The sequence below is a fragment of the Crinia signifera genome, chromosome 6, assembly GCF_055691185.1.
Source record: "Crinia signifera chromosome 6, ASM5569118v1, whole genome shotgun sequence".
NCBI lineage: Eukaryota > Metazoa > Chordata > Amphibia > Anura > Myobatrachidae > Crinia > Crinia signifera.
Window position 1 is genome coordinate 116,379,734 of NC_139222.1, and position 72,089 is coordinate 116,451,822.

General features: G+C 46.8%; 1 protein-coding gene across 1 annotated transcript; it reads right to left on the bottom strand.

Moving 5' to 3' along the window:
* Positions 1 to 1,892: 1,892 nt before the first annotated feature.
* On the bottom strand, positions 1,893 to 34,101 carry KAT2A (lysine acetyltransferase 2A). The gene is made up of 18 exons (XM_083146897.1): positions 33,748 to 34,101; positions 26,781 to 26,904; positions 25,766 to 25,911; positions 25,592 to 25,681; positions 18,718 to 18,899; positions 18,318 to 18,509; positions 17,838 to 17,944; positions 17,618 to 17,728; positions 17,321 to 17,457; positions 16,949 to 17,157; positions 8,571 to 8,697; positions 7,718 to 7,828; positions 6,917 to 7,060; positions 6,164 to 6,278; positions 6,019 to 6,055; positions 4,636 to 4,699; positions 3,573 to 3,657; positions 1,893 to 2,620 (listed from the first exon to the last, which is right to left on the bottom strand). Exons 1-18 carry the CDS (start codon positions 34,009 to 34,011, stop codon positions 2,427 to 2,429), a joined length of 2,439 nt encoding a protein of 812 aa, XP_083003023.1. The 5' UTR covers positions 34,012 to 34,101; the 3' UTR covers positions 1,893 to 2,426.
* Positions 34,102 to 72,089: the final 37,988 nt, after the last annotated feature.

Below are 72,089 nucleotides of genomic sequence, written 5' to 3' on the forward strand. Positions count from 1 at the left end.
TAGTTTGGCCATACCTGCTCTAGTGTGTACCCAGATTTACTATAAGGTATCAAAAGATAAGGCTGGGATTGTATGGGTAGGAAATTTGTTTTTCCCATACAAATCAGTAATGTTGCGATTATCCCCAGTGAAGGACACTGCAGAAGCCGTACTGGACAAATAATGGCAATTGGTTATGCACCAAACTGTCCTATTGGGCCAAACATCGGGATGCGGTCATCTATTAGAATGAACTTAGGTCTACAGTCATTAGGTCGACCCCACTAGGTCGACTGGCAGGAAGGTCGACCTGACTTAAGGTCAACATGGGCCAAGGTCGACATGACTTAAGGTCGAATTTGCATAAAGGTCGACATGAGGAAGGTCGACTGGTCATAAGGTCGACATGGGTTTTTCACTGTTTTTTGAGCCGACAGGCGGTATTTCATGCCCAACCATCCACTAGGGCGTGGTGGGAGAATAAAATAGTGTGCCGAGCGCAGCGAGGCACCGTGCCCGAAGCATAGCGAGCGATGCGAGGGTCCGATTCTCATTGCCAACTGTGTCCATGTCGACTGTGTCGACATTCGGATCAAAAAACAGTGAAAAACCCATGTCGACCTTATGACCAGTCGACCTTCCTCATGTCGACCTTTATGCAAATTCGACCTTAAGTCATGTCGACCTTGGCCCATGTCGACCTTAAGTCAGGTCGACCTTCCTGCCAGTCGACCTAATGACTGTAGACCTAAATGCAGTCTGACGAATGATCCCATTCCCAAACATCTGGAAGGTGCACAAACTGGATGGTTTCCTCCACTGTGGTGCTCAAGATGGGTGTAAGATAGCCACACTGATAGTGATAGTTTGACCTCAGATTCCAACCTAACCAGAGTATGGATTGTATCATGAGGAGTTTGGCCTGCTTTAGCTACTACAGAACATAGCTGACACCTCAAGAGGTTGGACCAAACCGTACCAGTATAAATACCAGGTTGAAGCAATAAATTCTAGCACACGCATGGGAGCTTTTGCATTTTTCAGTATTTGTTTTGTTCCTCTAAGGTAGATATATACTTTAGATAATGAAACGTATATGTCCTTGAAATGCAGCCACATTTTAAGCTATAGCTCTGCCTACAGCCATATAGACAGAATTAATAATAATTTACTATAAGTTGCACTAATCACAGGGAATCTTTTCATTAAAGTGCTTGGTCTCCCCATGTTCCAGAATTGCTGTTCACCTCTGCTGCAACAGGATTGGTGTGAAAAGGGTTTCTAGAAATATCTGACTTCATTATGCAAAGAAAATGGAAGTATGCAATGTCCTTTACCAAGCAATCTTTAGTTTTGTCAGGCTTGTAAAAAGTTTACATATTTATTGTGTGATCATCAGTTGTATTGATAAAGCAACTTGTATTCTCAATTCATTGCATGGAAACCAAGGGTAAAATGTAATAGGGTGAGAGAATCAGAAAGAGATTTGGTAAGAAATCTCACCCCATAACTTTCAGAATAGTAAGTAATACTACATATTCAAGTGTGCCTGGGCAATAGTTTTCAGTAATGTGACTTAATCCAACGCATATAAATTACTTTCAACATTAACTAGCTTAACATGGCTTACTGTGATAAATTACATTGGTCATCTTTTAAAACAAACCACTGAATGCCAGTCACAATTATATATGTAATGGATCACATACAGTATACGGTCAGTTAACCTGTGCACTTCTCCTGACTTACAGTAAAAAAAAAAAAAAAAAAAAGTGAAGTTGGCCTATGGAGAGGATTTCATTGCGTCACTTACCAGTCACATCTAATACTAGTAGGTCAGACATCACTAAGAACAAATACCAATTCATAACAAGTATGCGAAGGAAGGTGACGCACACTGTAAACCATACAGATTTACATAGTTTAAAAACCTTAAGTAGGTTATATATTTCTTTACATTGCAACAATCCAGCTCAAGCCAAGAGTAGCAGTTTCATAGTTTCAGGGAGAACAGCCATTGTGTAATCGTAATTTCCCTGTAATGCTCCCTGAAGGGATGAAATGAAAGATTAACATTATCCTCAATGCAGTAGTTACAGTATTATTTGTTTCTTTAGGGGAAATAAATGAACATTGCAAACTCAGGCTTGAAATATTCTGGAATGATAGAAGGTTCCACTAGTCCAGAGAACAGCAGTAGCTGTACCATCAAAACAGGTAAATCCGCCCCAAAGTGCAGAGACCGTTATGGGTTTACTGCCAGGCTCCTCGGATGCTTGTACACACTGTGTGTTCTTACCATCTCTTCTCTGGTAACAAAGCGCTCACTCCTTTTAGGTGCTAAACATGTCCACGCATTTCATAAGGCTGATGTGCAGAGGCGGCTTTGTATCAAAGTTAATGGAAAAGGAATGAAATGGTTGTTGTATAGATGGGTTTCACTGAAGTTATTTGTCTATCAGCCCGCCTTCCTTCAACTTGAAATAAAAGAATTTTTCCAGCGTATTGGCACATTTGCAATAATCGCTGTCTGGCGGGTTGTACTCTCGACAATTCGTGATTATTCTCTGGAGGTCAGCAATAAAGATCTTTTTGGTCACATAATATCTATTCTTCAGCCTCTCAGTCATTGTTTTCAGATCTAAAATAAAGATGCAAACATAGGTGTACAAGATTAACAATCACTGCCACAGTCTACCTTTCTTTACCACAATAAGTTTATACAGGCAAATTTGTAGACCCTCCCGCCCTCTATGGTGGTCGATGACTGTCTCACCTCCACCCTGATCATTGCTTCCCACACTACAGTTCAGGACTTTGCCCGTGCTGCTCCTCTTCAGTGGAACATACTCCCTCACTCAATAAGAGGCATCCAGGCCGTGCAAAGCTTCAAATGGGCACTGAAAAAACTCACCTATTCATCAAAGCGTACCCTTCTGCTACATAACCTAATTCTGAGGCTGATCCTCCGACCCCCTGCCTCATACCTTGGCCATCTCTGCCTGCTTACATCCTGCTACCAAGCCACCTCTCATTTGCTTGCACCTCAGGTAACCCATCTCCCCTTCCTACTAGATTGTAAGCTACTCAGAGCAGGGCCAGCTTCCCTCCTGTTGTCAAAGCCCTCTTCTGTTCACATTTCACTCACAGCTCTCCCATAGCCAAACACTCAGTGACCATCGTCGTCCACATACTCATCTCCATCTTTGGCCACCAGCCTTAAGTAGTACATTGACCAAGTCCTCACTACCTCTTTTTACCTGTACTCTATTTTTGTTATTTATTTACTGAAATGTTGTTTATTTTAGTCTCCCTGTACTGTTCCTTTGTATGGCACTGCGAAACACTTGTTGTTAGAATTTTATTTCTAAGGCACCACAACAGGCATGAAAAACCAAAACACACAGGTGTTATTCAGCTGCAGATGTTTGGCCAGCCATTACTCAAGAAAAGTATAGCACCAGGAAGATGGCTACACATATACCTAGTTTGCACAAACATACAAGATATTGTGTATATTTATAAGATATTGTGTATATTTATAAATTATACAAACACAAATTACTACTGTATAGAGCACATCGGAACCTCACCAATCGGAAAACGGATAACTTCATAGTAATCTGGGGCTTCAGATTTCTTCACAGGTTCCATGAAAGGCCAAGCACTTGGGTGTGTCTAAAACCAAACATACTTTGTAATTATATATTAAAATAAATATAGTGTGTGTGTGTGTTGTGTTCCTTGTCAAGAGCGAAAAAAACAAAACAAAATGATGGTGTCGGATGACTGAGCAACATTCGGGACTCCGACTAACAGGGGCTATTCTCCCTCATGGGGGTCCATGGGCCACATAAAGGGAGCATAGAAGCTGTGGCGAGTGCAGCGAGCAACAGAGCCCACGTCTTACAAGTCGGCAAGGGGCTTCGATCCACTCACCACCCTTGTTGAAGTACTAATGGTCGGAATTCCGATATCAGTATACTGACTGTCAGCCCGACTGACTGTACTAGGGTACACTAAGGGGGCATTCAATTAATGGCAGGAGGAGAGAAAATAAGCTATGATAATTTCTATAGAAATAAAACAAATTCTCTAACCTCCAAAAATAATTTTTATTTAAACTACATTTTTTTTTAATAGGAAAAAAAAATATCACAGGGACTTGCTTCCCCCGTCCAGGAGGCACCAGCTGGGATAAATACATCACGCAGCAGCCCTCTCCCCAATGGGGGGATAAAGGGGAGATGACCAGAAGGCTCATTTATTTTTACTTATCATACAACTGGGTTATCAGAGCAGACACCCCCACAATTTTTTTTTAAACATTTTAACTGGATAAAGCAGGTTATTGGGGACACTCATAGCTGCGCTATATCAAAATTGGTCGCAAGATTTTTTTTAACCTTGCTCCCCATTAAAATCCCTTTTAAGTATGGCTATATTATCCCAAATAGAACACCAGGGATTGGAATACAGATATGCCATTTTACATTTGTAGATTACCACCTGTCTTGTTACCAAACACAGAGGTGGCCAGTCTGTCAGATGAACCAACGCTATAACTACCAGACTGAGCTATTGGCATTAATAATGTATAACACATTAATTACTCCATTCTAACACACTAAACTACACACTAATGCAGTTTATTACCTTTATCTGTGCTAGAAGATTCTTCAGGACATTATACAATTGGTCTGGATCTTTAATTTCTTTCCTGCAGAATAAAATAAGACGACTATAAATTTGGGTAAAAACAAGACAATGTAATAATAAAGTGAAAAAAAATAATAATAAAAAAAATAAAACCACTTGCTATGCAAAACGTGTGGGTGTGTGTGTGTGTGTGTGTGTGTATGTGTGTGTGGGGAAGGGGGGGTGTAAGTCTTCCCACCTATAAATGGACCTGCAGACTTTTTTTTCTCCCCTTCAGTGCCTCTGGATTAGGAAACAAAATTTTTGCAGGGAAGATGCATTACTTTATTTTTACTTATTGTTCCCCAATCACCCTGAGGCATGACGAATTACCAAATTTGCTCACATTTTCTCAGATGCTAGCCTTAGCTTGCAATTGGTCAATACCCAATTCTATGTGGGGTTCACATAGGGTCCATTAGGTCACTCATAGGTGTATCCTTACATCTTAGAATGTCAAAGTTGTTCTTAGCAGGGAATCCTTTGAAAAAGCTACTGGGGTTAGCAGTTAAATGCGTAAGGGCCCCACCATTGCACACCTAAATTGTTGGAGAATTGCAGTCTGAACCAGCCCTGGACCTATCCTTTTGCCACACCATATTACCATATCATGGCCACCAGCACTCTCTCCGCAAGTGGATAACAGCCAGCTCTTTTGCCTAAGAGCATAAAACCACGCTATACACCTAGGGCCTTATTCAGATCTGCGTGCATTCGCACGCAGATCCGATGTTGACCATCTGCGCATGCGCAGACGGGTATCTGCGCATGTGCAGGCATATGGTGCGTGCACCCACGGCGACCTTTCGGGTCCCCGGGTGCACGCACCCATGGCAGCGAGGGGGGGCGGAGATGGGCGGGGGGCGCCGGGCTGCCCCATTACCATATGGGAACGCCCAGCGTTCTCATGGTAATGAGGCAGTGACGCGGGTGTGTGGGCCGGGTAGCTGACATCACCGGATGTCAGCTGCCCGCCCATATCACGCCAGCATGCACGCAAATGTAAGTAACTCAAAAGTCACATATATGCGTGCACGCTAAACATCATTCGATGGTCGGTGACCATCGAATGATGTGGGCGGACACCCCAGCAAAGCGAATGGATGTTTATGAAAACATCCATTTGCTGCTGTGCGGGCGAAGCCGCACATTGCTGGGGCGGCCGGGGGGGGGAATGCGTTCGCCGGGCGGGGTTTGGTGGACTCGCAAGGCTGTGAATTCGCAGCCTTGCGGATCAACCTGAATAACCCCCCTGGAGAGTGCAGTTAGCTGGTTAATTCCAATGGCAATATTTCAAATAAAGTTAAAATCGCATTTTCCATAGCGGTTAATTGTACTCACCCTTTTTCTTTACAAGATGGTTTCCACCCAGTTTCCCCTGAAACAAAAAGCCGTCAGTGTTGCAGTAATACTAAGACCCCTACCAAATCAGCCAGCAATAGCATCAAACAATAACTGGCATCTCCTACAATGTTTGCTCACTTACGTATGCCTGGGATACATTCCACTGGAATCTGTCGCACCCCCTCCTTGAAACAGGTAAGCCCAGGATATACTTTGCGGATCTGAGCCTGTCTGCGTTCAATCAATTTCTTAATGATCTGAATTGAATGTGGAAATAGGCATTGATCACACATTTATTTAAGGGCATATTATGCAAGAGCATTTCAGTTTTCACATTCCTAGAGGTAAAGATAACATTTTCTTTATGAAATCCTAAGCCCACAACATATTTGGATTCACTGTATCTCTACAGGTATGCTTTATTAAATGCATTACAGTTTGTAAGAAAATGGAAGAGAACATTTCAATTTGTACACTAGATCATGTCCAAAAGGCACGAGACGAGAAAGACTTGGTATGCTCATTACTACAAAACACAATAAAGCATCCTACTAATAACATGGTCTACAATGTATCTTAAGGGACTGCTCATGGTGCAAATATATGTTACATTGGGGCAGATGTATTAAAAAGACAAACGCAATGGTGATAAACAGTGATCAACGGCCAGCCAATCAGCTCCTGTCATTTTTTCAAACATAGACTATAACATAACAGTTAAAAGTGGATTGGCTGGATGTTTATCACCCTCGTGTTTATTTATTTTTAAGGCTTAATACCTCTGCCCCATAGAGTGCAGGCAACGCCAGCATCACTCCAATAACACCGTGTCCCAAAACAATGAATAAAGAGTATCCCAGCTGCAGAAAGAAAATAATCAGCTTGATGCTCATACCTCTTTTTGTTTCTTGATGATGTGGGAAAGTTCTGTGTAAGGAATGCGAGGGTTGAGCTCACACTCCATCAGGGTGGCGCCTTCGTAATCCTTGATATAACCCAGGTAACGACTCTTTGGAACTTTGATGTCTTTTGAAAACCCCTACATGGGAAATGTGGGGGAATAATGGAAAGGTTGGGTGAATACAGAAATAGTTACATAAAGGAGAGAAACAAGGAATGGAGAAAAACATTTCTTCTGATTTTATGAAGATCTCGTCGCTACAGGATTTAAAAAAAATAGTACTAAAGCTTTAGAACAGAAATGACAGCATCATGCTGGAGTCATGAATAGCTGATCACACAAATTGAAACAAAAATCACAACAGGTATCAGAATTATATTACTGCAAATATCTTCCAAGTAAACCAGTGTGTGAAACCTATTGATTAAACCTTATTGTATAAAGTCAGCAGGGCATCTGCCAGAACACTGCAACACATCAGATCTGTACAGGCTGTCAGCAGAAAGACAAGCTCTAGAATAATAAGGCAGCATGGATGAAAAATAAAGGAAGTCAGGTTCAAAGGCAACATAACAAAATGTTACTAAATAGTGGATTTACAGAAATATAGACAGCCATTAAACCCTGATATGCAGTACATGCGAATCATGAAAGCCAGAAATACAGCAAGTTTTTTTTTTGTGTGTATAAGAGGGAAAATGAAACACAAACACATATAAAAAATTTTACAGGTCGACATCTGCCTACATCTTGCACAATGCTGAGTAACAAGATAGTTAGAGCAAAAGTACTCACCTGTTTTTTAAAGTATCCAATGGCATATTCATCTGCATATGTCAGGAAGTACAGGATGTTGTGCTTAATGTGGTATTCCTTTAAATGATTCATCAAGTGTGTTCCATATCCCTGAAGATGACACAAACATATCACCAGGGCCAACTTTAGAAACATTCCACATGGAAGGTCACGCCTATGAGCCATCCTATGTCGGTGCTGGAGTGGAGTGGTGCAGAGCCAGAAAAGCAGTCTGCTTGAACAGTGCAGCAACCCCAGCCCAGTGGTCCCAAGCCCCTAGACCACATCCCCTTCATCTCACCAACTACACTATCCAAGTGTATCCCCCCACTCCCAGGCTCTTTTAGCACCCTAACAGATGAAACAGATGAAATGCCACAATGTATCCAGTACTGATCACTGTTCCCTATGTAAGTAACCTGCACTGTCCCACTCCCACTCACAGGCCGCCGGGAAAAGTTAAATACCGATCACCGTTGAGTGAATAGATGCTGAGTGCATGCCTGTCGTTAAATATCACCCCCTCCCATCAGCCACACCCCTTTTCTAGAGGGGGGTGTCAGGATTCTCTGCCCACACACCAGCTACATACCCTGCCCCCATTGTTGACTGAACACTAGGAGGCTAATATGCATATTTTTTCCCCCCCAGGGACAAAATTTGCACACAGGGTGCTATAATACCTGGAGCAGGTCCTGTACATTACTAACAAAAATAAAAAAACAGAAAGGCCTCTTCCCAAATCTAGAAAATAAATATTATATATTTTTTTTTTTAGAGAAATATTTTTTTTTTTAGAAAAAGCTAAATTTGGTGTTTATGTCAACAAAGAGAATTAAAAGGTTATATAGACCTTGACTTGCTCATTTGAAGTCACTGCGCAGAACACAATCTCTGTAAACCCTTGAGTGGGGAACATCCTGAAGCAAATACCCCCAATAACACGACCATCTTTTATCAGAGCCAAAGTTTTGTGCTTTCTGTAAATAAAATAAAAAAGTAAAAATTAGGCTCAGCATTTAAAATAGTTTATGATTTGTGCTATAGCTCTAAAGTAGACTCTTTATAAAAAAAAAAAAAAATAAAAAAAAAAAAAAAAAAGTTCTATTCTTTCATATTTTATTACAAACATGGTCTGACCAAGGCAGCACAGTTATGCTGGGTGCACACCAAAACGATTTTGGCACAATCCCATCAATCTGGATCCAATTCAGACTGATTGGATGCAGATTTGGTCAAAATTGTTTGGTTGGATCTGAATCTGAGCCTACCTGCTGCAGGTAGGATCTGTAAAAAGATCCATTCATCTGAATACAGAGGGGTTCGGATCGTATGCAAATCGTACTAACCGATTTGCATACAATCCAAATCGTTTTGGTGTGTACCCAGCATAACAGAATGCCAATTTCCTTGGTCACTTATGGGGCCCATACATCTGTAATGGTTTGACCCAATTAGCTATTCGGTGCTATACTGACCAAGTAATGATCAGAATCAGGGATTTTTGGCATGCTGAATTACCCCATTTTCCACCAGATCACGGATTGAATCAGCATCATTGAATCACAGCGATGATTTATAGCCCACAATTTAAATTTGATGAACATATATCTCTTATGTTTGAACATCATGGTCAGCACTGATAGTCCGTATCCAAGGTGCTCCCTAGTCCATTCTTACAATCATATACGATGGTGCCAGGGCCAAAGACACAGCGCATAGCACATATTACATACACTATAATGGGGGACAGACAACGCTGTGTGTATTAAGCTGTAGTGCAGCACCCAAGACTCAGCATTAGGCTTCACCCTCCTAAGCCCACCCCCAGGGCCCTATGAAACTAGCCAATGGGCGGCGTTTGGGGGCGGGCAGGCAGATATATAGATATATATATAGATATATATATATATATATATATATCTATATATATATATAATTTTATATAAATGCAGGTAAATAGGCGGCACTCATGGTGTTTGTAATTCAGGGAAACAAACTCCCAACACATTGCTAGAGCAAAGTCTCTAGAGCAGTGATTTTCAACATTTTTGCCTTGCGGCACACTAAAAAGGGATTTTTGTAAGAACTTACCGTTCGAATCCCTTTCTCTGATATGGTCCTGGTGACACAGCTCAACACTGGGATGTAGGAGGGTCCGAAGGAGCCAGGCACCTATCCTAAAGTTTTAGAGGGTAGGCTCCTCCCCTACTGCATCCCTGGACTCTTCAGTTCATCTTTCAAAGCCACTGGAATACATTAACTCAGTACAAACGCCTGCACATATTATATGCACATTTTATAACAGAAAACTGTTAACTTTTAACCATTTTAACATGAACATCATGAAACTTCTGGCATACTTACTGAGCGTAAGGGAGGGATCGCTGTGTCACCAGGACCATATCAGAGAAAGGGATTCGAACGGTAAGTTCTTACAAAAATCCCTTTTTCTCTTTCAATGGTCCTGGTGACACAGCTCAACACTGGGACGTTCCAGAGCCGGTCCTTTGGGAGGGTACGCTCAGGTCTGCAGCTCTCAGCACTGCTCGCCCGAATGATGCGTCCTCCGACGCGAACTCATGGAATCTATAGAATTTGGCAAATGTGTGAACAGATGACCAAGTGGCAGCTCTGCAAACCTGCTCAGCTGTGGCCCCATGTCGAACCGCCCAAGAGGTGGCAACTGACCTGGTGGTATGCGCATTTATTTTGGCCGGTACTGGTCTACCCACTTTGGTGTATGCAAAGGCTATCACAGACCGCAACCACCTAGCAATAGTCTGCTTAGATGCAGGCCAACCAATCTTGTGTACGTCATACAATACCAACAATGTGTCAGTCTTCCTGACACTCTTCACTCTGTCCACATATATGCGTAAGGCACGCACAACATCCAAAGTTCTCAACTTGTCCCTTTTCTTAGAACCCTCTGGGGGTTGAGACACAGGTAGAACTATCTCCTGATTTAAATGGAAGGTAGATACCACCTTCGGTAAAAACTGAGGCACTGTTCTTAAAACAGCCCTGTCATCATGAAAAATTAAGAAAGGAGATTTACATGACAAAGCTCCCAATTCTGAAACTCTTTTAGCAGATGCTACTGCTAACAAAAACACTAGCTTCCACGTAAGAAACTTAAAGTCAGCCGACCTTAAAGGTTCAAAAGGTGCCTTTTGAAGGCATTCCAAAACCAGTGATAGATCCCAAGGTGCTACTGGTTGCTTGTATGGAGGTTTCAACCTGGATACTCCTTGTAAAAAGGTTTGAATTTCCGGCAAAATGGCTATCTTTTTCTGGAAATAGATGGACAAGGCCGAAATCTGCACCTTCAGTGACTGAAGGCTTAGGCCCGATGAAAAACCATCTTGTAAGAATTCCATCATTCTTGATAGCTTAAAATGAGATGTATGAGCCTTTCTTCTCTCACACCATCGAATGTAAGTCTTCCAGACTCTATAATAATTTGCCGAAGATACAGCTTTTCTGGCTTTTATCATAGTCTGTACTACTGCCTCAGAAAACCCTTTTCTTTTCAAAATGGTGGTTTCAATAGCCAGGCCGTCAAAATCAATCGATCTGAATCCAGGTGATTGAAAGGGCCTTGTCTTAGAAGGTCTGGTCTCAGAGGTAGACGCCATGAGTCCACAGACAACCTCTGAAGCCTCGAGTACCAGGATCTCCTTGGCCAATCTGGGGCCACTAAGATCACTGGAACCTTCTGCCCCTGTATTTTCTTCAGAAGTCTCGGTAACATTGGTACTGGTGGGAATGCATAAAGGAGATCTCCCTGCCAGTGAATAGTCATGGCATCCACTGCCTCCGCTAGTGGATCCCTTGTTCTGGCATAGAACCTGGGCACTTGACGGTTGATCCTGGATGCCATCAGGTCCACATCCGGAGTTCCCCACATCGAAGTGATTTGGTGAAACACCTGAGGGTGTAAGCTCCATTCCCCTTCCTTGAGCTCCTCCCTGCTCAGGAAGTCGGCTTCTATATTCTCTATTCCTGGGATGAATATAGCCGATACAGCTGGAACATTCTGTTCCGCCCATAGGAAGATTCTGGATACCTCCCACATGGCCAATCTGCTGCGTGTACCTCCCTGGTGATTCAGATACGCCACAGCCGTGGCATTGTCGGTCTGAATCCTCAAAGGGAGGTTCTGTAACCTGTCTCCCGCCAAGGAAATGACTTTCCAGACAGCTCTCAGCTCCAATATGTTGATTGGTAACGCTGATTCCTCTGCCGTCCACAGGCCCTGAAGCCTGAGATCCAGGACTATTGCCCCCCAGCCCCTGAGACTGGCGTCGGTAGTTACTATCAACCAGTCCCAGGTCTGTAATGACCGACCCCACTGAAGGGAATCTACTTCTGTCCACCATTTCAAAGATTCTCGGGTGTCCGAAGACAGCACTATCATCTCGGATTTCATGGTCAAAGTGTCTCCTGACCAAGCTGACAAAATGTTCCATTGGAACCTCCGAGAGTGGAACCTGGCAAATTGAAGCGTCTCGAATGACGCCACCATCTTCCCCAGGAGCTTGAGGCACCTCCATACTGAAATGCTCTGAGCCCTGAGAATCTCCTGGACTAGGGTGACCAGATCCCTGGCCTTTACCTCCGGGAGGAATACCCGATGAAGATGGGTGTCCAGTATGACTCCCAAGAATTGGAGCCTTTGTGACGGTACCAACTGAGATTTTTGCAAATTTAAAATCCAGCCGTGAGCCTGCAAAAAACTGATGGCCTCTGCCAAGTGACTCTGCAGCATGGCTGCTGACTCTGCTTTGAACAGGAGATCGTCCAAATAGGGTATTACTGTGATTCCCCTGAGCCTCAGCACCGCCGCCATTACTGACATTATCTTTGTGAATACCCTTGGCGCGGTTGCTAGCCCAAAGGGTAACGCCCGGAATTGTAAATGCAGGTCTCCTATGGCAAACCTCAACAAGGTCTGATGTTCCGGGTGTATAGGAACGTGCAAATATGCGTCCTGGACATCCATGGACGCCAAAAATTCTCCCTGGTCCAGACTCAGGAGTACTGACCGTAGAGACTCCATTTTGAAATGGTCTACCCATAAATGAACATTTAGAGACTTCAAATTTAGTATTGGTCTGAAAGACCCGTCTGGTTTGGGCACCAGGAACAGCGTGGAGTAAAAGCCTTTCTTCCACTCTGTCTTGGGGACTAGTGTCACCACCCCTTTTTCCAAAAGGGAGTGCGCTGCTCTCACAAGAGCTGTACGCAGCCGTGCCTCCTTTGGTAAGGATGTGGGAATGAACCTCTTCGGAGGTGGCCCTCTGAAAGGGATTTTGTAACCCTGTGTTATGATGTCTAGCACCCAGGCATCCTGGTCTAGAGAAGCCCAAGCGTCCCTGAAGAGCGTGAGACGCCCGCCCACCTTTGTCACTGTCGGGCAAAGCCCCTGACAGTCATGCAGAGGGTTTATCCTCTCCTTTATTGGCAGGCTTCTTGTGAAAAGAGCCAAATTTTGACTTTTGTGTCTTGCCTCTAGAGGGCTGAAACCTTCCCCTGAAAGACTGTCCTCGAAAGGACGCACCACCTCTAGGGGAGGGCCGAAAGGACGGCTTAAAAGCAGAAAATCTGGACGTCTGCTTTGCTGAGGAGGCCGGCAGGAATGTACTTTTGCCGCCTGTGGCCTGTTTTATAATCTCCTCTAATTCGGTACCAAAGAGTACCTTTCCTTTGAAGGCTAATGTTTCCAGAGCCTTCTTGGACTCATTGTCTGCTTCCCAGGCTTTTAGCCAAAGCACTCTCCTGGCATTAATGGAGACTGTGGACACTCTGGTTGCCATTTTAATAGCTTCCTCCTCTGCTTCAACTGCATATTCTGCTGCTGCCTTAATCTTTTCTGCCAGCAGTAATGCACCCGGGTCAGCCTGCAGCATGGTGCATAATTCACCAGCCCACTCTATCATGGCCTTAGAAACCCAGGCTGAAGCAATAAGGGGTCGTAAGGTAAACCCCACCCCTTCAAAGATAGCCTTGAGGTTTCCCTCCAGCTTTTTATCCACAGAATCTTTAAAAGCTGCACCGCCCTGTACTGGTAATACAGTAGCCTTGGACAAACGTGCCACTGAAGCGTCCACAACTGGGACCTTTTCCCAGAGCTCCGCATGAGACTCTGGCATGGGGTACAGACTAAGGAATCGCTTAGGCATCTGAAGCCTCTTATCAGGAGTTTTCCAAGCCCCTTCTAACAATTCCTGTAACCCCTCATCTGAAGGAAAAGTAACAGCCTCCTTCCGCTGTCGCTTAAAAACACCTTTAACAGGAGTCTTATCCTCCACAGTCAGCTTTAAAGCCTGCTTCACAGCTATAATGAGATCCTCTATACCAGCAGCAGAGTTCTCTTCCAAATCATCACCCTGATCCCAGGGGATGTCAGTATACTCTCCTTCCTCTTCATCTACCACAGTAGTTAAGGCATAAGACCTTCTAGGGGTCCCTGCCACATCATCCATTTTGTCCAGCATTTCACTGAACCTGTTAATCCCTTTTGCAGTATCCTGCATCACCTGGATAAGTGCAGGATCTGCCTGGGTAAGAGGCAAGGAGCCAGACGACTGCTGAGATGATGGCATAGGTCTCTGTGATTCTACCAGCCCATCACTCTGCCTGTCCAAAAGCTGCACCAAAGCGTTTACTGACCTGCCTAGGGCCCTGGCCCACGCAGGTTCCATATGCTCTGCCCTATGGGGATCACTGCCCATGGGTCTCACATCAGCGCAAGTAATACATAAGCCCCCCTTGGCCATCTGCTCAGGGACAAATTTTTGTGTGCAAACATTGCACGCGCTCAGTGCATTAAGGGCTCCCTCCCCCAAAACCACAGCCTGATGCTCAGACATGACGCAAGTGATAAAAGTATATCTATCAGTATACACAGTGCAAACAATGTACAAGCGTTTATACAGAGGCAATGCACCCAATCACTTATCTGTCTGTTGGTTTCAACTGCGGGGAAGCGATGCCCAGGAAATCCAAGTCACTCTGCCAGGATCAGTAAGCCAGCTCAGCTCCGCTGCAAGCGTTCTGAAAGGCGCCAAAGTCAGAGTGAAGGAAGAGACCACAGGTCCCTGCTGCTGCGGGGTCCGTGACCTTTTGGCGCCAACCACCCCCAGCAAGCCGCTCCTTAGGTAGGATTTCCTAGTTCCAGTGTCTCCCCCTCAAATGGGGATCACTTGGAACATGCCTGTCACAACGCTGCTGTCCTCTCATCTAGGAGCTCAGCGTGTAAGCTCCGCATAAAATGGCCGCCGCCATCACGGAGCGCCTGTCCCCCATGATCCCCACCTAAGCGTGGAGCCGGTTTCAGGGTACTCCGGAGCCCAGGCAGCCTTTTAGAAAAGGCTATAAGCGCTGCACAGGGAGACCAGACAGCGTCTCCCCTGTGCACAGTGAGCTGACAGGACGCGCTTCTGTCAGCTCCTGCTGCGCAAGCAGTGTGAGGATTCACTATGAGAATCCTCACACTGTGCCTACCTAGCTAGGGTAAAAGTTAATAAAATAATAAAAATCCCCTAACTACTCTAATTCTTCGGCTGCTCCTGCAGCCCTTTAGAATAGCACCCACTCCAGTGGGCACCTAACACGAACTGAAGAGTCCAGGGATGCAGTAGGGGAGGAGCCTACCCTCTAAAACTTTAGGATAGGTGCCTGGCTCCTTCGGACCCTCCTACATCCCAGTGTTGAGCTGTGTCACCAGGACCATTGAAAGAGAAATAAGATTTTCAAATTGCCAAGGCACACCATTAGATCCCCACAGGGCAAAACACATTGGCCCCCACAGGAAAAATCCAAACCTATATGCCTCCATATAAAAAACAATCACACTGGTCCCCACAGGTAACAAAACTAAAATACATTGACCCTTTACATGAAAAAAAGAGAGACCAGTAAATAACAGTTGAACTGGTGGTGGCTATAAACTGGTTTGGGCATCTGTAGATCTGGGGGCACACTTGGGAGCAGCTCAAGGCACACTTTTGTGCCTCGGCACAGTGGTTGAAAAACACTGCTCTAGAGGCTCCCAAAGGCACATTAACCAAAGCTAATGATGCTAATAAAAGCACAAACTCCCTAGGTTGGGTCAGCGGGTGCAGGACGGGATCCCGACAGGCATTCACCCGACGTCGGGATCCAGACTGTGAAAACACAGAGAGCCGGGTTACCGACGGCCATCGGCTATTTTCCCTCGTGGGGGTCCACGACCCCCATAGAGGGAGAATAGAATAGGCGAGCGGGGCTTTGTTGAGCTCATTATGCTGTCTGGGTCCGGCCATTCGGGATCCCAACTTCGGAATAATGACTGTCGGACCACTATACCACACCCTGGGTCAGCCACTACGCCGCCTCCAGCAAATCGACTGGCTTGGATATAGTTAAGTAAGGATCCATTATGATGCTGGTTAATCGTAGACCCAGATTAGGGTAACGGTGTTGTCTGTGCGGTGCCCCTGGATTGGTTTTGCTGGATGGCTCTAGAGGGGCAAACCATTACATTCTAACAATTAGCACTCACTAATTTCCTCACCAGAACAATTTCATTAATGTTTTCATTTCAATTCATAATTTGTGTTTTACTTTCTATATATAGCTTCTGTTTCCAAACACTAATCCTCATGAACACAATAGTTTTTTTTCACTGAGTGCTACCCTGGGCTTTCTGGCTAATGCTGTTTTTTTTTTGGGTGCCGAACCCTGCACCTAGATATAGCGCTAGGGACAGCCAATACACAGAGAAGCCGTAATGACGGCTTGCATATAAATTAGCCCAAATACAGTATTTGTAACCAATTTCTCAGAATTCTGCTACCATATAGGATTTATATCTTGGTACTGGTATCATTCAGTTTGCTGGGGGGAAATTAAGATGTTTTTTCTTATTCAGAACTACCCCTTACTTGCGAGCACCTGACTGATGTCATTAAACCAAGATTTGTCATTTAGGTTTTTGGCTAATTGCAGCACCACTTTAGACACTGCCTATTAGTTCAAATTCAGTTTTAACTCCCCCCCCCCCCCCCCCCCCCCAACATGGAATACTACATTGCACTTTGTTTCGCAAAGCTGCAGTGGAAACTCCATGAGGAAATAACAAGGGTGTTTAACCATAATGACGTGTGTGTAAATTTCAATGAGGTTTAGCGGGACATGAATAAACAAACTGTAATATCTGCAGGAGTCAGAATCTGGACATACGGATCAAACACCAGCCGGGTGATGTATTCTTTAGGCATTCGGGGAAGTTGATGTGAGAAGACATTCTGTAACCCAACAAGCCACATGAGGATCTTCTTGTTAGACTTCTGAGACAGGGAGTTTCCAATCACATGAAACTCTATGATTCCTCTTCGCTCCTCTAAGCGAGCGGTTTCATCTCGGGCAGCATTGGCAGATAATAAGCTGGTCTGTGACAGGATCAAGAAACAGAAACAAGAAAGCCAGCCATTGTAATTGCATCCAACAATGACAGAGTGTACACTAAAATTACATGAGCTTTTTAAACTAGAATGATATAACAAGGAGAATGATAAGACCAGCATATAAGTAGGTGATCAGCATTAGGCTTACATCGGGGCCCAGCATGGCGGCAGGGTCAGTAATAGTTAGCATAACTTCGTTTACTAGCTCCATCGGTATATCGCCCATCACACGAATTCTTTTAGCATCCTCCAGGGTCATACTATCTGACAGTTTCCTTTTTTCTCCTGCGTAATATAGACAGTTATTCAGAAGTAGAACACCTCTAAAATAAAAATGAAAGTAATCCCTGTACAAAGCATGAACACTATAAATAATATTATTAGCTTAACCATGTACATCATTTTCCAGCAATGTTCCTAGGAAAGCACGTAGCAAATAAATTACCTGACAGGGGTTCAGAAATCCCATCATCCCCATTGGATGTAAGGGATGAGTTGTTGTTTAGGTTGTTGCTGAAGAGTGGCGTGCTGGGGGTGGTGGTGGTATTCACTGCAGCTAGCAATAGGACAGAGAGAGGTCAGCAATCCCCAAAATAATGTAACTTATTTTAGAACGCCTATATACTTTAGTTTTGAACACGTTATTAAGCAGGTTTATATTCTACCTGGTCGAGGTACAAGTTGAGGACCTTCTGCGTTAGGGACTGTAAAATCAGCTTCCCAGATGGGAGAGGTTTCACCATAGATCTCTTCTTCCAGCATAGAAAGAAACCTAAAAATAATATTTGGTGGAGTTTACACATAGTGTAGCTTTCCAAATATTTTACTTCTTCTCTTTTACCCAAATGTAAGGTTTACCAATCATATCCTTAGAAATCTGTAAACTACTAGTGTATATAACCAGGAAGGTGAACAGAATGAAATGTGGCCTAACCAGTCGAAGTCTACCTTGGGGGGGGGGGGGCACAGATGCCCTCAGTGGGTACCGACTGGCTAGGTTGTTTTAGCCGGGCGCCGCAAAAAACGGGCAAGCGGGAACACTACTAAAGCTATGGCAAAGCATAATGGGACTTGTAGTTTTACAACAACTGGAGGGCCATAGTTTGGACAGGTCTGATCTAGACTGATCAATTAAACATACTCACTTGGGAAAATGTGTGAGAATTAGTGTCCTCTTCTCTGGAACCAATTTATCCTTTTCCACCCTGAACTTTTCCAGCAGCTGCCTGCGTGTTACAGTGAAGATAGAGCGGAGCAAACTCCGACCAAACACATGAGTGGTTTCATAACGGGGCAAGCTGTCACAGCTCTGAGGGACATGGCAATAACACAACCACCTGCAAAGAGGAACCAGTTAAGGGTCTTGCTGACAAAAACCCAGAGAGATTGATATACATTCATTTATACGCAATTCTAAATATATTGCCATTATATATTTACAGTAATAACTTCTATCCTAACAAATTTCAGCCTATATAACATATACATAAGCACAACCCTTAGCAGTGAACAATAAACAGAAGAGCGCAAGTAAAAACACAATACCTTGTGTAATTAACCTTATACGTTGCCACATCTTCACTTTGAGACCTCTGACGGAACTGTGAAGGGGTCTCAAGCTTCCAGTAATTTAAACACAGGAGAAACATTTTGGAGAGTTCGTACATTGTCTGGCGTTCTTTTGGCTGCAGGTGGCTAAATTTGTACTGCACAAAATTCAATACTCCCTATGGATTAATAAATGACATAAAAGAAAAGGACAGATTGTTATTAACAACTATACCTTTACACATTTTCAAAATGAATGAAAAGTCATGGTACACAAGCGTGTTTAAACATTGCAAGATTCCAGCCTGAAAAACGTTCTGTCCTGTGTGTAAATCATTGCACATTATAAAGAAGGAATGCGGTTTTCAACTTTCCACAGCTTTATGTGTAAGAATTAATGTAGTCCTATGGCTTCTGGGTGCATTAAGATTATAGTTTGCTACACAATACCACACAAAGAAAAAAAGACTATGTATAACTGAAAGATGATCTACTTGGAGTAATGTGGTTTACTGGTTAGAAATGTGTGCCATAGCAGAGTTCTGCTACCTTGCATGTTGCTCCTATTTTACTGGTTTTCAAACAAACCCCTAGGCCAAGCATGTCCAAACTATGGTCCATCAGCTGTTGTGAAACTACAAGTCCCATCATGCCATGCCACAATTTTGCTCTTAGGGAATGCTAAAACTATGGTAAGGCATGCTGGGATGTGTAGTTTCACAACAGCTGGAGGGCCACAGTTTGGACATGCCTGCCCTAGGCTCTTCTAAACGGTCATCTTTTCCTAATCTCCTCAAGGGAAAAGTGGTTTATTACTAGAGTTGGTCACCCTTTTGGTGAAAAGGCGCTTAATACAACATAACAATTACAAGATGATATTTAGTGTCAGGAACAAGCTATTATAGCCAAATTCATATAAAAAATTTCACTTAGCATTTTACACACATCCTGTTATTCTGTGTGCTGTACAAATAGTCAGTTTGTTATGGAACATTTACCTAAGCTGTCCATACAGCTACAGATTTAGTCGGATCTGGCTGGTTAGAATGAAAACCTGGTAATACCTAAATTACCCTTTTTGGAAGTTTTGGACAATCCACAGCCATTTCTGACAAAACTGATCCAAATAGTTTTAAAGTCGGCTCTGTTTTTGTCAAACTCTGTCTTCAATGTTGAAGGAAACAGAAATCGCCCTTTTTGGGGATTTTCCACCTACCCGTCTCTCCCCACCGCTGTGAGCCTCCCGGAGCCGCTGCCTTAATTTACGGCCGTCTCGGTAGCGCTCGCGGCCTCCTCCCGCTCACCTGGCAAGTTCCGGACGGAAGCCCAGGCGTCCTGCCTCCATGGGTCCCCGCTGAGCCGTGGTTCGCTGCCCAGAGAGCAGCAGGCCTCTCTGTTGTCCCCGGCAGGTCACAGCCTGCTTTTAGACCAAAGCCGCGGCCTGGATTTGAGCCTGGACCCTGGCCCTGAACTACAGGCGGCACGGAGCCCTGCATCTACACCCCATTCGGAGGGGAACCCCTGCTGACAGCCATGAGTTTTTGAAGCACAAGCCTCCTCTTACCACCTGGTGGGCCTGTGCACAGCACCAACAGGGAGAGAATCCCTTCTTCCCTTAGCCAGGAGCCATCTTGGGACTTCACTGCTGCCTGGGTAATGAGACACTGCTATATAGTGACTTTCTTTGGATTCTGTTTGTGCTTCCTTTTGCTTCATGCTCTCACTGGGGCTTGGAGAGCCTGCTCCTGCTACAACTACTAGGCGACTTTAAGAAGGACATTACGGCGGACATAACGTCATCTATCCGTGAGCTGAAAAATGAGGTACATGATTTGGGTGACCGTACAGACCATCTAGAGGTGAAGATGGGAGAGATGGTGGCTTCTCATAACAAACTGATATCAGCCCATGATGCGACACAATCTGGACCATCCATACTTCAAGATAAAATGGCAGATATTGAAGACAGGGACAGACGTAATAACTTAAAGATCCGTGGGATCCCAGAAACGATCTGTCCCCTTGGAGCTTGAGAACTTTGCCAAGGACCTGTTCAAACAGTTGCTCCAGGACCTCCCACCCTCTCAACTCCTAATCGATCGCATACATCATTTGCCCAAACCCCGCAATGGCCCGGAAGACTCCCCAAGAGACACCATCTTAAGGCTCCACTACTTCCAGACCAAGGAACGTCTTCTTAGAGCCTCACGTGACCCTGAGCTATGTTCCTCGATCTTGGACCCTTTGCAGCTATATGGAAATCTCTCCTCATCCACCCAGCAAAAACATAGATCTTTCTCGGCCCTCACCACAGCCCTATGGTAAGCCTCCATTCCATACAAGTGGGGCTTCCCTTTCAAGCTAATAATCACCAAAGAAGGCTCGACGGTTGTGCTACGTTCCCTAGATGAAGGCCTGAAACTGCTAGAACTATGGCAAATCCCTTATTCTTCTGGTCCTCCGAATTCAGCTTCATCGCTCAGACAGGATTGATCCATAATTCCTAAAAAGTGATCCCTGGAAACATCATTGTTACATCTAGATCTGACATTTACCACAGGATTTACTACGGTTTCCCATTCTGCCGCCCAGTTGTTGACACTCCTTCCCTGAGTTGAATCAGGACTATGTAACTATATTTAAATTTTCATTATTACTCAGTACTTGAATATTGAACTGTTTTCCATTGCTATGTTTGTGTAATTACTTTTATGTTTAGGCGATGGTTACCCCATTATTCTGCATTTTTGAGTAACCTCTGACCCTCCTGTCTCTCCGGGGTGGTAGAACTTACTACAATTGTTACCACATAGATATTTTTTTTTTCTTGATAAGTGTATCTCTGGTAAAGATTACTTGTTTTTTTTTGCCCTAATGTTCCTGGTGGTAGGAGACAATGCCGCTACCCCCACAACTTTTGCCACACTGTTTTGTAGCCTACATGACTCTCATGGTAGAGTCATTATTGTTTGTTTACCCTTTTCCCCCTCCCCCATTCCCCCCAGTTGCCCCCATTCCCCTACAGGGTATTTATTATATCTTTGCTTACTTGTCAATTTTGCTTGGTCATACTTTCGCCAATTCCCACCTACTACATAACCATGCTGCAGTTTATGTCTATTAATGCTAAAGTGTTGAACTCCCCCAAAAACGTAGGACTGCCCTTCGTTACTTTCATTCCCATAGAATTGATATCGTAGCAATCCAAGAGACCCACTCTTCATCCCCCCCATCTGTCTGACCACCATTACCCAACAGGTTTCTTTGCCAATGGCCCAACTAAGAAAGGAGGTGTCGCTATTCTTATAAACCGTCACTGCGACTTCCCCTCTTCCTCTCAAACTGTTGATCCTCTAGGTAAAGATCTTATATTAACAGGAGTATTAGACGTCAAGTTGGTCACCATGGCTTCCATATATGCCCCCAATACTAGCTAACTTCGCATTCTTAGAAAATTTCTCAGTGCTGGTCCAAAAATAGCTGTCGGCCAAGTAATCATCCTTGGTGACTGCAACTTAGTATTAGATCCCAAAATGGACAGAACGGACCCTGACGGCCAAGCCCCCTCATCACACTCGCTACACACCTCTAAAGCCTTTGGGCTCCTATTATTGGAATTTGGTATTTTTGACGCCTGGCGAGCCTTACACCCCACGATGAGAGATTACACTTTCCACTCCCGGGTCCACCACTCATACTCCATAATAGACTATATGTTTCTAGACAAATGGTCCCTACAACAAATCCGTAAGGCTAATATCCTTCCTATAACTTGGTCAGATCACGCCCCCCTTGTTGCGACTATGGACCTTACCCATAATATCCCAGCTGCTAGACCCTGGAAATGTAATGAATTCTTATTATCTTCGGTAGAAGCTACTCACACAATTCAGTCCTCCTTGAATGACTTCCTCAAACATAATAATCCTGATGATACCTCCCCCATTAACTTTTGGTGTGCCCTTAAGACGGTAATCCGTGGGACTACCATTCAAATTGGCTCCAGACTTAAGCGTCAGGAAAGAGCAACACAGAAATCCTTGGACAATCAAATTCTTATACTAGAGGGTAGACACAAGTTAGATCCCAATAACTCCTCCCTTTTAAAGGATATATTGAAACTCAGAGCTGAATTGTAAGTTTATACACTGCGCAAGGTTAATGCGAATATTGCCAGAATGAACCAAAGATTTTATGTAGAAGGAAATAGGGCATCCTGACTTCTGGCTAGGAAACTGAAAGGCAAAGAAATATGAGCTTTAACTAAAACTCTATATAAACACTGCTGGTGCCAAACTCACTAACCCGCTGGATATTTCCAACGCCTTTGCAGATTACTATGCTCCTCTCTATAATTTAGTTGACGACGACATTATCCCCCAGCCCTCCCCAGAGTCTAGATCGGCCTTTCTCTCTGGTATATCCCTCCCTACCCTCTCAGCCCAATCCCTTGACTCTCTAAACACCCCCTGGATGGAGGAAGAAATCTGTCTTGACATTAAGTCACTGAAAAAAAGATAAAGCTCTCGGACCAGACGGCTTCTCAAATAACTTCTACACCGCTTTCCATTGTACCCTTGCCCCGGTACTTTTACGGGTGTTCGAGTCTGGTACTACATCGGGTGCATTCCTGCCAGAAATGCATGAGACCCATATTATCACCATACTGAAACCAAGTAAAGATCCATCATATCCCCAAAATTACAGACCTATAGCTCTGCTGAATACCGATATTAAACTAATTTGCCAAACTAATTGTGAACAGATTGAACCCTCGGTTCCCTAGCTTAATTCACCCAGATCAAGTCGGTTTTGTTCCAGGTTGTCAGGGACCAGATAACACCCGGAGAGCTCTCGCTATCTTAGAACACTATATATGCTCTGGATCCTCCCTGGTAACCAGGGCTGTGGAGTCTGAGGAAATTTCGAGTACCTGGAGTCGGAGTCGGCAAACAATGCACCGACTCCGACTCTGAAAATTATAATTAATGACTTCTCTACTGTAAGAATAAAGACCAATGCATGCAGTGTCTCACGTAACCGCAAAACAAACACGTTAAGTGACCGTGAAAAAGCATGCTTTTCATGTGCTTCACTATATGGCACGCAACGCACAATTCGGAGCACCAATACTTATAAATGTATTCTCCCTTGTAGTTTACAACTTATTTCCAACGTTCAATAAGGTTTTCAATACCTCGTTGGTAGAAATCACCTGGTGTAGACTCCAAAAATTAATTCAACCAAGCTCTCCCACCATACGCACAACATCTTTTTACGCGGATGAAGATCTTGTTTCATGCGCGGGGTCGTTTGTTTACCTTGGCTAAGCCATTCCTTACACTGGTTCATATTGATGTACAGGCACCATTTTTCATCGCCAGTAACGATCCGGTAAAGAAATCGTTCCTTGTGTCCATGAATTGAACGGTGACGAGCAAGCAAACGGAGATTGTGGCTCGTTGATTTTTGTTGTCGTCACAAAGAATGCGGAACTCATGCTCCACACTTCTGAACCTTTCCTATTGAGTGAAGATTCTTCTCTATAGCTACAAGAGCTTAGAAGGACTTGATGGAACAGCTTCTTGGATTCAACTGTTAGTGTTTATATTTATTTTAAAACATGCATGCCTGCTTGTCTGTATGAGGTTAGACATGTGTACATGTTTCTGGAAGAAACTGTCTATCCTAGGTTTTTAAGTGTGGTGCAAGGAATGTATCAAATACATTCGCATATTAATACAGAGGAGTCAGAGTCGAGGTGTCGGGGTCAGAAGTACGAGGAGTCGGAGTCGGGACATTTATCTACCGACTCCACAGCCCTGCTGGTAACACTTTCCCTAGATGCCGAAAAAGCCTTTGATAGGATTCATTCAAGGGCGCCAAACGGATCAGTGACACAACTACAAACCGCGAGGGGCGGCGGTACGCATCCTACGACCTTTTCATACCCCCACTATCCACGACGGCGTGGAGTTGAGAATAGAAAGAGCCCGAAGCGTGGCGAGCCCCGCGAGGGGACGCGGATACCTTCACAGGTATCTGCTTCCCCTCGGGGGCTTCACAGGTATCCGCGTCTGCTCGCCACGCTTCAGTGGCTCGCCATACTTTCTATTCTCAACTCCACGCCGACGTGGATAGTGGGGGTATGAAAAGGTCGTAGGACGCGTACTGCCGCCCATCGCAGGCTCGCTGCGCTCACCACGCTTCGGGTTCACGTTTATAGTGGGGGGTTGGCGTGGGGCTGCATTTAACATCGTAAGCCCCCATTAGGGTAACTACGCAGAAAAAGGGTAATTGGACCTATTAGTGATGGGCCTGTGAGCGCCAAATGTATGAAAATCGCATAAATCGCGTCCATCGCATACATTGTATGTATGTTTAAGAGTATACAATGCATGCGATTTACAATGCCCAAGATAAAAAAATACTTTCATTGCATGCATCTTATGGTGCAGAAACACATAAGATGCATGCGATGCTTGCGATTAATGCGATGCTAATCGTGGGCGCCGTGCTAGGAAAGCAGTACCCTCTGATGCATTTAAACTGGGAATGTGATCTTAATTTCTACTTAGAAGCTAAAGAGAGGTACCACCTGTTTTATCTCTTTTTAAAAGTTCTAAATGTATTTCCCATGAAACGGTTTTACTGCATATATTTAACCCCTGCCAGACTACACAAATTCTGGCCAGCACAGTCTAGGTTATGCTGGCGTGGTTGAAGATCAGTAGGTGATGTGGTTCACATCTGTGAAAGTTTGCTGCAATTGGCCAGTTACTTTGTGAAAACCATAAACAAAAATATCAAAATACCTTTCTGCCATACTTTGACATTATGCGTAAGCTTTTCAACCTGTAGTACAAATTACCTGTTCAATATTTGGCTTTTCAAAGGGTGGACTACCTAGAGAGCCTTCTACCACTGGTCGGATCATCTGTAGGATACATTTTCTTAAAAGCTGCAAGAAAATGAAAAACAATTAGGTCATTAAGATGGCTGTAACGTAATCAGAACAGATAAAAGCGGCAGAGCCAAATCTCACCTTAAACAGGTAAAAGTAAACTTGTTTGGTGTCTGTGTCCTCCTCCTTGTGTACAGACATGAAGAGGTTCTCTACATCCACTACCATGCCCAGCAAACGATTTATTTCATCCTCAGAGACATTTTCTAGATGTGACACGTGGTCAGCTATAGTGCAAAGCAAGTACATTCATATCAATTTTTTTTTTTAACAAGTGACCAAAGTACAGAGATATACTAATAGGGCCATATTCAAATATTTTTGCACCGACAGCCACTACGGGGCGCCCAACAGAGCTACTTAAATGTAACTCTGTTGGAAGTGCCTGGATGTTCTGGGGTGGAGAGCCCAAATCCATGGACAGTCAGCCATTTTGTTGTTGTGCCCAATCGTGCGGTTGGGTCTAGCCGATATGTGCGGCATAAGTAGCGCAATTAGCACGGCAAATAAAAATCAATTGCATATAACCTGGCGATCTCCTGTCACTTTAGACGGGGGATCAAGCTTGAAATGCCAATTGAATGTGGCCCACAGGTCTAAAGGCAACAAAGCTACATTTGAATGGCGCCATTGGGCTCCCTGTAGTGTCTGCAACCGTGAAAACATTTGCATATGGCCCGAATAGAGTCTAAAAATGTTTTTATGATAGTGGCAAGAAATCCTTCACATGTCTTGGTTTAATAAAACAGGACAATTACAAATAACATATCATTATGAAGTGGAGACCTTTATAATGTTTACCCAAAAGGGGGGGGGGGGGGGGTCCACTTGGGGAGGGCATGGCCTTGGGTCATGAACCATGCTCACATACCCAGCACTTACAGGGATGCTGGGCTGCCCCCAAACGCTCCACTCATGTAATTTCAAAATCGACAGGTACAGCGTAGCAGGAACACTACATCCTACATCTGGATGCATGACTATCAAAAAGTAATGGTGTCGGGTAGTCTTCCCAGTTTTGTTCCACCTTTACTCATAGTGAATTCAATTACTGATCCAAGATGAGAAGTTGATAGAAAGCCTGATGATTCTATACCTAGCGAGTGTCCACAGCTCCGGCATGGCTCACTCAAGCTGGCTGCAGGTTGCTGAAGATCCATCCTTGGTGCGGTCTGTGGGTTGGGGTTTTTCCACCCATTGCATTTACAGATGTCATTTGCCTGACACAATAAGGAGATAATATATTTATATATCATTTCAGTATAGCATTCTTGAGATTGTCAAAACTACAAACGTATAACTATATGCCATGTATATAATGGTCGCCAAAATGTCTTGAGTGACCATATGGGTCAGGGAATGGCAAAACCTCTCATTAATACCAAACACTCATGCAACTTATTGACAAATGGTATTCCAGTGAGTCAATGCATTGTTCTTTCGCTATACATAACAATGGGGGTTATTCTAGTTCATTCTTTCTGACAAAATCCTTCTTAGATGGACAAAACCATGTGCACTGCGGGTGGGGCAGATGTAACTTGTGCAGAGAGAATTAGATTTGGGTGGGGTTTTTCTTCAAAGTGAGATCTATATTGCAGTGTAAAATAAAGCAGTCAGTATTTTCCCTGCACAGAAACAAAATAACTCACCCAAATCTAATTCTATCTGCACATGTTACATCTGCCCCCCTGCAGTGCACATGGTTTTGTCCATCTAAGAAGGATTTTGTCAGAAAGAATGAACTAGAATAAACCCCAATGTCTTCTGCTGGGTGATCAGGTTTTCATTGACTGACACAATTGTCCCAATTCTATTAGCATTTATGTTCCCACCACAGTGAGTAAGTTACAGCGAGATGCCCCACAAGGCTGCAATCAAAAAACCTGTGCATCTAGGGAAAGATAAAGCCGTTTTGAAGGGCGGGTGCCGATGCTTTGCACTCCATTGCTACAGTTGTGTGCCAGGGCAAGTTAATTGGACTGGCCCCGATGTTTTCAAGAAGTCTGTATCATTCCAAGAAAACATCAAAGTCTTCCAACTGCTCGGAGCCTCAGTGATTGGCAGCATGGGGCAAACTCCTTAAATGAGTCGTACAGCCTTTTATCAGTTCTGTTCTAATCTGTATTACTACCTGCGACAATGTATTGCACAGAACCGAAAGTTCTTTTTAAAAACAATATGAGGCGCATCATTTATTTTAATCACATTTTACAACAGACACTTCCTCTTATCTTAAACCCTAGAATTGTACATGCCAGAAGAGTTTGGGCTTATGGTACTGTAAACACCACTCTGACATATATTATTACATAAACAATATAGGACTGTTGGCTGAAATAATTTTGGGGGAGATGTTCCAAGGCTAAAAAGGTGCCCAAACACTACGGTTTTCATCCAAATCTGACATATCTGTACAATAAATCAGATTAAAAAAAGTGTAAAATCGCTTGTGTTTCACCTATGATTCCAAGCGCACTCAATGCAGCTCAGCGCTTCCCAGACACTGCCCGCCCTGCCGTTGCATGGTCACCCCTGGGTGCTCAGCTCACCAGGGTTTTTTTTTTGTTTGTTTTTTCAATCTCCTGCACCAGCAGCTCTCCGGGAGGTTATATGGGATAAATCACATGTGATTTATCCCATGTAAATAATAGCAAGTGCCAAATCAATAGTGGGCTCTCCTGGGGTGCGCAGGGGAAACTGGACCAGACTTGTCCTCAGGACAAGTCGGACAAGTGTATGGGGGCCATAACTCTCTCTGCAGATGTTATATATGCTCCAACTGCAATGCAGCATGGTTTTATCCATCTGCAGAAATTGCAGCCTTGCTAACAGGTCTGAATCAATCCCATTGTCTTATTCAGTTGGCGGTCAGTGTTGGCTCCTTCAATATGGGACTGGTGCTACAGATTGGATTTTTATATAAACATGGAGGATGTAAGATCATATAGACCTGGAGAAGCACTCTGTATTTATTGACATCTGGCTTCACTGAATGGAGGTCAAGTCTTCTTCCTTCTACAAAGCACTAGTGCCTCAGCACCAGGTATAGCTGTATATAATCAGATTGGTTAAAATCCTTATTGACCACCTAATTTTCCTTCACCTCCTTTCTTTGACTAATCTTTCCCTCCTCCATAAACACTCAGGGGTAGAAGTATGAAACAGGGATAAGGGAGAAGTGATAAAGTGCCTGATACTTTATCACTGGCCAATCCACTCTTAACTGTCCCTTTTTAAACCCAGCCTGTAACTGAACAGTCAGGAGCTGATTGGCCAGTGATAAAGTACCAGGCACTTTATCACTGCTTCATACATCTACCCTTCAGTTTTTTGTACAAGTCACTATTGATTTGTTTGTTCCTTTGAGGTTTTGGGTGTACCAGCTTGGTATGTAGAATATAAACAGTATTGTGGTTTTTAGGAGTACACAATGTCCAGTTCTCAAAACAGGAATTGTTATTTTATATATGTTATGACATTTTTCTATATGTTGCAATTTTTTTTCAAAATTAAAAAGAAAGAATTAAAAAGAAAAGTTTCTAATACATAGCAACATTTCACAGTATTTACGGTATATAAGCAGATTTTTTCCCCCCATTAAAACATTCATGCACAAGAAATGGTTTAAACGAAAAAACATTTTCTAACTCTAAAATAAAATACTACAGCACCATTTATGAGGACTAAATTTAGAATTGAATAATAATAATAAATAATGTTGATTCCAAAATTAAGGGGTAGATTTATAGAAGTGGAGATGTTGCCCATAGCAACCTGGTTCCAGATATTCTTTTTTTTTAAAGGTGCTAGATAAATTATATTATTGGTTGCTATGGGTAACATCTTCAATTCTATAAGCCCACATGTTAGTAAATATACCCTAAAAGTAATTGGGAGATGCAAAAGGTTAAAAAATAAGGATGGCACCATTTGGCTGACCACAGTCTTCAGACATATTGGGAACTCCCATAATTAGATCCATTTACATCTCTAATTTCCACTAGGGAAATGGGATGGGAGTCCATGCTCAAATCAAATTATTTATGGTTAATTCTGGTACCTGTAAATAAAACATAACAAACAAGAGCACAATACTGTCTACCAACACATAACTGAATCATAAGGCCCCCATACATTAGTCCAACCTGTCCTAAGAAAAAGTGTGACCTGATTGCCCTGGCAGCTCCCTGGGAGGGGTCGCACACGATTAGGCACTTGATGTGCCAAGATTTGCATGCGATTTATCACATGCAACTCCCGGGGAGCTGCAGGGGGGCGGCGGACACAGAGGCAGGAATGAGGGGAAGCCGGCGAGGGGAACAGAGAGCCGGGCAGGGGAAGCCACTGATTGGTTGAGAGCAATCACTGGCCGCCCGGCTCTCATCTTGGCGGCTCACCGGCGTCCCTTGCCTGCCGCCTCTGTGTCCGCCACCCAGCTTCCCCTGCCGGGCTCCACATAAGATTTAGCAAATCTTATGTGTAGCCGGTCCAACCTCCCGACTCCGATCCGCATGGGACAGCGCATCGGGTTGGACGGGATGTCTACACATGCGATTTGGGCCAATTTCATGACCCGATGTCATCCAAATCGGGTGACATCGGGCCCAAATCGCATAGTGTATGGGGGCCTTAAGGATGGCAGGTAAGCAAAATTTTACTAAAACAATTGAAAAAACTAAATTCCTCAATAAGAAACTTTAGCTTAGGGTTGTGGGGAAAGTATGCCGATACTCTAGGGGTACTATGACACAAGAACATTTTGGAACCACTTCCTTGCGAGAAGCTTTCTAGGTGCAACTGAGTATTCTTGGGAGACATCAATTAGCACAGAACCATGAAACAAGAAAGACATTCAACTGCAGACTGCAGTTTACTAGTAAACTCACATGTGAGGAGATTATACAGTCATTATATGCCAATGCACCAAAAAAAAAAAAAAAAAAAAAAAAGGGGATTCACTTGGAACAAACTACAGAGGTTTGAAAAGTAATTTTCACATTACTATAGTACTGCTTTTACATCACAGAAACGGGTATTGACCCTGTATTCTTAATTGGGACTTTAAAACGGGTCTGAACCTTAAGACCTTTCACATTGCAGGTGAAAACCGTTTTAAAAAGCATTTAATACCAAACCTGTTTAACCCCCAAGGGACACGTTTCAAGCCATAGAAATAGAGCCATTCACACTGCCTAAAAAACGGCTTTGAAACGTGTAGGACTCTGCTTTTTAAACGTGTTGAAATAACAGTTAACTTTAACCGGTAAATCAACTCTGGCACCTTCACACTGCAGCCTTAAACGTTTTAGAAAGGAAAAAAAACGGCAATATACCGTTTTAAAAGTGCAGTGTAAAAGGGGTATAAATGGCCTCAGACTCACTTGTTTTAAAATCTAGTAGAATGCATGTAAATGGGAATTACATAAAACAACCTCCCGTACACATCCAGATGGCTAAATATATCTGCAGATATATGGACCATTGACGATATGTCTGTAATTGATGTCACACCTCTCAGCCACCCAGCTTTAAGGCCCCTATACATACATTAGGGCAATTCACATGAAATTTCTGCTCTTTTCATGCAATTGTGCGACTTCTCTGAGAAGAGAAGTTGCATAAGTGTATGCCCAGCTGAATATTCTCTGATGGTACCTGCAAATATTTTTCCCTTTTTTGTAATTCAAAGCAAATCACATTTCAGGTGAACAGATCCTTTAAGTTAACCACAGTACGCCAAATATAATAGACATGCAATTTCATAGCAATTAAACACCTGCTATTGCAACAGGAGAATTTTGGATAACGGATTATTCTGTATTTCAGAATATTTTAATATTTCAATTATGTATTTTGAAGTATCTTGCATTTATGCTGTATAAACACATCAACCACATGAAATACGCACAAATATATTTTATTTATTTAAAAAACAAGGTTTCAAAACATGAAACAAAGTTTGTGTACTATCTCAGACACTGACTTTGAATGGCAAGCAATCATTTTCTTGTACATATATAGTGCCAGTTACATATCATGTCCTCAGTAGTGCTGTTACAGATGTCCCCAGTAAGTTTTTTAGCAAAAAAAAAATACTTTTTTTTTCGCTTTCTGGAATGTATGGTTTTCGGAATAATTTGGATAACGGATATTTGGATAAGGCAGGGCTTGACAAATTTTTTTAAAATCTAGGAGCCAGGATGAAAATGTAGGAGCCAGAAAAAAAATAGCGACAGTGTACGCCAAAAACTAACACCATAATGCCTATTACACGTCACATACCCATTACACATACCCACATGCCACAATGCCCATTAAACATTATGCCACACACCGAAAAACCTTTTGCATACTATACCACACACAATAATGCCCCTTTCAGACCGCACTTAAAAACCGGTATTTTGCAGATTTGTAACCGTTTTAAAACGGTAATCTGTGCGGTCTGAAAGGTGCAGGACCACTTAACCATTTTACAAAAGCCGATTTTGTAAAACTGTTAAAATGGAGGGTCCTACCCGTTTCAGACCCGGTATTTTGGCATCAAAATCGGCTCTGAAACGGTATTTAGGACCCAGCCAATGAGTTGGGTCCTAAATTCAGCGCAGTGAATATTTAATAAACTCTCATTAAATATTCACAGCACTGGAGCCGTCCCCCCTCCCCCCCCCCCCCCCGCGCGTGTGTCGACTACCCCCACCCAGGGGGGTGCAGGCCACACAGGTGGGGCAGGCTGGCACTTGCAGGGGGGTTCAGGCCACACAGGCCTGTTTTTCTGCATCCAGGGTCTAAGCCAAGTTAAAAATGGGGTTTATATATGAAATGGTATAAGGAACACTACATCATTCTGTTCTGATTGTACTTATTTATCACTTTCTCCTTAAAGGTCTGACTTCTGCATTTAACATTGGTATGCTATGACTTACACCCTTTGGATTTGATTCCGAGTGAGCCTGGATGTCAGATCAGTGGGTCCAGTTGCATCTCAATATTGTATGCAGTGCACACTGCCTCTGGGTGCAGGGGGTCCCACGCCACAATCATATTATAAACTCTCCGAATACCATGTCAATGCTTCACAAATACCAAACAATGGCGCAGAGATTACAGCATACACAGCAGAGAAGCAGACACCATGTTACCGGAGACCTGCGAATGTGCAGTAGACTCCAGTAAAGTGCTAGCATCTAGTTAGAACTGTGCATTGTAGCCTGACACAAGCCTCCGCTTCTTATGCTGTGTACACACGGGTACAATCAGCATGAGATTTTCACTATATAGTCAAAATCTCATCGGGATCGCATGGGTTTTTAACCCTTGCTATCCCACCCAATGTGCATTCACGTATCGCAAGCAGAAAGTCTTGGCTGCATAGCCTACATAAAGATGGAGCCGGCTCCATCATTGCGGGGGCTGGCGGTGGACTCGCCACGTGCATCCCCTTACAACGGAGCTCCCCCTGCCACTACACCGCCACGATCCTCTCCCTCCCTGAAGCGGAGACTGGCAGGGTTCCCGTCCCCCTCCAACAGTAAACTGGGATGCTCGCGCATCCCAGTCGTGTCTGCGCCGGCGCTACATCTGTAGTGCAGAACTGCACTATATAGTCAAAGTTGTATGCAGATCGCATTCATACCGTGCAATGCGATCCTGATACAATCTAATCTGATCACATCACATCACATGGAACTAGCACTGTGGGTACACACCATTAAGCTGCCATGAGCTGTACCATTTTTCAAATGTTTTCTTTCACACAAGTCTACAGAAACATGGTGCCAGGATACTTTTCCCAATACGCTTCTGCAAGGTAAGTATAGTCAATGGATACAAAGTGCGCTTATGCGGTTTCCGGGTAGCCTAAATGAGCTTTTATCAATGAATGCAAATTGCATTCAGGGTGCAACTGTGACCTCCCCTCTATATCCCTATATACTTACTGTTTTAGTAACTGTACCTTCCATATAACTGGTAACCATAATAAAAATCAAACATCAACAATTAATGGAAGCACTCTACCCAGCTCCAATGCAGCAGAGGACATCACGCCCCTCGCGTACCTTGCACGCCGAGAACACTCCAAGCTTCTCGAGCTTCTTGGCCCGGGGAAGGGCTCTGACTTGGGCTTTCCTCTGACTGGCCCGCTGCTGCTGGCTCAGGCCGGGCCGGGCAGGATCACTACTACTACTGCTGCTAGTGGTGGTGGTGTTGTTGGTGGTGGAGCTGCTAGCCGCCGCAGCGACGGAGGTCCCGCTCTGGCCGCTGGCTGGAGGCTGCTGCTGCACACTGCTCCTGGACTGCGAGGCCTGGACCAGCTCAGCCATAGCAACGATGTACGCCGCGCGCAAATTCAATAAAGTTGCGCAGTCCAAGCCAGGCCATCTGCAGGTCACCGCGCATGTGCGAGGCGAGAGGGACGCTGGGAATTGTAGTTTTATTGCAATTCCATCGCCCTGCCGTTATCACACCAAAACGGATCATTAAGCTGAGCCTCGATCCACCGGAGCTCTCAGTTAGAAGATACGGATCTTTTAGACGGAACCTCTGTTCGTTTTAAGAAAAAAAGGGGAATATACATGACCAAGTAAAAACACTGATTGATGGCTGGGTGCAGAATCGCCATCGATGGCGTCTGCACCGATGGCCATCCCTGGCAGCAGCAGCTAATCTTTCTATCACTTGTAGTCACAGCACTGTACTGTCTCCAGAGGTAGTACATCTCAGCTGCCACAGGTGGCAGCACTGAGATCAGGAAAATGTACTGCAATGGAAAACGAAGCTGAAACGGATCACCTTTTGGGAATAGGCGGCACACTCACCCCGAATGGGATCCGTTCAAAAGATCCGGTTCGTTCGCGAACTGGCCGTCTCTAATAGCTATTAATTTACTGACATGTATATACCTCCCAACATGACACTCTCCAGGAGGGACACATCGCTCTGTTTCTGGACTTCCATCTTAATGTATGATTCATACCCTCCAACATTTGAGGGGCAGAAATCGGTACACATTTAGGAAGGGGGCGTGACCACCTGAAAAGTGGGCGTGGTCACGGGAAAAGTAGGCGTGACCACGCCCCCTTTCCAAATGTGTAATGAGCATTTTTTTCCCCACATTATTCTTGAAGTCTTGAAGACAGTGTGAAGTAACATAGTGGCCCTGGGGGGCATATGGCAGTGACCCTGCCCCCTGGCCGAGCACCTAATGAAGCTGATGGGCTGCTGGCATATTAAATCAATATATTTAATATACTTATTTTTAAATAAGTATATTAAATATACTGATTTAATATGCCAGCAGCCCACTACTAAGCCATGTCACACGAGCACTGCACAAAACGGGAGGAACACGATGCTGGATTATACTATGAGAGTCACTCAGCTCAGCTGGCGTGATAATTAAATTTACACAGCCACCGTCCTACTTGCTGCAGAGTCACTGGCTCTCTGGAGGATGATCCTGATCGGGCTGTGTGGCAGGCAGCGGCGCCGGACCGGGACCAGGACCCGCTGCGTCCTCCTGTTGAGATCCCCCCCTCTTGCGCGCCCTGACTAGCCACCGCAACCTCTCTGGCCGGCTCACATGATCAGCGCCGGTGAGGGCAGAGTCTCTCATCCGTCCCCTGAGTGCGCGGCATGGAGCGGCGCTGGCGGCATGTGACGTCATGCAATGCCTGCCCGCCACAATGCACTTATGGGAACGGAGCCTAGGAGGGGAGAGCCGGCGCACCACAGTGCAAGAACCACAAGCAAGAAGCAACACAAGTACCACAAGTGCAAGCACCACAAGCAAGCAGCTCCGGGGCCAAGCACTACAAAAACGGTACATTCGGTACAAAGTGATTTTGCCGGTACAGACTGTTAAAAAACGGTACTGTACCGGCAAAATCGGTACAGTTGGAGGGTATGATGATTACCATCATCTGTGTTGAACATTTAATTGATTAGAAAGGTGTTTCAACACAGGTGATTCACCATCATACAGTAAGAGGGAAGTCCAGGAACAGAGCATTGTGTCCCGGGTATGGGTAAAATCCGGACCAGGACAAAACCCCCGGACCGCCGGACCAGATATCAAACTCTGCATTTTGGAGGTTGTAGCAGTGGCGGAACTCCCGGAGGCAATGGAGTCATCTGCCGCCGGGCGCCAGCCTTAAAGGGGCCACTGGCTCCATTGCCTCCTGGGAGTCCAGCCAGAGGTGCTACAGCCCCTGTAAGACAAAGTGCCCCACTATTATTTGTATTACACTCGCTGCGCTGCTGTGCAGCAGCTGCAGCAGAAAGAGGCTGAGGAGCTCTGGCGGCTGGTGCTTCCCTCCTCCTCAGTCCTCGTGCGCCGTGTGGAGGCGGAAATGTTGGACGCGTCTGGTCCAGTCCCCGGCGCCACGGAGCAGGAGAGTAGTAGCAGCGCCGGCGGCCGGGCACAGTGAGCAGAGCAGCGGAGGCAGGGAGCAGGACTGAAGCAGCAGCTGAGTGGCCGGGAACGTAGGCGCTGGCGGGAGCAGGTGATTAGCGGCACTGCGGCAGCCAGGGACCATGATAAGGGCAGCGGCAGCCGGGACCACATGAGAAGGCCAGTATCAGGTGAGCAAAGGCCGGTATCAGGTGAGCAAAGGCCGGTATCAGCCAGCAGAGGCCAGCCCCTGTGAGCCACTCACTGCTAGTGGGAACAGATCTGCTTCCTCTTCCTACCTTCTCCTGTACCCCTCTCGACTCACCCTCTGCCACCTCGCCCCATTTCACCAAGTCACCGTGACCTCACCCCCTGTCAGCATGCCCCTCTTCCCCTTCTTGCCTCAGCCCATCTCCTCATCCCACCACCTCACCCCTTATCACCTCAGCCCATCACCTCGCCCCTTCTCACCTCAGCCTGTCACCTTGACCTTTCTCTTCGCAGCCCGTCACCTCACCCCTTCTCACCGCAGCCCATCAACTTGTCCCTTCTCACCTCAGCCCGTCACCTCGACCCTTCTAACCTCAGCCTGTCGCCTTGACCCTTCTCTTCGCAGCCCGTCACCTCACCCCTTCTCACTGTAGCCCGTCACCTCACGCCTTCTCACCGCAGCCCATCACCTTGTCCCTTCTCACCGCAGCCCGTCACCTTGTCCCTTCTCACCGCAGCCCATCACCTTGTCCCTTCTCACCTCAGCCCGTCACCTCACCCCTTCTCACCTCAGCCTGTCACCTTGCCCCTTCTCACAGCAGCCCGTCACCTTGCCCCTTCTCACCGCAGCCCGTCACTTCGCCCCTTCTTACCACAGCATGTTATTTCGGCCCTTCTTACCACAGCCCGTCACCTCGCCCCTTCTTTTCGCAGCCCATCACCTCCCCCTTCTTACCGCAGCCCATCACCTCTCCCACTCTCACCATAGTACATCATCTCGCCCCTTCTCACCTCAGTCAGTCGTCTTGCCCTGTCCCCTCTCGTCTCAGCCCATCACCTCACTCCCTCTTGCCTAAGCCTATCGCCTCACCCCCTCTTGTCTAAGCCTGTCACATCGCCAGCTCTCACCTTCTCCACTTACCTCCCCCATCTCTTAGTCTCACCTCTCTCTCTCACCTGTCTCCCTCTCTTTATCCCCCCCCCCCCCATGCTATCTCTTTCCTCTCCATCACCTTTTCTCTCCCCTTTGCTCTCTCTACTACCCCATCTCTATCACGCTCTATCTGCCTGGCAGTTTCTTCTCTTTTTCTATCTCTCTCTGTCTCTCTCTCACCTACTCCCCTCCCTCTACCCCTTCTCTCACTGTCCCTCCATCTTACCTGTCTCTTTATCTCTCTCTGCCCTAGTCTCGCACTCCTCCCTCTCTTGTTCCTTCCCTTTTCTCTATCTGACATGTCTCTCACACCTCTAACTCCTCTTTTTTCATGAAAAAAAAGCTCAAAAGAATGTGTGGGATGCCAATTTATATAAGATGAGGGGTCTCTGGTACCCACACATGTTTTCACTGAGTGCTACCACTGCGCCATGGTGCCCAGAGAACAGTGCCACAATCTAACTCCCTCTGTAACCATATCATCCCTATTAATGGTGCCCCCCCTGCAGAGAGGTGCATGGAAGATGGCATTGAGAAGTTCAGGGGGACGGAAAAGTGCAGGAAAGGAGGGTGAATGGGGGGATGGAGAGGTGGAGGAAGAGAGAGGTGAAGAAGTGATAGGTCAATGAGAGGTGCAAGGAGTGAGAGGTGTAGGGTGAGAGGTCAAATGAGATGTGGGGGTGACAGACGTAAGGAGAGGTGCAGGGGAGGAGGGAATGAGGTGACAGGGGGACAGAAAGGTGCAGGGAAGGAAGGAGTAAGAGGTGCAGTGGTAACTGGGATGAAGAGGTGGACGGAGTGAGAGGTGTAGGGTTGAACAGTCGATGGTGAGGCGGAGGGGTGACAGATGGAGGTAGAGGAGCAAGGAAGGAGAGAGTGAGAGTAAGTTAAACCATGAATATATGCTGAAGTCCGTGGCACCGTAGAATATTGCATTATATATAATAAAGTGTGTGTATGGGGGGGCACCAACATTCATCTTGCCTCCGGGCACCTGGGACGAACTTACGCCACTGGGTTGTAGCGTCCGGTCCAGGGGGGGGGGCCTGTCCGGGGGGCTGCCTGTGACACCTGTCACCAGCGAGTGGAGGAGGGGGAGAATAAAGTCTCCCTGTATGATCCGAGCATGTAGCAAAAACCGGACGGTCTAGACCACATGGGGAGGCTGTAATCTCCCCTCTCCCATGTCCCTGGTGATAGCTATCACAGGGACCCCCCCAGACAAGACACCCCCCCGAACAGGACACCCCCCGGACCCTACAAGCTTTTGATGTCCTGTCCGGCGGTCTGGAGTCTAGTCCGGGTCCGGTTTTTACATAGTCCCTTGTGTCCCTCCTGGAAAGGGTCACGTTGGGAGGTATGTACTGTATATCTGTCATTATTATATATATATATATATATATATCTGCAGAAAAATGTAGAAGGAAGCGCTTCTTAGTGTAATTAACGTTTTATTAAAAGGCAATCTGCCACTTTGTAAAAAGGTAAAAGAATTACAAATGCTCGTACCACACAGTACATCAGTGTGGGCTTAAATACCACATGATATAAATGATTTCCATACGACACAAGTCACCGTCATGAAGTGGAGCTGGGGAACTTCAGCTGGTCTCAACACGCTGGATCTGTAGCTGGCTGCCACAATTTCTTCCAGTTTACAGCGGCTCTCCCTCTCCTGTACAGTGACCGGTGTGCAAGTAAGCGTCTGGTGAGGCACGCCCAAACTAGTTTCGTCATGGACTTCGTCAGTGGGCATTTGTAATTCTTTTACCTTTTTACAAAGTGGCAGATTGCCTTTTAATAAAACGTTAATACACTAAGAAGCGCTTCCTTCTACATTTTTCTGCAGATTGTTTTAATCCCTACGGATCCAGGGATTCCCCCACTAGTTGGAAAGCTGCGGTCCTAAAGTTTTAAGGATCTAGTGTGTCCCACGAAGCAGAAACCTGAAAAAGGACTGTGACTGTATCATCACCCTAACACTCAGGTGTAGTGGTCTAAGAAAAAACATTTCTAAGCTAAAAAAAACTAGCGCATCTCCAGCTGTATCGATATATATATATATATATATATATATATATATATATATATATATATATATATATATATATATATATATATATATATATATATATATGGTCCCCGAGGCATTTTCCACCAATACAAACGGCCCATGTCCCCAAAATGTTCCTGACCCCTGATATAGGCATACGAGAGCATTTTACTACAGCCTCTCGTCGTCAAACCGTCACTTACTCTAAATTAGTATTTAGTTGGACATCAAAATAAACAGGGAAAACCATAATAATTATTTACTGTTTCTAGTTGGAACTTTATGCTTAAATATAATCTATAAACATTAAATTGGCTTTATCATTTTATATTAATTTAGCCTTGAGGAAGATATGTAAATAAATAAATGTATAAAGCAATGAAAACAGTGGAGGTGTAGTCAAGTGGAGAAGATGTCCATAACCAACAATCAGCATCTACATAATACATAGGGCATAATACATTCAATGCTCTTCGTTCACTGCTTTCCGGCAAGCAGGGCTAATTTTTGGCAAGATGGCAAATCATTTTGCAGAAAATGGTTTTAGCCGTATTCAACACTCACTGTTCGCCAAAATTGAACAGCAAGCTTCATCCTGTTCGCCATTTTATAGTCGCCATTATTCGCTGTTGGTTTTCTATGGGGAATTAAGCATTGTCCATCAAAAGTGTATTCAATGTGAAAATGGAGCATGGTGTTCGCTTCTTTTTTGTGTGCAGTTTGCCGTTTTGCTCTCGGACTCTACTTCTAAAATAACTGTTTATTATTGATTTTTTTTTTTTTGGCGTCTACTAGTCAGTTTATTATTTGAAGGATCATGATTATTTATTTCTTTACAAGCGCCACATTAATATATTTGGTACTTATGAGTTATCTGGGCGCCCGATTTTTTGATTGTATGCCTTAAGTTAAGGCATACAATCAGATGCGATGCGATGCGATATCGCATCGCATCGCATGCGACCATCGGATGCGATGACCCGATTTTTCCATAGGAATCAATGTTAAAATGGACTGAGTCCATTTTAACATGGAATTCAATGGGAAAAAGGGGTCCATTTCATACCCCTCCTATCCAAGTGGGCATGGAGTTGGATATAAACCTGTGGCGAGCGTAGCGAGCCACCGAGCCCGAAGCGTGGCGAGCGAAGCGAGCCCCGCGAGGGGACGGTATTCTGTGTCCCCTCGCGGGGCTCGCTACGCTCGCCACAGGTTTATATCCAACTCCATGCCCACTTGGATAGTAGGGGTATGAAATGGACCCCTTTTTCCCATTGAATTCCATGTTAAAATGGACTCAGTCCATTTTAACATTGATTCCTATGGAAAAATCGGGTCATCGCATCGCATCGCATCGCATCCGATGGTCGCATGCGATGCGATGCGATGTGCCCGATCCGACCCGATTTAGAAATCGGGCGCCCGGATAACTCATAAGTACCATATATTTTTATTTTTTTGTTGTAATTTTGTTTCCTCCATGAAGCATTTGATAAAGGCAGGGGCTTCATATTGGTTTCATGCTTGATGTCAGGGGTTAAGTGCTCTGCCAGGGTTAAATGCAAGGCCGTCTTAACAGCAGTGTGGGCCCCTGGGCAAAGCAATGCACTGGGGCCCTTACCCATTATCCCCTCCTAGGGGTGGGGGCAGGGCCGTTTCTAGACAATTTAGCTCCCAGGGCGAAGAAATAAAAATGCGCCCCCCCCCCCCCCCCCAATACATAGCATGGTATTATAGTAATTTCGCGCGCCGAAGGCGCGCGCCGAAATAGGGGGTGTGGCTTGATATTAAAAGGGGTGTGGCTTAATGTAAGGCGTGGTCTAGCAGGAAAACAATTACCTTATATCACACTTTTGCAACCTGCAAGACCAGACATTGGTTGCTGCAGGAATTGTTATTGTCCTCCCGCACTTAAGTTGGCTGGCTGAAGGCCACACAATGACCTAGTACGCCTCACAATGACAGGCTACTTAAATCATTATACACTATTTATCTGTGATGCCAATTACACATTACGCCGTACACTGTGATGACGATTACATATTACGCCGCACACCGTGATGACAATTACACATTACACCGCACACCAAGATGCCCATTAGACCACACACTGTGATGGCAATTACACAATACTCCCCACATCGTAATGCCCATTACACATTATGCCCCATGTGCCGCTGCCGCACAACCGATGCTGTTTACTAATATGCCCCCACAGTGCCAGATATGCCCCCACAGCGCCACAAATATATACCCCACAGTGCCACATATATGCCCCCACAGTGCCACACATATGCCCCCACAGTGACACAAATATATGCCCCCACAGTGACACAAATATATGCCCCCACAGTCCCACAAATATATGCCCCCACAGTGCCACACATATGCCCCCAGTGCCACAAATATATGCCCCCACAGTGCCACAATTATGCCCCACAGTGCCACACATATGCCCCACAGTGCCACAGATATATGCCCCCAGTGCCACAGATATATGCCCCCAGTGCCACAGATATATGCCCCCAGTGCCACAGATATATGCCCCCCAGTGCCACAGATATATGCCCCCCAGTGTCACAAACATATGCCCCCAGTGCCACAGATATATGCCCCCAGTGCCACAGATATATGCCCCCAGTGCCACAGATATATGCCCCCAGTGCCACAGATATATGCCCCCCAGTGCCACAGATATATGCCCCCCAGTGTCACAAACATATGCCCCCAGTGCCACAGATATATGCCCCCAGTGCCACAGATATATGCCCACAGTGCCACAGATATATGCCCCCCAGTGCCACAGATATATGCCCCCCAGTGTCACAAACATATGCCCCCAGTGCCACAGATATATGCCCCCAGTGCCACAGATATATGCCCCCCAGTGCCACAGATATATGCCCCCCAGTGCCACAGATATATGCCCCCCAGTGTCACAAACATATGCCCCCAGTAACAAACTTACTTGGAGAGGGGAGGGGAGCGCATCGTGCTTCTCTCCTATCCCGCGCCCGAGCTCCTATTGGCTGACAGCGGCAGCCCAGTGACGTGGGCGAGGGGACGGAGAAACGCACGATGCGTTCCCCTCCCCTCTCCAGCGTGGAGTCGGGCGGCCGGGGAGACAGCGGCAGCGGCTGCGGCTGCGGCTGCGGCTGCGGGCGGGGGGGTTAGACTGCCGGGCGCCCTGGCTGTTTCAGAGGCGGACAAGCCGTGCGGCGCCCCGGGCTGCTGCACGGCTTGTCCGCCTCTAGAAACGGCCCTGGGTGGGGGCTGCTATCAGCAGCAGCTTTGATGTCCCACGGGTGGCAGGGGGTGCTCTATCTTCCATTCAACATGTACTGTAGGACCTGGAGCAGTAACTTCTGCTAATGACTCCTTTACTGCAGAGGTAGTGGGAGGGAGAACACTAACATGTGGAAGGGGGCACTGAGCTGAATGTAAATGACTTCCAGGGAGGTAGGGGGTGTTTTATACGCAGAGGAGGGTTGAATAATGGAGTGGGCTTAAAATTGTCATTTTCCTGTGGAAGGGCAGCTTGTTTGACTGCAGATATCACCATTATCTGGAAATAGATTTCTCAGCATTCAATAGTATAAAAAACCTAGAGTCCCAACTTTCAGGAGGTGCTGGGAACTTGGGGATCAGAGATCAGGAGCCAGAGCAATCCATTGACAAAATATAAAACTGTACACCAGACGTTTGGAGCTGGAGCAGGGACCGGCTGCTGGAAGGCTGATATCTTTGATTCGGGGCATGATAGAGACAAGCCGCTAGTGTCGACAGAAAGGGAGAGTCACAGAACCTGAAAAATATGACTGGGAATTGCAATTAACAGGTCGGATGTGGACTGCTGCTTTGAAGTTGGATATCTCCAGTTCCCCAGGGCCGATTTTCAAAATTCTGGTATCCCTGGAAAAAGTGGATCCTTAGCTATCAGCATAGGGCCCCACTGGGCCCTGGGCAAGTGCCCATTAAGCCAATATGAAAAGACGGCCCTGTTAAATGCTCATTGCTACATACCTCCCAACTTTGCCGGACCAGGAGGCGGGACACTGCTGATGCGCGCCGCAGACGAGCCAAAATTTTCGGGGCGTGACCTCATTTCAGGGGCGTGGCCTATACACGCAGCTCTTTTGCGAGGCCACGCCCCCATTTTGCCGCTATGGGGGCATGACCCAGAGGCTCTGTGAGCCTCTAGCCATGCCCCCAGCCCCCTGGCTGCGGGAATAGACGCTGTGCGCATGCGCACAGCGTTTATTCCCCGCTGCTTAGCAGCTGACAGGGGGACTCCCAACAGCCCCCCCTCACCGTGGGACACTGCCGGCCGCGGGAGGGACAGCGGGACAGGCCCTGATAATCGGGACTGTTCCGCTAAAATCGGGACCGTTGGGAGGTATGTTGCTATAGTGGTTAACACACTCTAATAGGTTAATAGGCTCTCTGCTGGGGGTTAACATGCTCTCTGCCAGGAAGGGGTTAACATGCTCTCTACCAGGAGGGGTTAATAGGCTCTCTGCCGGGGGGGGGGGGGGGGGTGTTAACATGCTCTCTGCCAGGAGGGGTTAATAGGCTCTCTGCCAGGAGAGGTTAATATGCTCTCTGCCAGGGGGAAGGGGGGGGGTAACCTGTCCTCCTGGTCTCAGCAGCCCCAGCACTGACATCTACAGCCATACAGGAGCAAGCAGTGTTGCGCTGGGGCTGCCGAGACCAGTAGCCGGAGGTCTGCTGTTGCTGGAATGCCCGGCAAAGAGGACAGGGTCTAGCAGCAGCAGCAGACTTCCGGCTCCTGAATGTGTGCTTTCAGGAGGCGTCGCTGCTGGTAGCAGGGCGGGCTTCTTGAGGGAGGGTAGCAGGCGCACGCCGGATTTGGTTATGTTCGTGTTGAATAGGGTGAGAGGAAGGGCTGGCGACGGACACGGAGGACAGCGGATGCACGGTGAGCGCATGGTGTACAAAAAAACAGTGGATGTTGAGCTGCGCTCGCTGTGCAGTTGAATACTGCACATAGTTGCCTACCCTCCTGCATTCTGCAGGAGACTCCCTGATTAGTCTAGCAATCTCCCTCATTTCACCTAGCTCACATTACACTGTTACATTTTTTGGGAAAAAAGGAATGAGAGAGCTACATTTACATTGAATCATCAGCACCATTTCCCAGCACTCTACCAAGTATAGTAGCTCTTACTAACTGCTTTGGGGATCATCTACATTTGGATATAAGTCATTTTAAAAGATTGCTCTCAGATGTAACAGTACACACCAACAATTCTAGGTGCCATGTTTACAATCTCTCCATATATGGAACTAGACACGCCCTTTGGGTGGAGCATAATACACCCCCTCAATGAGGCACTGTGTAAAATTCTACTACCTATAATATCTCTGATACTAGTTTTCAAAAGTAGGCAAGTATGGCCTAACATACCTCCCAACTGTCACAATTTTACCTTGACCATCCCGTTTTTTTTGTGGGCCGGCAGTGTCCTACAATTCAGGTGAGTTGGGAGTTCCCCCTGTCCGGCACTGAGGGGCTAGGGGCATGTCCAACAGCTCACAGAGCCACTGGCCATATCCCCAAAATTGGCGGAAACAGGACTTGACCTAGTCAGAGTGCTGTGAGTATAGACCCCACCCCTTTGTTGATAGGCCACACCCTCAAATGTTGGCGGGTACATTCGTCGCAGGCTAGGTCCCACCTCGCATCCCTCACAAGTTGGAAGGTATGACATATAATTTCATAAGATGTGCTTGATAAATGTTTCCTCAAAGCTGATTGGTTGCTATGGGCAACAACTGCACTGGTTCACTTCTTCACTCTCACTGCTCGATATATCTACCACCTAGAAGAGAGAGAGAGAGAGAGAGAGAGAGAGAGAGAGAGAGAGAGAGAGAGAGAGAGAGAGAGAGAGAGAGAGAGAGAGAGAGAGAGAGAGAGAGAGAGAGAGAGAGAGAGAGAGAGAGAGAGAGAGAGAGAGAGAGAGAGAGATGCAGCATTTGGAAATAATCCATTCCACGATATGGGGAAACAACAACGTTCCGTTTATACAAAAACTGTTTAAGTTACAAACCAACAAGAAATATTCATCTAAGTCACAACAATTGAAAAACACAGTCCATTATATGTTCTCGTGTTTTATTTGAACACATCATGTAAACATTCACAGTCCAGTGTAGACAAAGTATGTTAACCCCTAGGCCTGGGGTAGCCAACCGTAGTCCTCGAGAGCTACCAACAGTGCATGTTTTGCAGGTCTCCTCACAGAATCACAAGTGAGCTAATTAGCTCCATCTGTGTATCTTTTAAAATGTGTCAGTGATTAATGATTGCAGCTGTGCAGCAGCTAGGTTGTCTTGAAAATGTGCACTGTTGGTAGCTCTCGAGGGCTAGGGTTGGCTACCACTGCCCTAGGCTAATGACTTCTCCAAGAGCTAATTGGAGTCAGGAGTCAGCCACCCTGGAGTCCAATCAATGCGATGAGATTGTAGGTGTTTGTCAAAGCTGCCCTGCACTATAAAAAACACACACCAGTTTTGAGGTTTCTACTCTCAAGAAGCATTGCCTGATGTAAACCATGCCTCGCACAAAAGAGCTCTCAGAAGACCTACGATTAACAATTGTTGACTTGCATAAACCTGGAAAAGGTTACAATAGTATCTCTAAAAGCCTTGATGTTCACACCACAAAAGTGGATTTACAGTGGGAACAGTGGTGGATGGCATTTTTGTGGCCTGAATGAGGGTGATGAAAAGTGTCGCCCACCAGTTAAATCTGGAAGGTCACACATCCACACCTGCTGCAACCATAGCGGTCAGCAGGCAGAAATTATTTAAAGGTTTTAAATTTAGCCATATCTGTTTTAACTAGCCACGATCTGAGGTTTTTATCCCTAGAATAACATGCATGAGGTGAGTGTCAGAGAGACCAAGGCTAATGTCTGAGGTGATTACAGGCCAGTGTTTTTGCTACCTTTGGATGTTAGTTGCAGGGCCGTCTTAACATTAGGAAGGGCCCCTGGGCAACCTAGTTCACTGGACCCCCCCCCCCCAAATTAGTTTGCCAGGAGCCCACAGTCACCTCCCCAACCCTCACCTCTCTGGCTCCGTGCGGCAGCCAGTCAGCTTCCGGCGGCCGGGGATCCGATCATCTTCGCTGGGGGATCAGGGCAGCGGCGGTAGCTAGGAGCCTGCCCTGAAGTGGCAAAGCGCTATTAACTGGCGGGGCGGGAAGCGCTGTTGCATTTGAAAAGACTGGCCAGACGCTGATTGGCTGAATTCAGCCAATCAGCGTTCGGCCAGTCTTTTCAAATGCAGCAGCGCTTCCCGCCCCACCGGCAAATAGCGCTAATGGGAAAGATGGTGGCCGGGTGGCGGGGATCCGACCATCCTCGCTGGGGAAGGGGATCAGGGCGGCGGTGGCGGTAGCTAGGAGCCCGAAGCGGCGAAGCACTATTTGTCGGCGGGAAGCGCTGTTGAATTTGAAAAGACTGGCCGGATGCTGATTGGCTGAATTCAGCCAATCAGCATTCAGCCAGTCATTTTAAATGCAGCAGCGCTTCTCGCCCCCTGCCGGCAAATAGCGCTTCGCCGCTTCGGGCTCCTAGCTACCACCACCGATGCCCTGATCCCCCTGCCGGATCACCCAGTGAGGGTGATCAGAACCCCGGCACACGGACCCCCGAAATTAAATTCACTGCTAGCTAGGAGATGAAGCGCTATTTGCCGGCGGGGTGGGAAGCGCTGTTGCCTTTTCAAAGACTGGCCGGATGCTGATTTTCTGAATTCAGCCAATCAGCGTCCGGCCAGTCTATTCAAATGCAACAGCGCTTCCCGCCCCCGCCGGCAAATAGAGCTTCGCCGAATCAGGCTTCTAGCTACCGCCACCGCCCTGATCCCCCTGCCCGGATCCCCCAGCGAGGGTGAGCGGATTCCCGGACCCCGGCCACCATCTGCCCATCGTGCCCAATGGGAAAGACGGCACTGGTTAGTTGAGTCTGTTGGCAGCGAGTGAAACGACATCTCTTAAGCTGTGTACACACAGGGGCGATTTCAGCACATATTGCTGGCAATATGGTCCCTGAGCCAGTGATTTCATGTGCTCTGGGAGATAAATTGCTAGGAGCGCGCTCCCGCTGCCAGCCCTTCATGGTCGCAGGAGCATGCTCCTCCGATTATGGCTAAAAATTGCTGGTCTCTGGTACACAATGCACTGTGCACCAGCGATTTCTAGTCAAAATGAGGTAGAGACAGAATGAGACAGAATAGCTTGCAATTTTCAGCCAAAATCGCTGGTCGCTGATGAAAACAGTACACTGAGCAATATATTGCTGAGCAATTTTAAGCCAAGATCACTCAGCGACCAAATCGCACCGGGTGTACACAGCTTACGTCTCTCACACATGCACAGAGGCAATCACAAGGTAGAAGACTTGCTCTCGAAGCATTTGCTTTGCGTAGGCTTACTAGTAACCCATATGTCACGGATCACAGAGGAGGACACTACCTGTGTGAGAATTTGACTGTACCTGAGCAGAGGCGTGGAGTCTAACCGTGCCAGGGGTTTTCTGCCAGTGACCCCTCCAAGCGGGATTTGGGCTTTTGCGGCACCTGGCACGTCGGTCGCGGCCCTCTGCCCAGGCTTCTCGTACAGGTGCTGGTTACACTGGAAGTAGCAGTAGTCAGACAAAGTTTTAGCAGGTGCAGGTCACAGGTATAGCCGGGTCGGTAGCAAATAACAGATGGCTGGAGGTACACAGGGATTGAGCAGGTTCTTTGTCACAGGAATAGCCAGGTCAGTACCAGATATCAGGGAGCGTAGTGCAGACAAGGATTTAGCAGTTGCAGGTCACAGGGATAGCCAGGTCGGTAACAGTAAATCAGAAGGCTGGATACACACAGGTATAATGCTGGAATGGTGTGAGTACCTGAGACACTGGACACTGATAATACTATGCAGCACTGGATGACTTCAGGTATGAGCTTGAAACCAACAAGCAGTGAACAGAGACTGAATGAGCAAACTGAGAGTGGATCTCCCCAGGTACTGTGCAGATGGTGATTGCAGTCAGCTGTATAGGCAGGTAACACTGGAGTTTGCAGGATGAGCTTGGTGAACAGGTATTTGCAGGATTGATTACTTGCAGAGCCGGCCCTAGCCTAAATGATGCCCTAGGCAAGATTTTGGTTGGTGCCCCCTAGCACCACCACTAGTTCCGCATCTGACCCTGCTCCCCTTTCCCAGCACGATCAACCCTCATCATAGCAGTCATCATTTTGGTGCTCCTACCCACAATATTTTAAATAAAAACAGTGCACACATTCGATGCGCAGCCCAAACAGGGGTGTGTTCTTGCTGGGAAGGGGCATGGCCACACAATAGTACCCCCAATTAAAATTATGCCACACAGTAGTGCAAATTTATTCACATTATATCATGCGATGGTGTCCCTTATTCACTTTACATCACACAGTAGTACCACTTTACCTTATGTACATTATTATTCACATTATACCCTTAGAAAAAAATCCTGAGAAAATAATGTATTTTAAGCACCTCCATGGCCACACTGCAACCCAGCACAAAGCAGTGTGTGCTGGGCAGAGGAGAAGAGCTGCAGCTGCTGCTGTCACTTAAAGGGAGGGGGCCCGGGGCCCCCACTGGGCCCTTCCTTCAGACATTGGCCTAGGTAATTTGTACCCCCTACCCCTTTCTCTCGGCACCCCTGATAATACCACACAGTATTGCCCCTTACACATGACACATTATTAATAGCCTTATAACCATAATGCCCCTTACACATTATGCCAACCTTTATTAATGCCCTTCATACACACAATGACACACATAATGCCCCTTACACATATGTTGCACATTATTAATGCACACAAGGAGCTTCCAATGATTAAAATGATATGTGGCATGCCTATAATCTGTGTGTGGCTGTACCTGCATACAGAATGCTATGTTAGTGATTTCCATGAATACACTATTTCATATGCAGATACAGCCTCACTCACACACAGAATATAGGCATGCTGCATATCATTTTAATCAGCAGAAGCTGCTGATGCCCCTAGGCATTCCAAATGCCCTAGGCAATTGTCTAGTGTGCCTATGCCTAAGGCCGGCTCTGATTACTTGCAGACAAGTACTTAGCTGGAGTGCAGGGAATTACAGCAACTGCAATTCTGGGCCAGATAACAGAATCTTTCACTTGACATGGGAGACAAGGAACAGCATGTAGCTCAGGGAAATAACACCTTGCTTCTGGCACCAGTGGGAATTCTCACAGGGAGTATCACTCAGCTGTAGGGGTGTGATAGGCTGCTGAGATCAGCTGACAAGGTGATGTCAGAGTACCAGGTATTCACACAATATAACAGAGTGTGACATTACTCCCCCCTGAATGGGTGGCCTCCGGACACCCCTTGGACTGGTAGCAATTAATGCTTTCGACGACTCTTCTTCCCTCCTCGGGAACGTCTTGATCTACTTGGAAGAGGTGCAATCTCCGGTTCAACAAAAACTGCTTTCCGAAATATAGGACCACCAGGAAACGGTGCTTCATCCATTACGGGATCAAAATCAGAATCAGAGTCCTGGTCTAGTGTTAGAACCATGTTTTTCTTTTTGACAGTAGTATCAGAAATGGATGAAGAATCCAAAGAACCAGAATACCTAGAGGAGTCGTCATGAAGAGAGACCAAGGAAGCAACCCCGAGTCTCAAAATAGCAGACTGTGGACCTGGTACAGATCTTGATGCTTTTGGAGCAAACCTTTGTAGAACTGCTTCAGTAAAAGCTGAGAGATCTTCTAAAATAGGATCCTTGGTCTCTATGAGTGGGTTAGCCCAATCCAAAGCCTTACCCCTAAAGGCCAAAAGGAAATATTTCACAACCTTGGAAGAAGAAAGCGATGTCAGCAATCCCGAATCCACATCGGCAAGATATTGACGAACCAATGCATAAAACTGATCCAGATCTCCATCGAAATAAACGGATGGTCGACCATCCTCTAAACTTCTAGGCAGAGAATCAAATGAAGAGTCCACAACTGCTGGAATATTATTCATTTCAGAAAACTTTACTTCTTTTTTGGGACCCAGTATTGGAAGGTTTCCACTTGACTGTATAGACAGAACTGAACTAGGACTGGAGGCACTGGAGTCACTTCCTGAAACTGCCAACTCAGACATCTCCCCTGGCATTAGAAGCTCAGCTGCCCATCCTGGAGAAAAAAAAATCATACACCCCTTCTGGAGTTACAAATTCAGATGCCCTTCCTAGGTCTACAAGACCAGATACCCTACTGGGACTGGAGATCTCTCCTGGGGCATGGCATACTGTGACCCCTCCTGGTGCATGGCACACTGATCCATCTTGGAGCACGCCACACAGTGATCCATCTTGGGGCACGCCACACAATGATCCATCTTGGTACACCATACTCTGAGGGCGCTCTTGGGGTATGATGCTCTGAGGCCCCTCCTCGGGCTGGAAGGCCAGAATCCCCTCTTGGGGCTGGATTGGCGGAGCCCCCTCTTGGGGCTGGATTGGCGGAACCCCCTCTTGGGGCTGGATTGGCGGAACCCCCTCTTGGGGCTGGATTGGCGGAACCCCCTCTTGGGGCTGGATTGGCGGAACCCCCTCTTGGGGCTGGATTGGCGGAACCCCCTCTTGGGGCTGGATTGGCGGAGCCCCCTCCTGGGGCTGGATTGGCGGAGCCCCCTCCTGGGGCTGGACTGACGGAGCCCCCTCCTGGGGCTGGACTGACGGAGCCCCCTCCTGGGGCTGGACTGACGGAGCCCCCTCCTGGGGCTGGACTGACGAAGCCCCCTCCTGGGGCTGGACTGACGGAGCCCCCTCCTGGGGCTGGACTGACGGAGCCCCCTCCTGGGGCTGGACTGACGGAGCCCCCTCCTGGGGCTGGACTGACGGAGCCCCCTCCTGGGGCTGGACTGACGGAGCCCCCTCATGGGGCTGGACTGACGGAGCCCCCTCTTGGGGCTGGACTGACGGAGCCCCCTCCTGGGGCTGGACTGACGGAGCCCCCTCCTGGGGCTGGACTGACGGAGCCCCCTCTTGGGGCTGGATTGACGGAGCCCCCTCCTGGGGCTGGACTGACGGAGCCCCCTCTTGGGGCTGGACTGACGGAGCCCCCTCCTGGGGCTGGACTGACGTAACACCCTTTTCAGGGTTTTCAGAATCGGGTTTTTGGCCTTGGAACCGATCATCGATAGAAACATCGGTCATTCCTCCTGATGTTGCAGGAACAGATTTCCCACTGACTTTAAGAGATTTGAGAACTCTCTTTTGAAGTCCAAACCTGTAATTGGGTGCTTTTGTCACAGGACCCCAATCTTGAACTTGAATTCCTCTTTGGACACTCTCCTTAACACCCATAGTCTGAATGGTGCAAACTGGAACTGATGAGGACCCTCGAGATGTTTTATCACTGATGCCATTACTCTGATTCCTGGATTTGCGCAGGGAGCAATTCTCAATGAAATGATCAGGACCCGCGCAATAAAGACAAAGTTGCAATTCCTTGCGCCGTTGGCGTTCAGCTTCCGACAACTTGGGCCTTAGAAAGCTCTGATGCCTCTCTCTTTTCTGTCCAGAGAACGTTATCTCAGTTTTTAGGGCTCCTAAATCAACAGACTCCTAAAATGCAGTGCCTTGCGCTGGGGTTTTAATGGAATCAGGCATTTTTTCTAAAAGTTCTGGTAGAAACTGAATAATCCTGATTAATATCTTTTGCAGCTGCTCTAACATCTGCCCAAAAACTCTCAGTCTCACAGAAGTCTGGATACCTGGTGACTGGAAGGTCTGTGAATAATTGTGAGTGGTCCCTTTAACTGAGTCATCTGTTTTCAGATTACCAGCAAATTCATTGGAAAAGACTGGAGGAATGCAAGGGTTAACTGAGTCAGCAAAAAGTCTTTGGGACTGAGAAGCCATGGTAAAACAATCAGCTAAATAATGCAACATGGATGCTTGCGACCTCTCACATATCTTCATTAAGTCCACATGAAGGTCTGTCACCTGGGTCTGACCAGCAGTGTCCATTTTTATTAGGCCAGAAGCAATCTGTCACGGATCACAGAGGAGGACACTACCTGTGTGAGAATTTGACTGTACCTGAGCAGAGGCGCGGAGTCTAACCGTGCCAGGGGTTTTCTGCCAGTGACCCCTCCAAGCGGGATTTGGGCTTTTGCGGCACCTGGCACGTCGGTCGCGGCCCTCTGCCCAGGCTTCTCGTACAGGTGCTGGTTACACTGGAAGTAGCAGTAGTCAGACAAAGGTTTAGCAGGTGCAGGTCACAGGTATAGCCGGGTCGGTAGCAAATAACAGATGGCTGGAGGTACACAGGGATTGAGCAGGTTCTTTGTCACAGGAATAGCCAGGTCAGTACCAGATATCAGGGAGCGTAGTGCAGACAAGGATTTAGCAGTTGCAGGTCACAGGGATAGCCAGGTCGGTAACAGTAAATCAGAAGGCTGGATACACACAGGTATAATGCTGGAATGGTGTGAGTACCTGAGACACTGGACACTGATAATACTATGCAGCACTGGATGACTTCAGGTATGAGCTTGAAACCAACAAGCAGTGAACAGAGACTGAATGAGCAAACTGAGAGTGGATCTCCCCAGGTACTGTGCAGATGGTGATTGCAGTCAGCTGTATAGTAACACTGGAGTTTGCAGGATGAGCTTGGTGAACAGGTATTTGCAGGATTGATTACTTGCAGACAAGTACTTAGCTGGAGTGCAGGGAATTACAGCAACTGCAATTCTGGGCCAGATAACAGAATCTTTCACTTGACATGGGAGACAAGGAACAGCATGTAGCTCAGGGAAATAACACCTTGCTTCTGGCACCAGTGGGAATTCTCACAGGGAGTATCACTCAGCTGTAGGGGTGTGATAGGCTGCTGAGATCAGCTGACAAGGTGATGTCAGAGTACCAGGTATTCACACAATGGGCATTATTCTGGTCGGAGCGGCCAAACGTGCGTACGTTCGCCATTACCGCACGCTAGCCGTACGCGGCCGTTAGGGTTAAGTCCACCCACAAATCAGCCGCTTACGTACGGGCAGAAATACCGTAGAAGGGGAGTGGCGTACAAATGAGCGTACGGCAACGTACGCGGACGGCTCAGCCCTTGCACTCCGACAACAGGCGTACAACTGAGCGTACGGCGCCGTTTACGGCCGTCTTTCCTCCGTCTTCTTGCGGAGATCTGAGCGTACGCCAGTTTGCACGGACGGGTCCCTATTGTTTTCAATGGAAAACTCAGCTTATGTCACCGCTCGTGAGAGTGAGCGTACGTCCGTGCACGCTGGCATACCCTTCACATATATGGACCTGCAAATCTTGCCTCTCAACTACTAATCTGACAATTGATTAATTAATCTATTTGTTATTCAATTATTGTTTTCTATTAACTCAATTGTCTACCTTAATAAAGACCTAATAAAACTACATTTGAACCCTCATTACATGTATATTTGTTATGTTCTAATGTGGCATTTTAATCACTATCTATGTGTCCCCATATTGCTGTTACTTTTAAATCAAGTTATGTTGGTGTTTCTGTATATGTACTAAATTATGTCCGTAATTAGTTTGTCCAAAATGTGTAACATGTATACCTACCCTGATGTTATGTGTGATGTTTTAATCGAACAACATTAAACATTCATGCATTTTCACTATGTGTTATTTTACTCAAAAACACACACATTCACACATCAATCATTACCCCTCACCTCAAATTACAAGTATAACTTACAGTACACATCTGTATGTACCTACCCTTACACGCCCTCTAACATATTTATTAGTAAAAACACAGGCAATTTCGAACTGTAATCAAACTTTTATTTTATACAAAAATAAAAATGGGGGGGGGATAAATAAAAAATTAAAGGCGGGCCTCCAGAAGGCCAAAAAGGAGCTGGAGGTACACGAGGGTCAGCATGATCTCCCTCATTAGGGCTGCCACCTCCTCCTGCTGCTGTTCAGTGTCTGTAATGAAGGGATAAAACAAAAAATTAATATATAACATACACAAATGTTTGTTGTATTTGTACATAATAAAAAGTTCAGAGTTATGTGTGAAGGCCACATACATTTAGAAACTACATTGAAGATGGGTCTGCTGTAAACACAGTACTAAAAAAAAATATGTTAACACACACATACTGTACATAGTAAATAACATTAATTCAATTACTCCTTCATCGATGAATGTATGCTGTATCCCAATTGGTACTTTGGTTTTGGGGGACTGTCCTCTAACCTCACAATTAGCCTGTGCTATTTAAGGGTTATGACATTGTTGTGGCTTAAGCACTCCTTAGTATTTTAAATTTAGGACATTGCTGTACAAATTATAGGCCTACAGCTATGTTTGTAAAGCATGCATCCGCATGGCCTCACACACTATTACCAAAACAATCTCTACATTTAAGTTGCACCAGTGGCAGATTAAGCCTTTGGGGGGCCTGGGGTACTTTAGAGCGGGGGGCCCCCTTGCACTTGTCATTACTGGCCGCACACTGCATGGGCGAATATTATACTGTCAAAACATAGAGTAAAGGCAGAATAAACTTGGTCAATGGTTACCTGCAGGGGATATATATATATATATATATATATATATATATATAGACAGGGGGTTGGCGGCACTCGGAATAATAATACACACCATATATATATATATATACACACACCACATGAAAAGCCTGTGTTTGTCCCTCTGCCCCTTACTCTGGAGGAGACCTCACAGTCCTAGTGCTGCCTCTGATTAAAAACCCTCCTATGACTAAGCTGCTGCTGCTGTTCTCCATGGACCTGAGAAGCATGTAATGAGCTCCACCAATCAGAGCTCAGCACAAACTTCTCAGCCTCTGTCCTCTGGTGCAAAGTGTCATGGGACTTAGTCAACTCCCAGAAATGCACTGCACACTTGTGCAATCAGTGTGCCTTGGCTCCCGATGCTCAGCACCGTAAATCATTGTCACATTGGCAGATAGGTGAAGCTGCAGCACTACCCCACCCATGCACAAAACATTTAGCTAAAAAAAACAAAAAAAACATAACTTAAACATTTTATTTTAAAAAAATACATGACAACCACAGGGGGCCCCTAGCTAGAGGGGGGCCCAGGGGCACTGACCCCTTGCGCCTCCATTATAATCCGGCCCTGTGTTGCACATCATGCTGGGAACTGGAGTTACCCAACAACTGGAGCCACATAACTACCACACCACTAATGTCGGATATCTCATTGGATGTACTGTTATGTCAATTATTCAAGGGGTGAGGCATGGCCACACTCAGGGGCGGATTGGGATGTAAAACCAGCCCGGGAAATTTATGGAAGCAGCCCTGGGGGCGGGGTCTGCTGAGGGGGTGGAGTCTGTCAAGAGGGGGCGGATCCCTACTAATAGAATCTGATTCAGAGTTGCATGCAGTTGCAGCCTTCCTTTTATTTTTTGATACAGTTGCATGTGCAACTTTATGCTAATGCTGTTCCACCATTAGCTACATTATTGAAACTTTCACCAGCCCTATAATAGGTGCAGTCCATCTGTCTCAGTATGGCCTCCAAAGCGAGCAAATACGCTTCTCTGTATGCAACCACTATCAGCAACTCGCCCATATTACTCCCATAACACGCCCATACTGTGAATAGCTGACCCCCTGTATCCCCAAGGAAAGCATTACACATTTATAACAGATTTGGTGGTGCTTGCGCATCAGAAACTCTGTACGAACACCATTACATTGGCCCCCAAATAAATAAATAAATAAAAAGCATTAAACCCACAGGAAAAAAAACCTGACCCCCAACAGGTAACAAACATACTGATCCCCAATAGGGGGGAAAAACCCCAAAGAAAACAAAAACATTCCCCCACACGAAAAAACACAAAAAACAAACATTGGCCCAAACAGAAAACAGGCCCCCACAGGGAGGAGAGGTGTGGGTGGACCATTTGGGGCAGGCAGCTTCAGTGCTTCCCGCTGTACTTTGTATTAAAAGCGAGCAGTGTGTCCGGCACCACCATTACATTACACAGCGGGCAGCACTGCAGCTCTCACCGCATGCCGCTCCTCCACTCATTAAGGGAGTGCCTTTTTCATACTTGGGGAGAAGGCATAGAAAAATAGAAACATAGAATTTGACGGCAGATAAGAACCATTTGGCCCATCTAGTCTGCCCCTTTCTTATCCTTCAGGTAATCTCAACCCTTTTTGATCCTTATTTCTTTTTTAAGGATATTCATATGCCTATCCCAAGCATGTGCCGTGGGTATATATATATATATATATATATACTCATTACAGAACCTCCCCATACATATATATTAGAGCAAAGCTTTTCCCTGGTCATATGCTTGGCTCTTAAACAAATAGTATACCAATATCTATATATATCTATCTATCTATCTATCTATCTATATATATATATATATATATATATATATATATACACACACACACATATAACAAGAACAGGTGCTCCTTAGTGCAACAACGCTTTTTCAAAAACATTTAAAAGACACCGATAAAGCTGAAAGCTTTGCAGTTTACCGAGTCAACAAGAATGAGGGCCAATATGCAGAACACCGTAATGCCCATTACACATTAAGCCACAACGTAATGCCCATTGCACAATAAGCTGCACACTTTAATGCCCATATGACGTTATGCCACACATTATGCTATGTGTAATGCCCCAAGTACTTTTTATACACATAATGCCAACAGTAGTGCCCCTTACACAATGCCCCATTAGTGCCCCTTACAAATTACACCCAGTAGTGCCTATTACACATAATGCCAACAGTAGTGACTCTTACACAATGCCTGGAGTAGTGCCCATTGCAGTATGCCCCCATTAATGCAAACTGTGTAATCTAGTCTAGTCCAGCTGCTGCTACTGAAAACAGAGAGAAGAGCACAGCCTGCCTAGGCGCTGAATTGATTTTAAATATGGTGCCGGCTCGTGAGCCAATTGAAGCTCGTGGTCCGACAGCCAATCAATAACTGCAGCTGCTGGGCCACAAGCTCTGAGAGCAGTGGCTGCTGGCAATTAGCAGTGAGTGGTGATGTAGGTGGTGCACCCACAGTGCAAATGGGCAAGGCACCACAGGCACACACCTAGTTACGGTCCTGCACATCACCTAGTGCCCCATGTTCACATTACGCTTCACAGTAGTTCCCCTTACACAAAATATCCACAGTAGTAGTGCTGCTTATACATATAATGCCCACAGTAGAACCCTTCCACACACATAATATCCACAGTAGTAGCGCTGCTTATACATATAATGCCCACAGTAGTAGAAACCTTACACACACATAATGTCCACAGTAGTGGCACGGTTTACACATAATGCCTACTGTTGGCCACAGTAGCAGCATTGCTTATACATAATGACCACTGTTGGCCACAGTAGTAGAGAGTAACAGCGCCGTGTAACGCCCGCACCACTTGCTGACAGTTGTAGCATTGCCTATATGTAATACCCTCACCAGTTGCCGACAGTAGTAGTGCTGGGTAAGGCTTGCACCAGTTGCCAACAGTAGTTGCGCTGCGTAATGCCCACACCAGTTGCTGACATTACTAGCGACATTACTAGCACTGGGTAACACCCACACCAGTTGTCGACAGTAGTGGCGCTGCGTAACACACTCACCAGTTGCCGACAGTAGTAGCGCTGCTTAATACCCTCACCAGTTGCTGGCAGTAGTAGTGCTGGATAATGCCTGCACCAGTTGCCAACAGTAGTAGCACTGCGTAATGACCACACCCGTTGCTGACAGTACTAGCCCTGGGTAACACCCACACCAGTTGCCGACAGTAGTGGCACTGCGTAACGCCCACACCAGCTGCTGATACTAGTAGCGTGCATAAAACCTGCACCATTTACCAACAGCAGTAGCGCTGCATAATGCCCACACCAGTTGCTGACAGTAGTAGCACTGTGTAACACCTGCAGCAGTTGCCGACAGTAGTGACACTGCGTAATGCCGTCACCAGTGGCCGACAGTAGTGACACTGCGTAATGCCCTCACCAGTTGCCGACAGTAGTAGCGCTGCTAAATACCCTCACCAGTTGCCGACAGTAGTAGTGTTGGGTAAAGTCCGCACCAGTTGCCAACAGTAGTAGCGCTGCATAATGTACGCACCAGTTGCCAACAGTAGTAGTGCTGGGTAACACCTGCACCAGTTGCCGACAGTAGTAGTGCTGCATAATGCATGCACCATTTGCTGGCAGTAGTTGCACTGCAAAACACACTCATCAGTTGTCGACAGTAGTATCGCTGCTTAATACCCTCAACCAGGGCCGAATTTTCCATTAGGCCCATGAGGCACTGGCCTATGGGCGGCACCTGCTGGGGGCGGCATGACATCCCCCCTCACTGGTGGAGAATAGCCAGAAGGGGGAAGGGGTCCCAAATATCAGAAGGGAGGGAAAGGCAGGGCCTGGCACCCCCAATGGCATTCAGCCTTCTACTCACCCCTCCTGGAGTCTGGACCTTTCTTGCTCAGTGGCTAGTCACGGCGCAGTGACCTGATGCAGGTGGAACACTGGCAGGTACTCCCCGGCCCCGCTGACAGTGCTGCTGCCGCCGCGCACAGCTTCCCATACACATTCCACGGGGGAGGGGGGCGATGGCTCAAGGGCAGGCAATGACTGGCAGTAATGCTGGTGGCTATAACAGCTTCTTTCTCTCTGCCCCTCTGTGGGGGGGGGGGGGGGGGCAAAAAAAGTGGTGCCTAGGGGCGGACAGACACTTAAATCCGCCCCTGCCCTCACCAGTTGCCGACAGTAGTAGCACTGGTTAATACCCTCACCAGTTACCAACAGTAGTAGTGCTGCGTAATGCACGCACCAGTTGCCGACAGTAGTAGGGCTGCGCAATGCACGCACCAGTTGCCGACAGTAGTAGTGCTGTGTAGCGCCCGCGCCAGTTGCCGACAGTAGTGCTGCATAATGCCCGCACCAGTTGCCGACAGAAGTGACACTGCCTAACGCCCGCACCAGTTACCAACAGTAGTAGCGCTGTGTAATGCCCACACCAGTTGCTGACAGTAGTAGTGCTGTGTAGCACCCGCGCCAGTTGCCGACAGTAGTAGCGCTGCGTAATGCCGATACCAGATGCTGACAGTAGTAGCACTTCTTGACACCTGCACAGGTTGCCGACAGCAGTGACACTGCATAATGCCCTCACCAGTTTCCTACAGTAATAGTGCTGCATGTCGTGCATGATGCCAGCACCACAACTTTATTTACCTTAAAAGCTGGCTGGCTGGCTGTGGATCATCCACTGCTTTCTTCCATTATCTGTGCAGCTCCGGTGTAGCTCCGCCCCCATCCACGCATGTAGCTCCGCCCCTCCACTTCGTGTAGCCCCGCCCCCTTGCCAGCACCTAATGTCATGTTTACTGATGACATCAAAGGGGGATGGGAGCCAGGAGGGAGGGACTGCAGCTCTGTGCTGCCGGGGCTGCTGCAGTTAGAGTGACAGTGAGTGTACGTACTGGCAGCAGGCAGCCGGCAGCCAGAGTGAGGACAGCAGCGGGGATTTATAGCAGGGAGAGCGCATCTCATTGCCAGCGCCTCCCTGCAAGCAACCATCATCAGGCTCACACAGAGGTGGCGTGGCAGTGCACAGACAGAGAGTTGGAACCGCGGGAGCAGCTGCGTGCGGCCGCACATGCGCACCAGCACTCCCGCGGCCATTTTTACTTCTGTAAGAGTCAGTGCCGGCCGCAGCCATATTTCTATGGGGCAAAGTGCTGCGGCCGCTAGCAGAGATGGCGGCTGCGCGGTCCCGCGGCCCAGCCAGGCAGGTAAGCGGCCACTTTATCACTATTATCGGCCGGCCCACCGGGAAATACCCCGGTTTCCCGCCAGGCCAATCCGCCCCTGGCCACACTCAAAAAAACAACCAAGGGGAGCCTTGTTCCTGGAGAAGGACAGGACACACCTCATGGTCGGCCTGCAGTGATATGTTGCAACTAATGTTGATGTTGGATACACATATGTGGTTGTTGTGATTGTTTATGTGTAGAAATGTGTAGGTCAACATTAGACACATTATTTACTTACGGCTACTTGAGCCATCCTGGTCGCCGCTGGTTGGCTGTGCAGTGGTTGGGGGGGGCAGGAGCAAGGGGGATGGTCCTGGAGTTTGGACCGAGGTAGTGGGTGTGACTGGGGAGTGGAGAGGTTTGGGGGTGGGTGGTGGAGAGGTGTAGGGGGGTAGGAAATGGGGTGGGGAGGGGGGGGGGGTGGGGGTTGTGGAGGGGGTGGGGGTTGTGGAGGGGGTGGGGGTTGCGGAGGGGGTGGGGGTTGCGGAGGGGGGGGGTTGCGGAGGGGGTGGGGGTTGCGGAGGGGGGGGGTTGTGGAGGGGGTGGGGGTTGCGGAGGGGGTGGGGGTTGCGGAGGGGGGGGGTTGTGGAGGGGGTGGGGGTTGTGGAGGGGGAAGGGGATGGGGAAATTGTGTGGGTCCAAACTGCACCCAGTGTCTCCTCTTCTTCCTCCTCCTCTTCTTCCTCCTCCTCCTCCTCTTCCTCCTCCTCTTTTGTTCTCCTCCTCCTCTTCTTCCTCCTTCTCCTCTTCCTCCTCCTCCTCTTCTTCCTCCTTCTCCTCTTCCTCCTCCTCTTCTTCCTCCTCCTCCTCTTCCTCCTCCAGGGCTGCCTGGTCCCGGGCTGCCTGGTCCCGGGCTGCCTGCTCCCGGGCTTCCATGCGTGCCCTTGCCCGTGCTGAAATGTTCATGTTGATGGCATCGAAATCGAAGATTGGGTTTCATAAAAAAGGGGGAAAGAAAAATTCACATTAGTCATGCTCATAACCTTCAAAATTATCATTGCTGTGATATTTCAGACATTTATCATGCAAACTATTTGATATCCTACACCCAAAAACTGATCAACTACTTAAACCCCCCCCCCTATACACCCCCTATACACCCATATACACCCATATACACCCATATACACCCATATACACCCCCATATACACCCATATCCCCCCCATATACCCCCATATACACCCATATACACCCCCATATACACCCATATACACCCCCATATACACCCATATCCCCCCCATATACACCCATATACACCCCCATATACACCCATATCCCCCCCATATACACCCATATACCCCCCATATACACCCCCATATACACCCCCATATACACCCCCATACTCTGGAACATATTTATAAAAAATACACAAAACATTGCTAAAAAACGCTGACATAGTAGTAATCAAAACTTACATCGGGCAATATGGCGGCGAAGGCTGCTGAGGAACACCGGCTGCCGCCTGCGCAGGTCTGACCAGCGCCGCTCAACCTGCGCCAGGCTTCTGCGGACGCCGGTCGTAGAGAAGATCAGGCGGCGGGCAGCAGTATACGCCCGCCGCTTGTCGGCATTGCTAACATATGGGCCCCTGGGCCCCAGGTGACGGTCCATAACGTCGACCAGGGCCAACAGCTCAGGGGTGGAAAAGGGCCTAGCACGATTAGACGTCATAGTGGCAATGGCGCAGTTATTAATTGCAGGTACATATATCACTTTTGGTGCTTGCTGATTGGTCGAAAAAATTGTTTGTTTGGTATTAACTTTATTAATCCCTCTTACAGTAACAAACTGGATGCGAATAGAAACTTACGCGGACCGTTCCCATATACACACACCACAACAAACAGCATGCATTCAATGAAGAGAGAAGTACTGTATTTTCAGTGTGCGGAAAATAATACACGCAACCCTCTACTTATAACTACGCTGCTTAAAGGGGGCACGATACACCGATATGCATGGAGAGGAGTACTGTATATACAGTAGGCGGAAAATAATACACGCAACCCTCTACTTATAACTACGCTGCTTAAAGGGGGCACGATACACCGATATGCATGGAGAGGAGTACTGTATATACAGTAGGCGGAAAATAATACACGCAACCCTCTACTTATAACTACGCTGCTTAAAGGGCCACAATGCAACATGTTGCTGTATGACAATTTCCTACACATTACATATGTAAGGAAAGCATTGTAACGTGATGTTTTGAAATGTGACTCACAAGGCATACACGAACTCCAACAGATACCAGCTGACAACACTCATCATTGGAATGACAGGTGCACACATTTCACGATGTAGCCCACAATGCTCCACAACCTGTGTATATGCATATACAGGTGATTGATCAGGTGCGTTGAGACCTGCGTAATTTAAGCGGGAATTATCGGCGGGAAATATCGGCGTAAATTTGCATCTACCTTGCGGGAAAAAATATACGCCCCCTTGTTCATGGCGGGAGATTAACATATAAATATTCAGTCAGATGCAGCCCACAATTGCTGCAAACATGTCTGACTCAGACGATTCTGCAGCTGAGGACGCTCTGCAGAGAGCTACAGCACAATCCCTGCTTGATGCACTGAACAAGAGGGAACAGGAGCGGAGAAGGAGGGCCCAAGAGAGGAGTCGCCTGCAAGATCAAGCGGGCCCCTAAGTAACAGGCCCTGGTGAACCTCCACCAGCTCCACAAGGGCCAAGCAACCAGCCAGAACAAGAGGTTGCATCTCTCCAAACAGGTGTGACCCAGCAGGTGCATGGTGAGAGAACTGGGGCCACCAGAAAACGTGCTGCAACATCTAGGGTGATGACTGAGCAGGATACCACCACCAGAAAGAGAAACCCTGCATTTGTAGAGGCCGAAATGCGAATTCTAGTGCCCAGGGCACGCGAATGGATTGAATTGGCAACCAGGAAGCCGGGTGCCAGTGCAAGGAGAAACCTTTGGGACAAGATCACAGAGGAAGTGAACCAGGTGGCACCAGTGGTCAGAACTTGGGACGCGGTGAAGAAAAAGTTAGTGTGTTTGTCAGGGCAATTTTTCAGCAGTCTCCAGCAGGAACTGAGGCCCTTATTCTAGTTCACTCTTTCTGCCCAAATATTTCTTAGATGGACAAAACCATGTGCACTGCAGGTGAGGCAGGTGTTACTTGTGCAGAGATAATCAGATTTGGGTGGGGTTTTACACCTGCCTCACCTGCAGTGCACATGGTTTTGTCCATCAAAGAAATATTTGGCCAGAAAGAGTGAACTAGAATAAGGGCCTCAGTTCCTGCTGGAGACTGCTGAAAAATTGCCCTGGTCTTTGTCCCCCTGATAATGTCATATGTGTGTACATATGTTACATGTATGTTTTGAGACTAATAGAAAGGTGTGTTTGTAGATAGTGCTACACTTCAATGTCACATGTGAACACAACCATGTCTAATAACCCACATTGATATATGAAACATGCACCATTGGTGTGATGTGAGGTTATGGGCACAGTTCTGCTCATGTGAAGTATGTGATGGGACAAGAGAAAGTGTGTTTTTGAAAGAGTTGTTGTAACATATTCCATATGATGCTACTGAAACAAGAATGAGCAAACTGTGCACATGTAGCTGGTGAGAAACTACACATCCCAGTATGCCATTCCATAGTTAAATTACTCCATAATAACCACATTGTCAAGCTATGGTGGAATGTGTAGTTTCACACCAGGTGGAGGTGCCTAATTTGGCCATGGATGATGTCATTTCTGCATAGTGATGTATGTATGTGCATTTAGTGGCCTAATGAATGAGATGAGACACTGAAATGCCTCCTAATTGAGACATGAATGTGTGTGTGGGACACATATGGCAAAAAAACATAAGATCACCCACACTAGGAAATGTCACGTAGCTAGGGGTACCACATAGTCCCTTTAATTCCGGACACATATTAATTACACAGGTTCTGTGGCTGGCTGACTTCAAGACTCCACTTCACCTAATTTTAAACTGCCACAGAACCTGTGTAAGTAACATGTGTCCGGAATTAAAGGGACTAGGTGGTAACCCTACACGTAGCACAGTGGTGCACATATCTCATGGTGATATTTGTATTTTTAAACTTGTAGGTGGACTGACTTCAAAAGTGCACTGAAGAGGAAGATGACTGACCGGTACAACCACAGCATGTCCACCGGGAGCGGTCCTATGCCTGACCATTTGGAGTATACCCCCCTGGAGCTGGACTCCTGTGACGTGATCGATGTGGGGGAGATCAGGGGGATCTCCAATATGGACAGTGAGCTCCCGGCGGAGGTCTTTGCTGCTGCTTTTGATGGTAAGTCACAGTAATGCATTGTATTTAGAAAGATATTTTTTATTGCGTATGTGATGGTGACATTGTTTTCAATTCTTATCCTAGCAGAAGCAGAAAGTCAGGATGTACCGGCAGCATCTTCCTCTGCAGAGCCACAGGTGGAGCAAGTGGTCCAGCCTCCACCAAGACGTCGCCCCCAGCCCCAGCCACAGGAGACATGGAGTGAGAGCCTGTTGGTGACGCTGGACAGGATCGAGCAGCAAGGGGTGGATGCTGCGATCCGTCAGCAGCAGGTGGCGGATTTTCTGGCGGAGTGGAAGGCCACAAACCAGCTGCAGGTTGAGGCCTTGAACCGCATTAATGAAACTCTGGCGGCTGGCATGCTAAGCATTGGCCAACACCTCAGCCGCCAGAATGAACTTCTTGCGGAGCAGCTGTCCACCGCCAGGTCCCTAAGGGACAATCCCCCATCTGCTGCCCCACCCCAAGCTGCTCCCCAACCTTCCACCTCGGCTGACCCTCCTGTGTTGACTAGGGGAAGACGCCGAAAGCCAGCTGAGCCAAAGGCCCCTGTCCCCAAGGCCCCATCTAAAAGGGGCAAAAAAGGGCCCAAATGAGACCTGGTTCACTTCCTCTGTGGTTGGAGCCCAAAGGTTTAAATTGCACTGGACATCCGCTTCCTGAGTTGCCCATCGATCCATTTGCGTGCCATGGGCATGAAAGTTCGTATTTTGACCTCTACAAATGCAGGATATTTTTTTTTGGTGGTGTGTATCTTGCTTAGTATTCACCCTGGTTGTTGCAGTACGTATTCTGGTGTCTCCATTTCTTTCACCATTGCATTTGCAGGGTAACACATGTTTGGTGATATGCAACCTTTTGTTCTGGCTGTTTTATTATTTGTGTGTCTATTTTATTTGTTTATTTGATTTCTCACATTAAAGTGTCAAGCTGTGATGCTGAACAGCAAATAAATTTATTTTACAAATTAAATCTAAATTGTGGTATGTGTAATTTCTTGTGTGAAACAAATACTAGATTTATGTGTACTTACTGACCAGGGTATTTTTGAACATTTGTTGAAGTGTGGTCGAAGTTTCCCATGTGTAACCCTCTCCATGGCCATTCCCATGTTCCTATCCAACTTTTCCCTGCTAATTAGTTTGTGTCAGCACATGTGCAGAGCAACTTAATAGGTGAGAAAGCAGTTTGTGTGCAGGTGAGGTAGCTCCTACAGTAGTAGGTAAAAGCAGGTCCAGAACAATGCTTTCCTCATGGAGTGGGTGAGGCAGACAAACAAGGGTGAAAAGGTACATTTGTGTAGGAATGCATATGTGTCCTCCCTAAAAAAAGATGTGTGAATGGGCCAAACATGATAAATTAGCTTGTGAACAAACATGCATAACTTTTTAAATATATATGATTTGACAGTGTCATAAGCAGATGTAGGAATCCTTTGTTAGAGAGATGAGAGTGCAATAATGTGATTGGTGGCATCTTACATCCAGAGTGTAGTCAAATCCAAATCATAGCAGATGAGATAGTGGTACAGGTCATTATTTTGGGTACTATACAAAGATTGTGTGGAAAATAGTGGTCATGGGCTTCAAACATTGCTGAAACATCCTTTGTAGGTGTTAGATGTGGTTTATGTTATTGTATCCTAAATACAAAACCTATGTTAGTATTAGAGTGAACACGTTGACACATGTCGACTTGTGTAGATTGAGTGTGCTACTGCGTAAAGTCTATGAAAGCACGTAGTGAATGTGTCTGTTTAGCAAATACCTACCTTAGCGTATAAAAAGATTCTTACCTTAAATTAAACAAACCTTTAAATGTGGAGAAGTATAAAAACATAAGCTTCCAATGTGTTTGCGTGCTGTGTGTGTGGCTTGCAGGTAGTGAAATCATGGTTTGGACTTAATAGACTGCAGCATTGCTTATTACATTCAGGTGTATGTGTTTGAGTAGTAATCAGCGTTAATTAGCCAACTCAGGCGCACGCTGGCATGCGGTATCTGTAGGGGTGGTTTGAGCTGGCGGTTGGCGGCCGCCTGTTTGGTGTCCGAAATGAACGGTGCCTTAGTCGATCGTGCGGTAGTAGCACCGCTCATTTTTGGTGCACACCCCCGTGTACGCCCATATTTACGCCCATCTTCCCTCATTATTTCGGCCGCTCCCATCAACACGCCCCTATGCCGCCCCATTACCCGTACACTCGCGTACAGGTTTTTTCGCACGTTGAGACACCGGCCGTAAGCGTTGTGGAGTGTTCGCGCCGGCGCATTAGCGTATCTGCACATGCGCAGATCATGAAAAACCCCGGGACGTACGCGTACGGCCCGGCCGCTCAAACCAGAATAAGGCCCAATATAACAGAGTGTGACACCATACATGAGAGATTGCTACAGATGGAGCCCCTGCCATCCTTGGCCGGGGCTCACCAGACTCTCCCCCGCTGGCGAGCGCTGGTGGCAGGGGCTCCACTGAACTGGGACACGTGTCCCAGTCTCTTGGTGGGGATGCTACGTGTCCCTGCCCGTCTCCGCTTCAGGGGGACGGGAAGGGTTAGGGAGGCGCTTGGGGTCGCGCGAGCGTCTCGTGTGCACGCGCCCCCTAGTGGGGCTGGAGTGATGGCGGGGCTGGCATTAGAAACGCCAGCCCTGCAAAGATGAAGCCAGCCCCATATGTAGTTCAATATGGCATTCAGACCCAGAATGTTAACCAACACATAATATTATCACCTTGAGTGCAGAATCGGCGCTTTTAAGTGTTAGACAATTAGGGTGGTATTCAATTGTTTTTGCCCTTTCCCACACATGCCAATTTTTACTGCCGACAATTAGGAAAATTTAGGGTATCTGGGCCTAATTCATATTTGTATGCAAACCCAATGATTTGTGGTCTGTGTAGTAACAATAACCTTTTCTTTGTATGTACATAACAGGTGTTGTTAGATCACTTGCAGCCATTTGGGGATCAGAGCAGGAATGCCACCCTGCATTATTCTTCAAAATGGAGGTTTCTCCTATAGATTCCTACTCCTGCTGCATTTGTAATTTTAATGACACCGAACCACAAATCAAGCCCACTGAGCGAGTCTAAAGGCCCATACAAACTGGGCGACTTTGAGCTGAAAGTCACTCAAAACAGCCTGTTTGAGTGGCTTTCAGCTCAAAGCCGCCCAGTGTATATGCCCATAGCAACCAACCAGCTCCCGCATCATCGCCGGCAAAGCCGCTCATCTGCTGGTTATACCAGCAGATGAGCGGCGTTGAGGACGGCTTTGCATAGCTCTGCGCTATGCAACGCCGTCCTCTGGCGGCGCCGGGCAGGGGGAAAGCCGCTCAGTGTGTATGCACTGAGCGGCTTTCCCCACAGCGGTGATTGACCTCATCACTGTCCATACACGCTGGGCATAGTCGCCCAGTGTGTATGGACCTATAGTCTGCTGTAGCAGCCAAGTAGTCTTTGTGCTACAATTGGTGCAGCTATGTTCATACACATCTGCTCAATAGTCCTAAGGAACAATCTTGATTGTCAGACCCCATAATGGGTGGGGAGTTTTACAAATTAGCTTTGCAATGAATGTTGCCATGATTAAGTGGATCTAGAGAGTGTTTTGGAGATGAGGGCTTGGTTTAAGCTTGCCATTGGTAAAGGTGGGCATAAATTAGGGTGACTTCTCCCCTTGTACGCCCAGCAATCCTATGGGCACACCCATAAAACACTGGGTGGTCCCCTACTTCCACCGCATTACCGCCCCCATTCCTTCAACTATGGAGCGTACGCCATGGTGAGTGTGAAACTCGCCTAAGGCATTGGCTCTGGGGGTTTGCTCATGCGCATAATCGAACAGGTGAGCAAATTCAGCCTGCAGCGAGCGGGTCTGAATAACCCCCAAAGGCTTCTTCAGTCTTAAGGTGCCCATACACGCTCTGATGTGGGCGTCCATTTTGTGCTTAAATAGCATGCATCGCATCACATGCCTTGTGCATGCAATGCGATGAAAAGCATGTACAAAAAGTATGTGCAGCACATACTTTTTGTACTGTACGATGAGATGCTGCGGGAGCGCGCATCGCAAAGTACAAAATGGACACCGCTACATCAGAGCGTGTATGGCCACCTTTATTACTTGAAATATAGCGTACATAGGGGGTTATTCAGACCTGATCACTAAGCTGCTTTTTCATACCTCCCTATTGTCCCAATTTACACAGGAGTCCTTTTTTTCTGGGACCATCCCACCCAGTATCGGCAGTGGTGGCAGTTAGGAGTCCCCCCACGTCACTGCAGAGCAAAATAGACGCTGTGCACATGCTATTCCAAGAGACAGAGGGGGGCATGGCCAGCAGCTCTCAGATAGCCGGCCAATGCCCCAAACAGTAAAGAATATCAGGGCGTGGCCGTGTGACTGCAGCATTGCCACAAGCCACAAGCCAGAGCATGGGGTCCCTCCCGGGGGTGAATGCAAAATGTTTCTCAAATGGACAAAACCATGTGCACTGCAGGTGGGGCGGATGAAACATGTGCAGAGTTAGATTTGGGTGAGTTGTTTTGTTTCTGTGCAGGGCAAAAACTGGTTGTACGTGTTACATATGGTTTTGTCCATTTAAGAAAAAAGCAGCTTTACGATCAGGTCTTAATAACCCCCATAGTACGGTTACTGAATCTGGCCTTCACCTTCTTACATGCATTTATCTCCCCTACAATGTCCAGCCACGGGCTGCAAAAGTTCCCGGTGGACAATACCCATATAGGCTGCAGCAGGGCTGACATCAGGAATTCTGGGGCCCGGGACTCATTTCCAGTCTGGTCCCAGGCCCCCTCCTCACTTGACTTACCGTAACCCGGCTGCTGCCCCCCCACCTCCTCTTCCGCTGAGCTGCAGCCCGGAGGTCCCGGAGTGAAGGCTTCTTCAACTCAGGATGAAAGCAGGTCCCAGAGCACAGGCTTATTCTACCCAGGAAGCCGGCGGCCAATTAAATTGCAGCACTGGCTGGTGAGCCAATCAGAGCTTGCGTACCGGCAGGCACTCTGATTGGCTGCTGGTACGCAAGCTCTGATTGGCTCAAAAGCCGGTGCAGCATTTTAATTGGCCACTGGCTTCCTGGGTTGAATAAGCCTGCACTGGGACCTGCTTTGTTCAGCGCACTGAGTGCAGCGGAGGGAGTTGCGGTGGGCAAAATGAGCTGCCCGAGTCCTTCCAGAGGCCGGGGCCCAGGACAGCTGTACCCACAGCACCCCCCTATTGGCGGCCCTGGGCTGCAGGAAAAAGTGATGCTGCCAGGGAATATCCCTAGATCGCTACAGGCATTTCCTGATTTTTATTATTTTTGCCAATCTGCTTTGGAGGGGAAGGGCTGTATATACTTATCTCTTACAAATCGTTCTTGCATTCTTTGCCCATGGCCATCATGTTACATTATTGATACATCTTACTGTATGACTCAGACATTTAGTCACTCTTCAACACACTCACACAGGCATCTGAACTCAAAATACCTCAGTGACTTCACACTGCAATGTCATTGCTGTCACCATCAGCTTGTAACATTCTAATCAAAGTATAATAATTTATGCATTGCGTTATTGAATTGACATTACTTCTTTTATTCTAATCATTGATTTTATATTCAAAACATTTGTTTTCCATTTTCCTTAAGTGTGTTTATTTATGGCCATGGCCCTCCCACTATTTTACTATTTAGGAGGGTGGGTGCAGCCAATCTGTGTATTTGCTGCTTAATCCCCCAAAACACACATTTTCAGGTGTTAACTGCCTCTATTAAGTATCCCCTGAAAGAATGACAGAGGGACCACAGCAGTTATTATAGATACCTTCTGCGATCCCTCTTTGCTCCGAGGTCTGCCACAGAAGGGGACCACAGCAGTTAGCATTACAATAATATGCCACTGCGCCATCTGCCACCAGTGCCCCGGACACAGAGTAACGCCAAAGATAGACATTAAGGGGCCCATTTATCAAACAATATTTCAGGCTATATGGATACATCATATTTGTGTCTAGCACCCAAAAAGCGTTGTTTTTGGGAGCTAGCCACCAATATTATATATCCACACTCGGTGGAGTAGGAAAATCTGTGGTGGACATGTGATGGCTGAGCTGTCTGACTATTGAGAAAATAAATGGAACTGTAGCAGCTGAGCTGTACTTGCTACTTGTACTCTAGTATGTTACCTCATTTGTTTTGTTTTCCTATCTGGTGTGGCTATCGTGGTCTGCTGCACATAGAAACAGCTACCAGTCTGGATGGTGATGTTAGATTGCTGGTGCCCAAGTACAGCCACTCATTAACACATAGGAAGTCCAGGCATGAAAATAAGAGATATATCATGTTGGTAACTACTCTTGGTTGGTGGGAATATGAATAATTCGGTTTTAGAAATGTTGAATTTGAGGTGGCAAGATGACATCCAAGATGAAATGGCAGAAAGACATTCAGAGACGTGGAATAATAGGATTTATGGTCTTACCTTGATAAATCCCTTTCTTTGAGTCCATAGGGGGCACAGGAGTTCACGCTGGGTATGAGAGGTGAGGTAGCAGAGCGTGCACCAAAGGGTTACAGAAATGTACCCAGCATGCTCCCTGCCTCCCTTCTCCCTCATATCCCGCCCCCTGACCCTGGGTCACCAGTTTCGTTAGCAAGCCCAAGGCAGGAGCGGAGCAGAGAAGAAGGAAGAGCAAACACACACACATAGCATACAAGGCCAAAGCCATGGAACTTCCCCATATAGGAAGCCCCGCTACCAGGTGCGTCTGGGAGGGCGTCCTGTGCCCCCTATGGACTCAAAGAAAGGGATTTATCAAGGTAAGACCATAAATCCTATTTTCTTTATCGTCCACTAGGGGGCACAGGAGTTCACGCTGGGACGTCCTAAAGCTGTCCCCTCACGGGTGGGGGACGCTCCTGGACTGCGGAAAGCACATGTCTACCAAACTGTGCATCAGCCGATGCAAAGGTATCAAACGCATAGAATTTGATAAACGTGTGGGAAGAAGACCAAGTCGCTGCCTTGCAGAGTTGTTCTGCCGAGGCCCCTCGACTAGCGGCCCAGGATGTACCCACAGACCTGGTAGAGTGTGCCGTAACCCCCTCCGGGGGAACCAACTGCGCTGAAAGATACGCTTGACGAATGACTGACCTGAGCCATCTCGCCAAGGATTGCTTGGAAGCAGGCCAACCTCGCTTCCTGGCCTCATACAAAAGAAAAAGAGAATCCGACTTACGAGTCGCCTTAGTCCTGCGAAGGTAAATCTGCAACGCACGGACTACATCCAGAGAAGCCTCTGCTTCTGATGATCCAGGAAAAGAAGGAACTACAATCTCCTGGTTGAGGTGGAATTTTGACACGACCTTAGGAAGAAAATCTAGCTTGGTACGTAGGACCGCCCTGTCTGGGTGAAACACCAGAAAGGGGGGCCTACAAGACAATGCACTAAGGTCGGAAACCCTTCTAGCCGAAGAGATAGCCAGGAGGAAGGCCACCTTCCAGGACAGCCACTTCAAATCCACCTCCTCCAAAGGTTCAAAAGGAGCTGCCTGAAGAGCTCTGAGAACTAAAGCAAGATCCCATGTAGCCA

Coding starts and splice junctions, on each gene's coding strand:
- KAT2A (XM_083146897.1), bottom strand. CDS start 34,011: ATGGCTGAGCTGGTCCAGGCCTCGCAGTCCAGGAGCAGTGTGCAGCAG. Junction 25,912..26,780: donor GAGCTGTGGACACTCGCTAG/GTATAGAATCAT, acceptor TTTGCACTATAG/CTGACCACGTGTCACATCTA. Junction 2,621..3,572: donor AGTTATCCGTTTTCCGATTG/GTGAGGTTCCGA, acceptor TCTTTATTTTAG/ATCTGAAAACAATGACTGAG.